Below are 55358 nucleotides of genomic sequence, written 5' to 3'. Positions count from 1 at the left end.
ACCATGCACCACTCGGAGTCAAAGAACCATACGCACTGCAGAATACCAGAAGAGATGACAGCAGGTTTGTAATGTGCAAAAGGACGATACATAAGACAGGGGAGCGCTTTGCTGACTTCTTTTTTTTTTTTCCTGCCTTGCACATCGTTATATTGCTGACAGGAACGTGAGTCAAGGATGAATGCAGAGCCGTTAAAACGTGCCTCCGTTCCTCCTTTTATTGTGGCTGGTAGCAGTAAGGGGGGTAAGGCGGTGCCATCTGCGGCGTCAGCACTTGCGAAGGCACAGCTTGGCACGAGTACTGCGGCGTCGCCTGCTGATACACAGCGCTGGTCGTCGCGCGTGCCGGCGCGTAGTCCTTGCCCTGTGCGGCGGCCAATGAGGGTTGCCGGCTCGGTTTGGAGGCTGCGGTGGCACGCTCCTGGCGCTCGGCGGCGATCTGCAGCCCGTTCATGTAGTCCCGCGTCGTGGCCACCACGAGCAAGAGGCCGATGGAGGCAAGCAGCGCCACGCCGCCCACCACCACCACGTTGCGGCGCACGGAGCTGAGCACACTGTCTAGGCAGCTGTCGCCGTAGATGTGCTTCTTCACGTCGTCCCACTTTTTGGACAGCGCATTCCTGCCACAACCTGGTAGAGGACGACAGGTACGGTACGGTGTATGTACGCTAAGCGTGGAAAGGTTGTATGGCGCAGTCATGCATGGTTCCCATGGAAGTAACTGCGTTGTCATAGCCACTAGTCCATCATATGGCAAGTTAGTTTGGTTTGGTTTGGTTTATGGGGTTTAACGTCCCAAAGTGACTCAGGCTATGAGAGACGCCGTAGTGGAGGTCTTCGGAAATTTCGTCCACCTGGGGTTCTTAACGTGCACTGACATCGCACCGCAAACCGGCGCCTTTCTTTTCGCCTCCATCGAAAAGCTGTCACTGCAACCGGGATTCGATCCTTAAGCACAGCAGTCAAGCGCCCTAACCACTGCGCTACCACGGCAGGGCAGCAAGCTAGTTTTGTTGCGCCAGGTTTTGGCTGTATTCCGTGTCGTGCTGAGGTACTGCCGCGTGCGGTTCCGTTCCGGAAGCCTTTTAACGCACGCTGACATCGCATAACTCGGGAGCGCCTTTTACCACGAGGGTGTTAAATGCCCCGTGGCACCAAAATATCCGGCATCGGCGTTGTGGGCGAAAAAAAAAATGCTTATGGTTTAGCTTAAGTAAACGTATACGTATAAGCGAAAGCTTCAGAACTAATGGTTACAAGTAGTAAAGCTCTTTATTTACAGAAGAATCCGGTCAAATGGAGCAAAAAGATTCGGAAGACGCCAAGAAGACTACAGAAGGGATGAAGTCGGGGCGCATGCGCAGTAGTGGCCTGCGCCCGGCACGGTGACCTTGGATTTACATGGCGTAGTGAAGCTTTCGCTTCAAAATTACGGGCACATACCTGGCGCAGCTGGTGGATGAGAACCGTGCAAGCACTGTCTAGTCGTCGATGACGTCACGAGCTCACATGCCATCATCATTATCTTCAGCCGAATTGCAGGCTTTGCAAAAGTTAGCAGGCTCTGCCGGCTTGGTATTTGCCTTTGAGATGGAAGGGTGAGACCGGAAAGGAGCCTTCCAAAACCCTTGGATCCCGAGCTAGGCTAACCCTAGGAAACTGAGGGATCCATCTTCAAGTGGTACAGTGCAACAGCACGAAGCCTAGACAAGAGAATGGGACAGACACAGCGCTGATCTCTTGTCTAGGCTTCGTGCCGTTGCGCTGCACCACTTGAAGATGTCAGTCCAACTAGCCCTCCAGTTCATGTTGTATAGCAAGGAGGGATTCATGTCCTTACGTCTTGGTTAAATAGGTTCTATATAACTATGCTGGGTGGCATTTCATTAACGCTGTCGCTTCGTGCCCGTTTAAGGCTGAGCTCAAGTGTCCGCTCTCCCCCTTTTGCACTTCGCTCCATCGAAATGTGGTCGGCCTATTTGGAATTCTCTTTTGCAACTTTGAATTATGCAGCCGAACGTTATGACCACTAGGCCACCGCGGCGAGTCGATGCGTTTAACTAAACAACCCACTTCCAGGCTTGCGTTCATCAGGCTGATGAATTCTCCTCAATCGGTGAGAAAGCTGTGAATGAGGATGCCCTATAGAAACTGCACAGCGCAGCGATATCAAGGGCAGGGAGGAGAAGGGATGTGCGCTGCCCTGTGGTCTGTGCGCTCGCCAAGAGTGAATTTGCCGCCAACAGGTAAATTAGCACCACCGTGAGCGCAAAACCCGATCTATGTTGGGCACGCCAGGACAGGGATGGAGAGGGAAGAGAAGAGTCCAGACCTGCTTCATTCGTGGAAACAATGAGTTTCTTAATGAACGTTTTAACCCTGCTCGTCGCCCTAGTAGTCGCCCGTGTTTGGAGCGTACGCCGACAGGTTGTCGTGTGCCACGAGATTTAGTACGCAGGGACCTGTCCGCAAGCGAGACATGGAGAGACTGCATTAGGCATGTAGTGGAAGCATGCGAACATGATGTCTCGTATTTTATCGGCGGTGTACAAGAACGCAAGTTCGCAGCAGTGTTCTCCAAAAGACTTGCGTTACATTTATTCGAAGAGCTCAGATTGTGACTGGCTGGCATCGCAGCAACTGCAGTTATTAACACTAACGTGCTCTACGCACCCCCCCCCCCCCCTAACACTATCGAGAAATTAGAGGACACTAAGCTTCTCTGTTAAGGGAATGAGGCGATAGCGTTAACGAATTATGTTTCCCGACTCCCCTCGGGCATCCTTGATCCCATACAGGCTAGCTGTTACACACTTAGAATAAAACCGGAAAGCTGTGCATCGATAAGCGCTGCCGCCGATGCTTGCATGGAAAGAGCTAGCAGCTGGTCATGCTTGCAGAGCATGCTCCTTTCCTGCCGATTCCTCTCGCGGCTGTCGGCGGCCACGCACTCCTGAATTTCGTACAAGTGTGAAACAGCCTGTATGTGCACTCGTGAGCAAAAGTGGTATACAACACGCAGCCGGTGGCGGAAACTCCATCTAAAAGCCATCTAACGACATCGACATCGACGACGACGACATGCGTGCCAATAAAATAGGGCACCGCCACTATTGTCTCGATTCCAGACAGCTGTTCCTAGGTGGCGTTGTAATTCAGTTTTCGCCAGTGCCGCCACCAGGTGCTTGTTGTGTACCACGTTTGCTCATGACATGTGCATGCACTTGCTTTTAATTTGCGCCCAATTATCTCACACACTAATTGGTATACAGTCGTAACTTCTAACATAACACATTGCTTGAAAGACCATCCGACGTAGATAGCAAGCCTCGCATCAACCAAGTCGTACGGACGTCTCTGCATTTGTTTAAGGGCAACTTTGCCTTCAACAACCCAAGGGTGCTGAAAGACTGCATTCCGATCTCACCATTCCATCTCAAAGACAGAGATCGAGTTGTCAGCGCCTTCCAAATCCACCTTGCCATGTGGTGTCGTGACGTCACGCAACTCGACGACCAATCAGTGCGTGGCCATGTCACCTGCCAAGTTCCAACTACACCCTCGAGGCACGCCCGCGATTTCTCGCGCGCAGAGCCGACGCCAGCCGGATTTTCAGGGTATAATGATCGAAATCCAGGAGGCCCAGAAAAGACAAATACTCTCGTTACAACGTTGTCTATAGTGGCCTTTTGCTGACGCCTGAATGTGAGGACTGACGCCGATACTGACTCTCGTCCCTTCTTTTAAATGGCCTATGCTCGCGCTTTTCATATACAAGACTATACAGTGGGCAACATACATTCTTTAGGATCCCTAGTCAAAAAACCTGTATGAGTCACAATAACGTCATACAAATTCTCATACTAAACTCGTACAAATCTCATATGTCATACAAAGCTTATTTAACGTATGATAAATATATGAGATTGTATGACATTTATATGAGTTTGGTATGAGAAATATGAGATTGTATGACATTTATATGAGTTTGGTACGAGAAATTTGTATGAGATTATTGTGACTCATATGGCGTTTTTCATTAGGGGAAAGGTGGGTCTGATGAATGTCAAGCATTTAAAAAAAAATTACTCTGCTGAGTTTTTTTTTTTTTACGTCGGCGTCGTTTTTATAGTTGTCGCGAGCACATTGCGATACAAGCGACTAAAGGCGCTCGAGGAGTCCGTACCGGCGCTTTTGACCCGGCAGCAAGACTCTGGCACAGAGCACCGATCGTGGCTCGGGTTGCTGGCCGCGCAGCGGTAGTGGCCGTTGCGGTCCCAGTCCTGGTAGGCCAGCGGTCCGATGCCACAGCACTCGAAGCTGGTCTGCATGTGGTCCACCAAGTCGTCCCAGTCGGCGCTCTGGTGGTAGTACTTCACCAGGTCGGGCTTCAAATACCTGCGCACGCGCCGTGGCCCTTTTTCCTACAGATTATTATATCCTGTTGCTAGAGTGTTTACAGCCAATTCAGTCTGCCTGACACACTGAGCTCGCCCGTACATAACGACTTTACCACAGCGATAGCTGTCTTAGTGAAGAATACCCATGAGTCACAATAACCTCATACAGAGTTCTCATACTAAACTCGTACAAATCTCATATCATCTCATACAAATATCATTCAACGTATGAGAAATATATGAGTTTATGATATTTCTATGCGTTTAGTATGAGAAATCTCTATGGAGGTTATTGTGAATCATACGGTTTTTTCGCTAGGGGTGTCGGTGACTTGCTGCGAAATATGCAGTATGTTGTTACAGTGAATTTTTGCCTGATCCGTACCATAAGCGTAGCGTGCCCCGTCGAGTGGCGCTTTCGTGGATTATCAGTTTCTTGTTGCATGAAACCACGTACCTGTGGTGGCGTGCCTCCTGCCACGTACCTGTGGAATACGTTGTTGGCGAGGAAGGGCGTGAGCGTGACTGCGGCCGTGCCCAGGAAGGCGCAGAAGGCGACACCCGCCATGGCGAGCGCGTAGAAGCGCAGCACCGCCATGTTCTCGCGCAGCGCTCCCAGGAAGCCGGCGATGGCCACGACGAAGACCACCGAGCCGCCCAGCATGGCCGTCAACTCCAGGTTGACGGTGAGCCGCATCAGCAGCGTGCTGAAGTACGTAGCCTGCGTGGATGCGCGAGACGAGTTGGGAGGCCAGCCCCTTTCAAACAGTACAAGTTCAAGCAATGGGCGTTGCAAAAGCTCCGCCATTCTGAGCCCTTCGAAAGTTGTGCTCCAGGGACTGTGGCCAATGTTTGGTCCAAAAGGGAATCTTTTTATTGATGTATTACGGTAATGCTTCATACTGGCCAACCTGAATGCAAGTAGCCGGTGCACAACTCTAAGCATCAACGAGGACGAAGAATGGGGCGGTCGCATTGGCTGTGCTCGTCTCGACTGCTCTCTTCCAGCTAGACCTGCGTGTCATATGTAATAACGGTTGGTCAACGTATGCTTGTGTGCACATAAGCATACACCTAAACTTGGGGGACACTGAAGCTCTCCCTTTAAAGAGAGATTTTAAATGATAGCAGGAGATGTCTGCCTGGTGCATAGCCTAGCATGCTACTCCTGAGGAGGGTGACAAAGAAGGAAAGGGGAAGGAAAAAAATCGAGTTCAACGCTGCTGAACCAAATATTGAGCGAAAACATTAGATGCGGGTGACCGAGCGTTCTTCTCTTTTTCTTCTTCCTCAGCCCACATATAAAGCCCCGCTTTAGCCAACCCATATGAACGTGCTTTAGTGGCATATAGGGGTAACGTAAATGCCAGGGTCCTAGCAGGCTGATTCTGACATAAGCGTTCCATGCGAAACGAGAGACCCAAGTTGGCAGCTCCTGCTAACTGAGCCGCGGCTCCGACCGCTCCACGCCGACCGCTTGAGCTGGGAGCCCGTCTCCCGCTTTTGTGTCACGGGGGGTGTGACGTCACAGCGCCACGTGGGTAAGACGTGGCTACTGCCGCGCTACGCTGAAGGCTCTAAACCTAGAGTAGTATTGCTTTCGCAATAAAAAAATGATAGAAATCGCTGACACACAAATGATCACACACAGATGAGTTTCGAAGGGTCTCTTTAATCCTGTGCTCTTGTGTAAAGTTATTAAGGCTTTTGTAGCTCGCGCAGCCGAAGACCCATTTTTTTTATTGGTTCAGAGGAAAGGAAAGGCGCAGTATTCACACTTGTTGCTGTGGACACCTGAACCGCGCCGTAAGGGAAGGGAGAAGATGGGAGTAAAAGTGGAAACAGAAAGAGGAGCCGTAGTGAAGAGCTACGGAGTAATTTCGACCACCTGGGGATCTTTAACGTGCGCTGACATCGCACATCACACGGATGCCTCTTCGTTTCGCCTCCGTCGAAACGCAGCCACCGAGGTCGGGATAGAACCCGGGTACTCCGGCACAGTAGTCGGGCGTCTTATCACTGCACCACCTCGGGAAGACTCATCGCACCGAGGACGTCTTTGAGGACGCACTCCCTTTACAGAGTTCTTCAATATTACTAGTATGGAGGCTTTCCATAGGGCCCATGAGTGTCAAAAAATCGCGATCCAAGTTGGTCAAAGTTCTGCTGTTTATGGGTTGTGGTAGGCGGAGCACTGTTGTAACCAAGCCGCGCGAGCCTCCCTCCATGGTCTCGGCGTAGCATGTCTGGCTCGGAATCCGACAGTCCCTAGGGTGTCATTTCCAACTTACTCTCCTATGTCAAAGGATAGGCCCGAATTGGCAGCTTGCTCATACCACGTGATCTCGTGACGTCATGCAATCCACCGACTAATCAGTGTCCAAGCCGACGCCGGATTTCTATTGAACCAAGCTGTCAACGTTACCTTATTAGAAAGGAAGAAAACCTTTTGTTAGTTTGTGTTTACGGGCGTGTCAATTGATGGTTAATCAGCCATCTAATTAACCACCTGTAATGCTTAACCAGCTGTTTTCCAAGACACTGAAAGAAGGAGCCATAATCAGATAGATGGATGCGTAGATGATCATAAGCAGAGTCATGCATGGGACGCATAGTACAGGGAACGATAGGGCAGGAGCAATGCATTCGCGTGTTATGGACACTTCGCGTTGTTATCTCATGTGCAGATAAAGAAACTAAGCATGTTGTTAGTGCATTGAATCTGCGGAAGTAATTTAGATTTACAATCTACGCCTTTGATACACAGTCTCTGCCTTATCCATCAATGAAAAGGTTTTGCTCAATGACATTGCCTTCGCGTTCCACATATTTTGGAGGGTAAAGAAGATTGATGTGTTCACCCTGTGGTGACGACGCTATAATGAGATTCTGGATGTTCGTATCCCTGGAAAACCGACCCCAAAGCGGAGTGCAAACAAGGGATGAGCTCACCCCGTGTAGGGTTTGTCTCCGCTCCGAGAAGGCGAACAGGCCCGCCGAGGCGACCGATCCCGCGATGACCATAAAAAGGACATTGAAGGCGAGCAGGAAGATGCGGTAGAACTTGTGCGGCTGCCCCCGCAGGGCCATGGCGACGGCCGTCGAGGTCCGCTGCTGCTGTTTCTCGCAGCCTGGCGGTCCCGCTTCACTACCGTGGCGTCCTCCTCCTCGTCTTCGCCTCCCGCTCGCAATTTGTCTGAACTGCCAAACACCGCGTTTGATTTGTGACGGGATATCACACGTGCCATAACGAATGCTTGTATATATGTACAGTCATTCTGAAAAGTTTACAACCCTCGGGGTCTGCTTGTAAGCTGTGTAGCGGCGCTCCTGTAGCATTCATGAAAGTCTTTTCCTCTGGATCGGGTAGGACAGAAAATCTTCTTACCTGAAAACAGTACATATACTATATATGACAGGGAAATCATGAGTTTATGCCCAATGCTAATGTTATGACGGAAGGATTTATGGACCACTCCTAGAAGGGGAGGATTGAGGGAGGGTGGAGGGGGGGGGGGAGGTGCAATACCACTCGAATATTTAATCGACAAAATGAGATTCGGAATTTAAAAGAAAAGTTAGCGGAGTGCTTAAGCTTCGTTTTAAGAGTAGACGTCATATCGTCTTTAACATTGCGTTTTCATTTCGCGTCTTCCCTCTCTTTTTTATTAATTTTTTTTTTTTTTTTTGTGAAAGGAAGGCGCAGCATCTGTCTCGTTTCTCGGTGCACACCTACACTTATAATTAACTACTCACCATCCGAAGTAGACAAGTCATCGGTTTGAATCCCGATCCAAAACTATAGACTCCAACTTGACTATCACGTGGATGCTAAACCGGGACGCGAAACTGTATGGCACCAATCTGAACACTACACAAAGAGCGATTGCATTACAATTCTGATAGGAAATAGTATGCGTATTTTCGCGTAGCAACCCCGACAACGCTGACACCAGCTTTTCTGCGACACGGGGTCCTTACGCTATCGCGTACATATTCTGGTCAGAGAGGGCGACCCATCTCCTTCGCTTAAATCCGCCCCTTGATGGCAGTGCTGTTTATGCACAACCGGTATTACCCTTACATTTGTACGCCGGCACTTGCTCCGCCCTAATCACTCCAGTGAAATAATGTGTATCAACCACTCTCCCAAAAAGTCACTGTAGTCTGAAACTTTGGGCTGTTTTTGTTACAATAGCAATATGGCGCGCAGTTCCGGCGCGGAAATTGCGAGCATGACTTGTGGCATTGTTGGCAGATGACATGGCAGGTTGCTGATTGGTCGGCGGCTGTGTGTCGTCACGGGAGAGAGAAAGAGAGAGAGACCCTTTAATAGAGACAGAGACTTTAGCCGGCGTTTAGATTTCTCTAGCATGCTACTCCGTGTAGGAAGGGGAATTGGGGAGGAAAAGATTGAAAAAGAATGGTGAAGAGATTAAAAGAAATGAAGGAGGAAATAAAATGCGGCCATTAACTACGTTATAAGGTGCATCATGGAGTAATGGTATAAAATGAAATGATGAAATGAATAATCCGACAAATGTGCTTATAGAGTTCACAGCGTGAAAAACGCGCGAGGGTAATTTTCAAGGTGAATTTAGAGTTTGTAAAGAAGTCTAATTTCTTTCAAATACGAATAAAAAGTTCATTGCGAGTCTATGTTGCCTATAGGGCAGGCTAAGGGACCTAAAACACAGTCTTTTGTTAATGGCACCGCGGAGAGCTTCTCCATGCTAGGCTCATAGTACGCATGTTCGTCAGCGTACACAGGACACGCAAGCACGATGTGTTCCACGGTTTCAATCGAGTCACAGTTGTCACAGTGCTCAGTTGTCAATGCACGGGATCAGATGGCTTGGTCCAGTTCGAAGGAGCTTCTACACTGAAGCTTGAGATGGGAATCAAACACACGGAGCCCTTGCACCTACCGTTTGAAGGCACACACCTCGAAAGATTGCATCTGATTAGGTGGAGGTCAACACCAACTCACTTATCTGACAGCAAATTATTATTCTTTTTTCGAACAAAATTGATAGTAGAGAAGTCTTGGAGGCTTTGCTGGAAAGTCAAAACCCAGAACATCAGCTACTAGCGGTTCGACTGGATGAAGAGGCCGCCGAGATCCAGGGGATTTTGGCCAGCATCTGAAGCGGACTCTCACCTTCCCCAAGGCGCCTAGAGGGGAGGACCTGGGGTAGAAAAGAGCCTTTTCTGTCGGACAATAAAGTTGATTCACTCACTCACTCGAACAGTCAGAGATAATCGGACGAGACAGCTTGTCTTTAACTGATATGTCACCGATTTCCCTTCCGGTGAGGGCAACAGCTCGCGTCAGTTTATCTATGGCCAACATGATAGACACTTGCAACAGCTATTTAACTGCGTAGTACGTCTGTGAACCGTTTGGGAATGAAGCCGCGCACTTTCTGGCGGAATCTGAGTTGCGATGTTTTCTACTTATGCCGGGATGGACTGGGCAGTCATTATTTTGACCACGAGGTCTCTTCGAAAACAAACTCTGTAAGCTCGCTCAGTATAGAGTGGCTGTCGCGCAGTCCTCTATCGGAGGTGAATCGAGCGGGAATGGATTCCTGATTTGGCAGAATGGAGAGCAAGCATAAAGGAAATGATGAAGTACGTTTCTGTCTGTTTACCTGCTTCGTTCATCTAGTCCGTTTCCCTTTTTTCCACCTTCTCATTCTTTAACAATGCTGGTGCGATTTTTCTGTACGCTCAGCATGCGACTAACCCTCGTCAGGCTTGTAATCATAAACCACCCCTCCGCTGCATTCCGGCTCCCCATGATGTGCTGGCCGTCTGCGTGAAGACGCCATCTTTTTGGGCTACCATCGAGTGTTCACAACACTGACATACGAATATTCGCGTAACGCGGGTAGTAAGGCCTAAGAAGGCTCTTGTCTCTCTGGTATCTATCGAAGGCAGCGATAAGCACGCTTATCATATTTAAGACCTCTGGAAATTTAACCTGCTTATGGCCGGGCGTTCACCAATGTACGCCTGAGAAAGGGGAACAAGAGTTTCCGCTATATGACTGATATTGTTGCGTATGTCACCAGTCGCAGCACAGGGGTTCTAGGCTTATGTCTAACAAGTTGTCAATCGTGAAATGTGTTCTGGTGAGCTGTTTAGCGATGGCAACGTCAACTTATCATTATTTTGCGGAATTTCAAGGTTCTGTGTACAAATGTAACAAACAGAAAACCACTATTACGCTCATAACAGCTCGTCTCTCACACACTGTGGTAGGATCCAACTTTAAGAAAGGGTAGTTGGTAACAATGGGCTATAGTCAGCGGCGTCCTGTATTTCTCCGTTAACTAATCACAACAGTAGCCTGAATCGTATTTTTGATGTTTTACTACCAAAACAAGTAAAATGCATCCAAATCCTTGAGCTTGTTATTTTATGTGGTGGTTAGATTTTTCGATTCAGCGTTTTCTCTCGAAGTGTTAGCGTTGCCTTCAGTCGGTCAGTGATGCCAATTATAATTTGAACTCTATGCCGAACAGATCAGCAGGGTGATTTCGTGTCTGCAGATAATTTTGCTTTATTTTGTTTTAATAATAAAAATGGACATCGCCAAATTGAATTGCTCGTCTAGGAACCGCTCTTTCTAGCGCTGTGTGTCAATTTTCTTTTCACGCGCCTTAAAAAGTTCTACAAAATGACACTGTGGCTGATTGATTTTGCAGATATAGCTTCGGATATTAAATAAAACGATTCCCGCACAAATCTGCGCGTTTCTTTTATAAGACTACAATTTAATGGACGTGGAGGGGTTTGGCGTGTGCAAATTCCTAAATCTTAAACTTATGGCGCATTCGGATGGGGGGACGAGAGCAGAGGCCCCGAGTAGTACAGTGCAGTACAGGAGCACGCCGAGCGAGGGTGTAACTGTCCTCCCACGGGAACGCTGTCTGCGTGTCGAGAGCAGAGCGCCACGACCATGTGACCGCACTTCTCTCCCCCAGCATTCTCCGCCTCCGTGTAGAACCGCTTGTTTTGTATGCTTTTTTTCTCACAGCGCGGCAATCTGCCTCCTTTGGCTCTTTCCACGCCAGCAGAGACTCTCAAACCTGCATAGACCACCTGAGCAATGCTTTCCGCTCGCCGAGCGCCGACGCTTTGGTGCCGCCATTTTGAGCGTCGCCGAGTCAAGAAAAAAAAAAAAGATGGCGCGGATATTATTCTTTATGCTGTGTCTTCCTCTACTCTCGCTTTAGACGAGGGAGCAGTCGGGAGTGCACTCGGGTGCTCTCAGGGGAGGAAAAGCCCTCCTCCTCTACCATTGGAAGCACGGGTAAGTATTCTTGCACCGTGATTGGAAGCCAGTGATTCTACTCCTGCTCTCCCACCTCCATGGAGGATGCCCGCTTGTCTGAGAGCACTTTCGAAGTGCTCTCGAGTGTGCCTGCTCTCCCACTCGAATTCGCCATTTGTTGACTAAAAGACGCACTATTTAACGAAAATAAGATGAATATTCATCTTATATATATTACGAAATATTCGATTTTTTTTACGCTTACACTTATTTACCGGTTTTCTCAGTCGTAAAAGTAACGCATATCTGAAAGGTATAACATAATTGCCGAAAATAGCAGAGTTTACTCAAAATTTTTGGGCCTTAAAATAATTATAACGCAATGCATATAGCAAAAGAATCGTGGACACCTGGTGACTGACTGAGGAGTAAAGCAAGGAATTAGCTTTTCCGCATGATTAATTATTTGTAGACTTCGAAATGCTGAAATAATATAAGGAGGTGAACAATGTGTTAAAATCGCATATAAGACGATAACTCAAGCTGTTGTTCAAAAAGGGGAAGTTTAGGGCCGGATGCGATACATGTTACAGAGGAAGTAGGTACGTCAATTACAGACAGGACGTAAGACCCAGGTGTGACCTGGACGAGCGGTAACTAGAATCTTGTATAGTTGCTCATTACAGCTCTTCCGGTACACATCTCGGTGTTACGTCCTGTCTGTACTCGCTGTTCTGATTTCCTCCAAATGAAAAAAAAAAAAAAAAGTCACCGAACCGTTTCAGAAATACGGCAAAATATTCTATAGTTCTTTAGTAAACGTTAGAAGTTTGTGCAATTCTGTAGTATTCATTCCTGCAGTTCCATAGTTTTCTGTAGTAGTTTTCAGTTAGAACTACGGAAAATTCTGATATTAATACAGAAACCTGTGTTGTCGCAAAAGGTTCACTGTCAAAAATCGCGCATAAATTTCGCTGTGCAAATTTTCTGCAGTTTTTTTTTTTTTTCTAGGCTCTACGGCACGCTGTATTATACTGAGAAATTCGCCAGCATCTGCGCGACTCCGATAATATTTGCATGTTTGTTTCTTTTTTTTTTAAATCTTATTGCTTACCACTAGGACTCGCACGCCCACAAAATCGGTTGTATGCGGACATGTGTGCTAAGCGATGGTGCACACACGAACTTAATTTTCCGTCACAGGTTCACAAACTGTTCATGCTAGTTCAGGGCCACTGACGCAGAGTACGAAGTTTTAAACAAACACGCTTAGTGCTTCGATCAAGTGTTGGAGGTAGTGTGTGCGAAAAAAGCAGCGATGCGCGCACCGGAAAACAGCGCATATGCAATCAAAGCACCTACTCTTCCTTCAATGAAGCCAAGCCTCTTCACCTTCCATCCTGGTTCGGCGAACCTTGGATATGACGTACAAATAGGGACGACATTCATTGGTCCGTCTCTCTGACACGAGTCAAGCGCATCGCGTCGTCGGCTCGGCTCGCTGCGCTTTTCTGTCGCGCTTTTTGTTTTTTCATACGCATACAACGAACAAAAAGAAGGCTTTTATCATTTTTTTTCCTGGTACATGTATGCTTCATATAGTTATGTGTGCTGTGCTGCTGATAGACTCGTGCAGACGCGAACACAGAATATACCCAGACGCAGAGACGAAGTGTACAAACGCAGAGATACGTACACGTGCTCCGGCCTGCTTTTCAATACCGGAGGGATCTCCGCGTCCGCGCTTCGGCCGCCTATTGGGTTCATGCAGCGCGATGAGGGGGCAAACGAGCATGCCACCGAAGGCTCCCTTCTCGCGATTTTCGAAAAAAAAAAAAAAAAAAAAAAGGTCACCTAGGGTAATCCTTTGAATGCTCCCGCATACCAAAAATGCTCGGATAGCAAAAAAAAAAGTCAAAGGCGGGGCAATGATTGCACACCTGTCGCTAAAATCGGAGGAAGAAGAGGACGAATTTTGATTGCGGCTGATAGTCTACCGTGCAGGAGAGGAAACTCTCGGTGACGGAAGGGAAGGAGAAGAGCATGGAGCTGTCGATTGATTTTTATGGCTGTAATTGCATTTTGTGTCCGCTCGTTTACAAGGCGATGCCTTACAAAGACCAGTTTGAAACACGTTTCCGAACTTTAGGGTGGTAAGTGGCCCTTTAAGGACCTAAAATACAACTATTCTTGTTCAATCATTCAATCGCATTCAGTGCACCTCATGTTGCACTGGTCAATGGGACAGGGGCACGCCCCGGCTCCCGATCAGCAATTCCGATTTAGAATTTCTCCATAAGTGTCACATGTACATCTCTAGAAGGCCCCATAAGTCAACACATTCATGAGGATTATGTCCTAAACTTATATACGATGGCCTTAGCTGCCTGTGTGCCATGAAACACAACACGACGCATTTCAAACCACCACTGCTATCGCATCATTTTCCGCTTGGTGTTTCTTTAACTCGAGTGCTTGGAAGCCTCAGTACAGCCGTCGCCTGCAGTGATGACCCTGACGCCGACAAACTTGGCGTCGGCATTGCAAACCGCCTCGTCAAAACGACATCGCATTTTTCTAGTACTTCGTTTGGTCTCCCATCGGGCCTGACCTTTATCATCGAGACACAGCAAGCGTCACCTCACTTAGCGAGCAAACCTGGTGGTGTAATCGCTGAAGCGAACCGTAGACAATGGGCTACGAGAACCGCCCCCTTGTGTTATCGCAAAAATGCAGGTAAAAACTAGCTGCTCTTTAATCGCATTAGTTGCGAAAGTCCCCTGATTGTCCATGTATCGACATCAAGTACCGCGCAGGGTGCAAAACTCTGAGTTTAGCGATTATCCCGCCATCTGTGGGTTTCCCAAAAACTCTGAGAAGGCTTTACAGCAAAGTGCAGGACACCACCGATAGTGCGCTGGACATTGATAGGCGGCGCCTCTGTCGCTAAACTCCATGAAGTGACCGCAGTCACTCTCAGATTTCGAGTCAATGTTGGGTGCCAGGTGAGATCTAGAGCCACGGGAAAAGCGGGCACATTGCGTCAAAACCCGCTCGCATCCACGACACTCTATCACTTCCGTCCTTTCTTATCCTCTACGCTTGTGTCTACACAGGAGTCACTGATACAGATCGCGATGGCTTCATTCCCGATAAACTTATGGTCGACATAAAAAAGGCCGAACAATCGACCGCACTTGTTTTCACCGGCGTGGACGCGGAGTCACACAACAATGCGACGCTTACTTTGTGCCTCCGTTCTGGTTGCAGGTAAGTATTTTAATCAGTTTTCACGCATCCTGCCCACTTCAAAGTATGCACATGTCGTGGCTTTTGGCTGCTGTAGGTACTGTCGTATTATTAAAGCCTCCGAATATTTCTATAAACATCCCCAGAGACTTGACTCAACTGCTTTTTGAACTATGCGCGAAGTGTCAGGACGAGGTGCGACCGATGGCTAGAACTGTTCGAGACTGTGTGCGACAACGCGTCGACACTTGCATGCAAAATTATGCGCCAGGTTTTGCTACAATGCGGTGAACGGCTATGATCATTGTTTTCGACAATGTACAGATGTGCTCCTCAGCACCACCTGGTTTAATCGCTTTTTTAGCGCGACCTGGTTCGGTAAATATGCGATTAATTCGAGTTTTGTACACCAGCTTGCTTTCCTATCGTAAGTGTCTAATTGCTACATCACTACCATCTGACGCACTACTGCAGAATTTGGCACCGTTCTAGTGCATATCGGGCAGCACAAACTATTAGCCCAATATTTATGTTATGCTGGTAATGACCTGCCAAACACAGGACCAATGCATTTTTAACACAGTGCCAACATTGAACTAATGGTTCGTGCCGCCTGGGCTCTCCCATCGCCATCTTAAGATGTTTTAAACGGTTAGGGTTAGGAACTCTTAATACTGCGCTACCACCACGGCTCCCAGCCACCGGTCCAGCCCATCTTTGCCCGAAGCCTGACCTTGAAGCTTCCAACCGAAGGCAAAATGAAAAGCAACGTGCTTGCTAGCGCACTCCGCATTTTGCCAGTTCAGCGAACTCAGCTGCAATATTGCTCGTGCACCTTTATCACGTTATAGCTTATTGGTAATCCATACAAGTCCATATTATTTTTAAATGGCGTAGTATTGTTTAGTAAGTTTGCTTAAAAACGTGCGTGCGATAATCCAATAATAAAATTTTTAATTCATTATGAGCGCAATGTCTTATACCTTCCTTGCTCTTGTCCAACATATTTTGCGCTGTTAGCTTAGATCTATGCAATGCCATATCAACTTACCGTTAGCCCCATTTGTCGTCGTGTATTCTATAGGACTGAAATACTAGGTATTTTAAGGGGGAGAAATGGGAATTTCGGGGTATTAAGGTTGTTTCTGCAGTGCAATTGTACCATTGTTGGCGGACATGTGAAAATAGGGGAATATGTTAAATAGAAGGTTGGTAAAATAATTTTTGATAGTTATTAACTATTGCAGGTTGGCGTCCAGTTCCAATGAGATATTTGTAGTCGGTCATTACTAATAGTCATGTCGGTTTTTTTGGAACTTCGAAGACATGACTACGCTCGGCACTATGGGTAAATAAATTTCGGCTTTTTCGTGCCAAATGTGTTCTTTCGAAAAACCCGCGCTCTGTGCATTGCCGGCACCGCCAATCAATGGCGCAAGTGCACCGCGTCTCCCTCTCTCTCGCGCGTGGGCCGAATCATGCGATGAGCACCGCTGCGCGTCTTTTGGCGAGATATAGCGAAAACTTGTTGAGCAACAGTGCCGGAGGTACCCGCGTTTTAGAAATTATAAGAACTGGCACGGTCATTATTAATGACAGGTTACGAATCTCTAATTGCAACCAGGCGCCTAAATTTAGTTGTTATAAATTTAATTACCAGAAATTAGTTGCTCAGTGTAGTAGTCCACATCATTCCCCCGTGTCCTTATGTCTGTCAACATTGGCACATATGCGCCACCCAGCCGTTTTTATATATTGTAGTGTGGTAATTTTCGTCTTCTTAGCCACTGCCATGCATCGCGTGCTGGCGCGCTCGAGGACGAAGAAGTTGGTCGCTGCCTTGCTGGTTCGCCACGCCTGACGCTCCGCTGCGAGTTCCTCCTGAGCGGCTATATCCATCTGAATAAACACACCCCTACACCCAGCACCGCCTGCACCAATTGTAGGGGTGTGTTTATTCAGATGGATATAGCCGCTCAGGAGGAACTCGCAGCGGAGCGTCAGGCGTGGCGAACCAGCAAGGCAGCGACCAACTTCTTCGTCCTCGAGCGCGCCATCACGCGATGCATGGCAGTGGCTAAGAAGACCAAAATTACCACACTACAATATAAAAAACCCTGGGAAAAATAGTGTCGGGCTTACTTGAAGCCACCATGCTTGTGAAACACTTGATATCTTTTCATTACGCGGAAGAGCTAAAATATTCCAGGAGTCTCCTCTTGTTTAACCGCGTCGCCTTCTAGTCTGTTTGTTAAAGTTGTCATATAGTGGGCGACGCGTGGTGCCTTTCGCAGTTCTGGCTTCCGTCAGCGCTCAGCGTGTGGTAGCGACGCTACGCGACGGAATAGACCTGCGGATTCGCGATCGAATCACCGGTCTGGTGGAGACCCCAGGTTTTTCGGCCGGCCAAATTACACCCCATGAATTCCAGGGCGCAGTTACGATCACAGCGGCGAGGGGATACAGAGTAAGTACTCGTCACCTTTTTTTAAATAAGGCCTACTCAGACAAACACTTCAGGATGCCCTTGTCCATCGTCCTCTTTGGTTTCCCTTTTTTTTTGTGTGTTTTTTTTTTCACCAGTGACATAATACATCCAAACCGACAACTCAGTATACGTACACAACACTCATTATTTTACCCTAGTTAAGGAGGGCTGTGAGCTCGGCCGATTGCACCTCTTAATTAAAACACGGTAAGAAGGACATCATTTAATTATATATTGTTGCAGTGAAGGCCTTTACGACAACACAGGATGTCAAAAGAAGTCTTGTCTGCTGTCAGTTGTCGCAGCTCAGCACGCGCTCAACACTCTCATCGTCTTTCTCCGTAGCGCGAATAGCGCCTCATCGTCTTTGCTGCCCGTGACAACATACTTATTATATTGTAGTTCTGGGAATTGGAAAAAGTGGGGTAGATTTCAGTAAATCAAGAGAGTAGTTTGCATTAACATCTGCACCATAAAATCTAGATGGTTGCAAAGGAAGTGTACACCACTATCTTAGTATATTCGCATTTGAAATAACCATGGAAGGCGAAATATGGGAGAGGCCTTCGCCCTGCAGTGGGAATAGTCAGGCTGCTGCTGCTGCTGCTGCTGATGATGATGATGATGATGATGATGATATGGTAAGAAAACTTCATAGGCTTCCTTTGTAGAGCTATATGGCTGGGTTGGGCTAGACGCAGCGAATAATAACTTCAAAAGGTTGATGGCTTTAAAAAAACTCTGCCCTGATAGGTTTTAGCTGCAAGTGAAGGCTTTCTTGCGACCACGGTTTCATTTGGTTTTTGCTTTATTATACTACAGGGTTTTGAATATTTGGGGGCTGGGGTTTAAAACATTCCTATGCAAAATCTACTACACCATTCGAGCTGAAATAACGTTCACAAAGTAGCAAAATATCGTCCACGTTATCTGATAAGTGATTCAACATCGGTACTTGCCTAGATTTTCCGAAATCGAGAAAACACTGTTCTCGGTGGCGTGCACAATTTTCGCAGAAGAGAGTCGAAAAGCTATTTTAACATGGTGCGTCATCTGTCGGGCAGCGAGGCAAGCGCGCCAACGGCCGGGATGGAGCTTGTCTCACTGCTCGCTTAAAATAGCTTAAAAAGCTATTTTAACATGATGCGTCATCTGTCGGGCAGCGAGGCAAGCGCGCCAACGGCCGGGATGGAGCTTGTCTCACTGCTCGCTTAAAATAGCTTAAAAAGCTATTTTAACATGTTAAAAAGCTCTATCCCGGCCGTTGGCGCGCTTGCCGCGCTGCCCGACAGATGACGCATCATGTCAAAATAACTTTTCGACTCTCTTCTGCGAAAATTGTGCACGCCGCCGAGAGCAGTTTTTCCTCGATTTCGGAAAATCTAGGCAAGTACCGATGTTGAATCACTTATCAGATAACGTAGACGATATTTTGCTACTTTGTGAACGTTATTTCAGCTGGAATGGGGTAGTAGATTTTGCATAGAATTTTTTTAAATCCCAGCCCCCAAATATTCAAAACCCTGTATATACGTCTTGATGCTTTGCACTTGCTTTTACAACTCATAGCTATAATTTAGACACACTTGGAAATAATTTACTTAGCAGGAAACGAAACAAAAACAAATCTGCATGCCCAGAAATTTCGGAAATTTTCCGGGAAGTAGTTTGGAACGTAATTGTTTCACATATCTGTAAAGCTTCATGATATAGCAATCAATACATTGTCAGGTCTTCCCTCGGTGGCCTTATTTTTTCTATTAATTTTTTTTTTAAATCGCGGTGTATTTCTTTTCTAAGGCGGTGTGAGCTATTTTTTAGCAAACGTAGGACGACGACGACGATGATGATGACGATAATAATGATAATAATAACAATAATAATACTTGTAATTGGCTTTCACTCAGGCAACTTCTCAGACCCACGCAGGACAAAATTCATAAGCGGTATTTTGGTACTCATTTGAAGCTAGGACCACTTACCAGTATACTGAAGACATAAAACTAGGCAGCAGACAGATTTACTTATCATTATGCTCATAAAATGTATCTCACAGTGTTCCAGTTCCCTAAAAATTATTTGCAAACACGAAGTTCATTGATTGTTTATAGCAAGCTTCTCACTTCGACTGCAAAAAAAAAAAAAAGAAAAATAATTTAAGAGCCAATATTTTCCGCACATCGGAAGCTTAGACCAACTCATATCGATATTTTCAAAACTGTATTTCCAATATTCTACGATTACCTCAAAATTGAAAGGTGTTTTATAATCCTGGGCTTGGGGAATCCCATCCCTATTTTTCGCGAAAAAAAAAAAACAAAAAATCACAAAGCATGAGCGCAGATCAAAGGACAAAAGAATAGCTTTCACAAGAGTTGCTATACTGTATGACGCCTTATTGAGCGCCAGCCGCTTGAGTTAATAGCTGCATCGTTGCTTATTCGGTATTATTCTCACTCTTCGGTAGAATGCCCATGGTACGTCACATGTGAGGTCAAGGCCACTGTGTACGGACCACTCAGCATGGTTCGGCGCAGTGACGTCATGCGCGACGTCACTTAATGCTGACCAATCAGCGTAAGCAGTTGCAGTGGCCTTATAAGTGATGGTCTTTGTATGTCGACCAATCAGTGTAGCAGGATGCTGCGCCTGCGCTGCAGAACTTGGTAACGTGATGCCACTCTAATGAGGAAAAAAAATTAAACAAGAATATTATAATATATACAGGGCGTTTCAGATATTCCTAAAAAAAAAAAAAAGAGGCATTTTGAATTAAGGAAGCTAATAAGTTGAAATTGTAGTGTGTTGATATCTAATGCCTAACTTTGTGTTTTTACATGTTACAAATAATTTTTAAATAATCTAGAGCTGTGCACCTCACCGTAAGCAGTATGCAGATCGTTTCTGTAATTTTCTGCAATTCGATCGATTCTCCCGCCGCTGTAGCGCAAAGAATTATGGGCCTACGCGCGGTAAAGCGAACATCGATAACGAGCGTCACGTTTGTAAGAATCTTATAGTGACGTGGACGAAACTTGCGGTAACCTAGAAACACCAAAAAATAGATAATCAGCCTGAATGTAATAGGTAAAATATGGCCATTAGATATTAGTTAGCCAGCCTGCAATTCCAAATCGAAGGAAGCAGTCTTTCCTTTAACTCAGAAAGGTCAATTCTAAAAATTGCTTACAGTCTATTAGATTAAATGCCCTGTGCGTACAAGGCACAAAACAATTATAGAAAACATGACACCAGTTAGATGTCTGTGAAACAAGCGTGACTTTGTTCGTTTGAAAAAAAGTTCTGTAACGTGCCTCTTACCTTTTCGTTCATTTCACAGAGGGTCCGCCTGGACTTCGAAGCCTTCGACGTGGAGACGAGCGCTCAGTGCAGCGCTGACATCGTCCTCATCAGGGAGGCTAGGGTGCGTCCTTTTTTATCTACCGCGCATGCACGCAGTGAAGCGCGTGCTGGATTATGCTAGAAGAACGACAAACTAGCGCTGCTCGGCAACCCACCTGGTCGCGTCCAATGTGGTGCATCATGCGCGTGCTAGGCGCTAAATCAATTAGCTCGTAAAAGGGGACAGATGGCCGCAAGCTTTACCTGAACTTTTTATAGTAAATGCATTCCATGTTGATCGTTTTCGGCTGGTTTGCCTCTTTTGTGTGCGTGGTTGCTTTTATCCTAGTATCTTATTTTATACTGTGTTTCAAGGAAAGCTTGCACTAAAATTTTCAAAGAAGCTTTTTGAAGGGTAAGAAAAGCTCCTGTGGCATTTCCTTTTTAGCCCTTTTCTGTGATAGCTTGTGTGCACGCCACCTAACAGCTCCTACGTCATATGAGCTGACAGCCGGTCACTCCCTTCTCCTCTCCCCGCAGCAGTGGTGTATGTAGGAGAGGGATTTAAATCAATTAATCAGGAAATAATTCTTAAACCTCTGGGAGCCGTATATCTCTCGTGCTCGCAAGCACGACATGTTGATGAAAACTATACAAAACGTTTGGTCCGCGCCAAAGTTTCTGGGCTCACTGAGAGGTTTCTCTTTCTGTCGTTTTCCTTTCCTGAGGGTAGTTAGTACCTTGTTGTCGAAACACCAGCTAGCATAAGACCCTACCTCGAACAAATACAGCTCTAACATACCGTACACCATGTCCCTGTGACATCTTCCCATTCGAAGCACCTACTGGTGATTCATTGATTATATAGTTGCGCTTTCTCCTGCGTTCTCTCTCCGTGCTGTAGCATAATGCGTCTCTTTCGCGAATTCTGCGCCTATACGCATGAAAGGACTACAGAAGAGGTTTTGGAATTACATGTGCTTAAACGAATCCGACGTTTGAAGCTTGCCCGCAAGGAATGTAGTCTTTTCTTCTTATGCGTGTGTGTACTAGCATTTCAAAGATGGTGCAATCGTCGAACGAAACATCGACAGCATTTATTCTTCTCTACAGTGCACAGCGTCGCTCAGGGACTCCCATAATGACGTCATGTAAGGTGGTGGCGAATTACCGCTGGGGAAATATTGTACGAAGAAAAAAAGAAAGAAATAAAAATATCGTCCGCGGTGGCGTCATCGCCAAGATTCTCTGCACTCTTCTGATGCATTGAGGAGAAACCTGGAAATTAGAATTGTTTGCTTTGAGGCTGCATAATAAGTTCATGTGTGAAGGCGAATTATTTCCTAGCGCAACACATGGGACAGCACATAACGGTAGATGGCGCGAGCGCCTAGAGCGCTTCTCCTTTTTATTTGAGGCTAGCGAAAAAAAAAAAAAATTGCTTCGAGTATCATACAACCACATATTTGCATCTCTTCGCATGATCGAAAACGTTTTCAGCTTTCTTTCACTAACGAGCACCGCAGACACTTACTATAATATACAAGAAAAAAAAAACACAGCTATTGCTAAATTTCATATCTTTTTTTTTATTTTTTCAGTCGACTATGAAGATGCTGTGCTCCGACGTGCGGCCCAAGCCGTACCTGAGCTTCTCTCCAACGGTGAACATCCTCTTCGCCACCGACAAGATGAAAAGTAGCCGCGGTTTCAGGCTTCGTTTCACCTCCACCAACGCCCGCGGTTTGTCCTTCATATATTCGGCGCTTTCGCCCTTTCAATTGATGAGGTGACACGGTTTATGTTTGCGGGCACTCTAAGTAATTTTATTTCGTCATCGTAAAATGACGTTGCACGCAAATTTCTTGACCTTCTATATGGCCGTCGTGCTAGCATGCATACTGTGCTTTTACTAAGCAACATCACTAAGCGTAACGTTACTAGGTGTACGAAGTTAAGAAGCAGGAAGCGTGCGGAGTGGATCAGGGAACAGGTGGTAGTTATTGACATTGCTGTTGAAATTAAGAAAAAGAAACGTGCACAGGCACGCCATGTAATGCGAAGGCAAGGTAACCGTTTGTCCTAAAGGGTGACTTTCTAGGTTCCACGGGATGACACGCGTAACAGGGGGAGGCAGGAAATTAGGTGGGAGTATAAGATCAGAAAGTTTTCGAGTGTTAGGGGGCGTCAGCTGGCTTAGAACAGGGTTAATTGAGGGGAATATTGGAGAGGCCTTCGCCCTGCAGTTGGCATAGTCAGGTTGATGGTGATGATGAATAAGTGTACATAACGTGGTCTACATAACAGGGCAAACGCTCCCGTGGCTTTTGCGGATGCCAGGGGAACGCCGGCACAGACCAGTTTTCAAATCAACATAGCACCTGCTTTGAGAGAGGCGTTTCTGTTGTCCAAAATGCCACCAGAAAGTGTGCTGAGCCTGTGAGTTCAATGTAAGGTTTCCTGAATCACAAAGGCGGCCCTGTTTCGATTTGTTTCTATGCGCAGACTTGTGCAACAGCACCCAGCAGTTCCAGTGCGGCACGGCGGACTGCATTCCGATGAACCGGGTGTGCGACGGAGTGTTCGACTGTCCGGATGGCTCGGACGAGCAACACTGCAGTAAGCTGCATCATGTGGATTTCGTGTAATAGCGATTACAAATTGAGTAGGACCATGGTTAAACCATACGAGCGAAATGGTGGTGCTAAGCGATAGCCGGCGGACTTAGCAAGAGGTTGCGGTTAAAAGTGTATTGTAAGCTTTCATTTGAAAAACTGTCGCAGGCAAGCAGCCTGTCTAGACAAGCTCGAGCTCGCCCGTTCCTGCTCACATTTACGAAATGAAGGAGTGCAGCTACTCATTAGCGTCGATCTAAGCTCTGATATTTACAGAAAAAAAACCTACCCTACTAATGAGGGATTCCACTAAATAAAAAAAATATTCTTACTTGCACGTTGAGTATATGGGTAGACTGGATCGAAGTAACCTTTGGTAAAAGGTGCGCTTTGCCTGGTCAATTCCTTATATTTAGGATTTAAAAACGCGCAAGGTAGAGGAGACCAAGGATTATTTGTATATTTTATATTGAAGGATCTTCTCTAAGAGCTTCTGTTTTAACGCGATACCTCATTCTGCGGTAAGTCCGGCGTTTTCGGAGTCTGCGTTACGGGCGATAAATCTCGAATATTCCTCTGAAGGGTGGTAAAATTGGCAGGTGACGCTGTGGAGCACTGATTTTTCGGCAGGTTTTGTAACGTCACGAGACCATGTGACATGGCAGAGTTGGCAGAAGCTGCCTTAAGATGAGAGTGTGACATCACAGCCGTGACCTCCGGACCTTCGGATCCCTACTCAGACAGCATTACCCGTAAACCACACAGGCACGCTCCAGTGGATATGTGAGAGGTATCAGAAACAAAAAAAATTAAGGAATAAGTGATTAGACGAGTATGTGCATGTACGGAAACGAAGATTCACAAACGCAACCGGCATATGAGAGCCATTAACACTTTCGCGTCATGCCGTTAAAGGCGAAGCTTACCTGCCCCACATTTTTTCTTTGTGTGTTTGTGTGTGTATGCGGTGAGGGGGGGGGGGGGGATCTGTACACCTCCGCAGTGGAACTCTCGCGGACCTCCGTGATGAGGCAGACTGCGCGTGCAAATAATGTTCCTGCGATTCCCTCGCACATTCCATGCAATATATGCACAGTCCCAAATTTTGATGTGTTGTCCCTGGATAATTGGGCTAATTGGTGTTCAGTTGATGCGTTGATGATACGGAAGGATCCTGTTTTTTTTTTTTTTTTTTAACCTTTTTGTGCTTGCTGCATGCAAGGGTGCTATACTTAGGTTTAGTGATCGACGCTCACATCAGCTACTGAAGGGTCGGCTATGCACTTTGGCTTCGGTGTTTCACGGGACCATAACACCTAGATTGACAGCTTGCACCGGTGCTGTGGAGACGAAGCCTAGCGCGCCTCGCGATTGGCGCGTGTTCGCCATCGCTGGCCAATCATCGCACTGCGTGGTCGCTACGCTCGCCACAGTGGGTCCTTCGGAGCACCGGGATGGATAGGAAATTCGTTCAGCAAGTGAGCAGACAATCGCCTACCCGCTGCTGGGCCGCGTGCCTTATTGGAAAACTGGGCCGTGCGTTTAAATTTAAGCTTCTATTCTCACAAGCGATCGTTCTGTTTCTTTATCTTATTTAAACCAACCTAAGGCATAATTAGCTTAGCCGGTCATTTTTCGCACCCGCCACCTACGGGGGAAGGTCGAAAGGGGCGCGACGAAAAATTCTCAGTAAGGTGAGGGTTTGGGCTGGTTGATAAACATAGCAAACACAATAGCGCTGATGACGGAGGTGAGAAATAACTCGGAAAAAGTATCTTCGGCTTATAAGATATTGACCGCGTGTGCTCTGCAGGAGTCAAACGCTGGTCCCGTCAGCTGGTGAAGAGCACGACATGCGGCACCCCAGTCGTGCAACCGTCCGTCGAGCTCGCAGACCGTATCGTTGGAGGCGAAGAGGCAGTGCCCCACAGCTGGCCATGGCAGGTACGCTTACAGAGGCGTCGTATTTCGTCGTTTTCAGACAACTGCTGCTTCACGGCGATCCCCTGGGGACTCTATACTCCTTTTCATACATCAGGTGCAACGCAGCGAAAGCTACGCAAATAGTCCGCAAGAAAAGAAAAAAAAGGAGGCGTATCACTACGCGCTCGTTTTGAGGCCGAGTGGTTTCTGCGGAAACGGGCTCTATACCGAGCATACACGTTTGCAATAACTTGCTTCGCATGCCTAGACATATTCGCAGTGCGGATCTTATAGAAAAAAATGTGCAACGAAGAACCATTTTCTCAAAAAGAGATGCGCAGCGCGGAGGGCACAGCCAGCGCCATCTAGTGGCACAGCTGGCAAGGTTGCGGGGCAGCGAAAACGCGACGCGAATGAAAACGACATAAAAACATTCAATTTCACCGAATTCGATCCTTTCTCCCTAAAAAGGTGCTCTTTATGAAGTTTATGGCAAATTTAAGATCTATTAAGCTTGCAGACAAAATAAGTATTATTTCCTCTCGTAAAGAGCAGGCACTATTTTCCATCGCGGATTCGGAGAGCGCAAACAAGAGCTGTAGCTTTGGCAGTGTTGCACTTGATGTATGAAACGGAGTATAGGAGCATCCGTGGAAGATTCATAACTTCGAGAGGAGTGATGACCACAGCATCAATCAGCTTCAAAAATTTGTAACGCTGGCAATGCGTAACGGCCGGGGCTAGCAACATGGCGCCGAAGCAAAAGCCTCGGTCTTTATATTTTGACGAAAGCTGTGCACGTCGTCCCAAAGTTGAAGGCAGTTGTTAATGGGACCTTCTGGCCTGGCATAGGATTCCCTTTATTTCGAGGGCATATGAGAAAACTGGCGAGTGAAATGTTGCCTCAGCCGCTCATTACGTCATGACTGATGTGGTACCTGAGGGAAAACGAGATATTCGAGGAATATGTCTGCTCAGCTTTGTGAATCGGTATATAGAACATCGAAACGCCTAAGAGCGCTGATCGACTTTGATTATGAATGCTACACTGCAAAAGGGAGCGTGTGTATATTGGCCCGTTTAAGTACGAAATATATATGACGGGGTTATGATTTGCAGCGTATGTTTTGGAAGCATATTTTATAATTTTTTTTAGAATAGGTCCTTCCCCAATGCAGGTCAGCATCCAGAAGAAGAACATCCACCCCTCTGCCCACTACTGCGGTGGAGCTCTGGTCAGCAATGAGCTGATCGTCACGGCAGCCCATTGTTTTATGGAGTAAGGATTTCCTGCTTCTGCACGCGGGCTAGAAGGTGGTACACACGCTCTGATGAGCATGACGACTAGTGAGGTGTGACGGGCGAGCGCAATTTTTCTTCTTCTTTTTTCAAAAACACTGTCACGCGTCTATTTCCAGGGTTTCGCGTTTATGTGTAAACGGGGGATGGTTGCCATGGGATCCACCCGGATTCCAGTTAGTGTTACTGTAAATTAGGAAAGTATGCCGAGGGATAGAAATGTGTGACCAGAGGGTCGTTACCGTGGAATGAGGGAGGGAAGGGTGAGAGTGAAGGAACCTGCACATGGAGGGTGCTTACCGTGGAAGGAGGGTTGGACGAGAAGGATGGAATCAGAAACTGGAAGGTGATTACCGTGGAAGGAGGGTTGGACGGAAGTGAAGAAGTTCGAAACCGGACGATAGTTACGTCGAAGGAGGGTTTGACGAGGATAAAGGGATTTGAACAAGCAGGCTGGTTGCCGTGGAAGGAGGGTTGGACGGGAGCGAAGGTATCCGAAACCGGAGGGTGGTTAACGTCTTAAGGTGGGTTGGACGAGCGCGAAGGAATCCGAATCCGGAGGATGATTACCATGGAAGGAGGGTTTGACGAGGTTATAGGGATCCGAAACCGGAGGGTGCTTACCGTAGAAGGGTGGTTGGGCGAGAATAAAGGAATTCGAAACTGGAGTGCGGTATACCATGAAAGGATTGAACGAGAGTGAAGTAATCCACTCAACGTCCAATGTAGTCAAATCACTGAAGTAAATTGAATTTAAATGCAAACCAGTTACTACCTGCCGTAGCTTGCAGGTGGCAAATTGCAGAAAAAGTAATCCCCCTTACCTTGGACTTTGTAAAAAAAGGTCATTATAGATGGACATATCACGTACAATGAGGCTTCAGTGCTTTCGCAACTCTTGAGGTACTTTAAGGGTCCTTAACAGTTTTTTTTTTTTTTTTTTTCATTTTTCCCTGCACGGTTACTTAGGGCGCCGCTGAACGACGTTGTGGTGAAACTAGGCAGCCACAATCTGCTCGACAACGACGCGGGAGTCCAGATCAGAACCATCTCGACTTACGCGGAGCACAGCGTGAGTGCATTTCGAGGTTTTTACGATGGATGTGCTCCCTGTAATGTTTACTGCATCCTAGTTGCAACAGCAAAAATGATAGCACCGAAAGATTGCACGCACTACAGCCACGGCGTAAAGGGCAATTGCGTTCTTTAATACCTATAAACGGCTAGCAATAATGACCAGGTGCAAATCTTTAGTTGCAACTAGGCTCGTGTCCGTATAGTTGAAATGTTAACTACAAGAATTCGGTTAACTATATCTGCGTAGTTAACATGATTAATCTGATTTTGATGTCCGCCAAAAGTGGTATTATTATATAGCGGAAGTAATATTATTTATTTCGCGAAACCAGTTTTCAAACATTTTAGACGTGCTTCGCTGAAACGTCTTGTACAGCCCGTGCCCAGAGAATCACTGCACGTCGACCTCTTCAATGTATAAACGTTGCTCATCCTTCCCTTCAACACATTTTTCGTTAAAGCTGAAAAATCGGGGAGGATTTTTAGCACTGCTGATTTTCACAATTATCAATCCTTGCGTCTTTTCTGCGTTTGCGGTCGTATTTAATTATGTGCCGGGCTCTCCGTAGAGGACCGTTCTCTTTACACCACGTTATTGTTCTGTGCAGAGCTTCGCGCCTCACGACTTGACGCACGACGTGGCCGTTTTTAAGCTGTCGCTTCCGGTGAACTTCACGGAGCACGTGAGACCGGTGTGTCTTCCCGGTGCCGGACAGACACTGCCCGTGAACACTACCTGCTACACCACGGGCTGGGGCATCACGCGTGGTGGGTATTGCGATTTGGAGGCGGAACGATTCGGTGTTGGTTTTAAGAAGCCAGTGCTGTGGTAAGGGGTTGATAATATGACGCAAAGAAAGCATGAATTTAGTAGATCTGATAGGAAGGACGTTAACGAAGCTTTTTAAAAGCGGACTGTTTTCACGGTGCACACTTTCCTTCATTCTGCATGCTCTTCATCCCTTCGATCACGTCACGGTTCAGATTACTGCACATTTAATTTCCTGGTAATCCCTCCATTTAGCAAGCAGCGCATTTGGCAAGCACTCGCAGATTATGACTAGCAGCTTACCGGTATCGCTCAAGAGGAAAGTACACAACAGTTGCATCTTACCTGTACTCACCTGTGGGGCTGAAACGTGGAGGCTAATCAAGAGGGCTCTACTTAAGTTGAGGACAACCCAGAGGGCTATGGAACGAAAAATGGTAAGGGTAACATTAAGAGATAGGAAGCGTGCAGAGTGGATCAGAGAAATAATTCAAGTTACCGACATTCTAGTGGAAATTAAGAAGAAGAAATGGGCATGGGCAGGACATGTAGTGCGAAGAGAAGATAACCGATAGTCGCTTAGGGTGACAAACTGGATTCCGAGGGAAGGAAAGCGTAGCAGGGTGCGGCAGAAAGTTAGGTGGGCGGATGAGGTTAAGAAGTTCGCAGGGGTCAAGTGGATGCAGCTAGCACAGAACCGGGTTAATTGGAGAAATATGGGAGAGGCCTTCGCCCTGCTGTGGGTATAGTCAGGCTGATGATGGTGATGATGAATCCCTTCCTTCTCGCCGTCTACATGCCAAAGAAAAAGTGTTCTAATTTGGTACCAGTAGTATACGATATGACTACTGTTGATATAACTTCTGCTACTCCTACAACTGATGATTCCCCTACTTTAAAGATATTTTACTTATCTTGTTTACATATTAAACATACAGCCTAAAGTGATTTTTATCACCTCACTTGCGGCAACCGGCGATTAATTAATTATGGAAACCAATGGCGCTAAACTACGCCCCTTGTTGACCGCGCTATTAGAGAGTGCGTGCTATCAAAGCTTTCGGAATCATCGCCGTTTGTGCAGGAGTTTTGCTGTCATAGCTTATAATGGCATCGTTTTCAAGCTGGCTGTTGCGGGCTCGGAGCGAGCATGGAAAAACACGACTCTTTAGATGGCTGTCTTAGGACGAAAAGCGCTTATTGCGAGGAGGTTCAGGTGCGCAGGCGCTTTCCCTTTGACCTGTACCAAAGGGAAAGAGGGGAGGTTGTGGGAGGGGCTCTCGCGTTCACATTATATGGCGCTTGGGTGGGTCACTACATAGCGCGCTACTGCACTGACACTTGCTCCATCGTGCGCGTGCGTTGTCGTCCAGGCACTGGCAGCGCATTCTTGCTGAAGCAGGCCCGTCTGAAGGTGCGCAACTTTGACGACGCTTGCTCCAGGATCCATGAGATACAGCCACGCATTCGGCCCGACTACATGGTCTGCGCTGTCGACGAGTCGGACTCGTCCGGTCCCTGTCACGTGAGTTCCCTAGCTGCTCATCGCAGCCAATTTGGCACTGTAATGATAAAACCTTCGTGGTTAGCTGAGTGTCTCGCCAGTTGGGGGTACTCAAGTGAACTGCATGTTCAGGACAGCTTACGATACAAAGGAAGCTTGCGCCATCTAATCTCGAGGAACTGGCCGCGCTACGTGGCCAAGTTTTGTTTCATGTCCGAAAATCGGTTTGTTGCTGAAGTAATGCGAGAAACTTGTCGCTCGCCCTACGTTGCGCTCTGTCTGGCCGACACCACCGAGATTTTAACAAGGCCTTTGCAGTAATACGGAAAGTTGAGCTAGTTGGTACATGATTGCAAATTACGAGCGCTGCGACGGAGAACAACAACGAGAGAGTAATGAGAGTAGCGCATGTCCTTGTCATTACTCTCTCGTTGTTGTTCTTCGTCGCAGCGCTCGTAATTTGCTAACAAGGCCTTTGCATCACCTTCTCTCCCATCAGCGAACGTCATGACAAGCGAATGGGCGATAAAGGATCAGCCACTCAATCTGCGCGTACAGGCTTGGGTAAAAGGGCGAGATGACATCATGTGACTCGACTCAGATTCGCGCTCGCACCTTCATTTGCTGGTACTTTATCGCCATCCGCCTGTCGTGACGTAGGCTGCTGGGGTGCGCAGGCCTTGCCAAGATCTCGGTGGCGACGGTCTGGCCCGCATGACCCCGATTTCCAGACGACTGCAACATTCTGGCATCACCCACTGTCACGGAGGTTTACTTTCTCGAGAATTAAATAAAATAGTGAGAAGAAGCCTCCTACACTAAGTGCTATATGCGTTGATTGAAAACAAATATTTGTGATGTATCGCAAACTGCAGTTCTCCATGACAGTAAGCACAGTTGTTGCATGCTCGTGACCTAAAACTTACAGGGGTGCACATTAAGTCTGCTTACGTGCAGAAATGCGAAAGCACTGCATAGTTCCGTTATGAGCTGTGCGTTTTCTTGCTCAGTACTATTATGTAGTTGGCGTTTCTGATGGTCATATTCGGACGAAGTCAAATTTCGGGGGTCTAGAGCGGCCCACATTTAGAGGTGGCTCACCTAAATTTGCAAGTGACCACTGATTTGACAATACCCGAAATAGGTTAGACACCGAATTTAGTCAAATTTGGAAGTCAAATTTTGAGGGTCCAAGGAGGCCAAATTTCGGGGATTGCCCACCTAAGTTTGGGGGTCACGGCTGAATTGGCCATACTCGAATTAGGTTCGACATAAATTTTGGTACGAGGTAGAAAGTTGGATGTCCAGGAGGCCACATTTTGCCGGTGGTTCATCCCAATTTGAAGGTCACCATTGAATTGGTCACACTCGAAATAAGTTAAACATAGTTTTTGGCCGAATTCCGATGAAGTCAAATTTTTGGAATTCAAGTTTGGAGGTGGCCCATCCAAATTTGGAGGCCACCACCAACTTGACCATACTAAATTTGGTAATATATTACGTTAATTACCGATGCAACGGACAAGACAGTTCGTGCAGACAGGCTCTGACGGCGGGCTCTGTCCTTGTACTGCTGGCACACAATGCCAAAGCGTTTTGCTCATTCCACTAATGAGCCAAGAAAGGCTTTCGCTTTAAATGCTGACACAGGTTTTCGAATTTTTCCGCCAGAAAGATATTGTCTGTGGTTTTACTCGGTAAAGTGTCTTGCATGGGGTGAAGGACCACCCCCCTCCCCCCTCACACGCACTTACACACACTTAAACCGTCCGTGCGACGCTGGTAACATAAAAAGTAGATTAGAATCAACGTTTGGTTGGTTGGAACACCAATCAGGCGTTATCTTGCTATATTTAAGTGCGGAGTGCACCCTACGATGTCAATAACTTGAAGACGTGGTTCTGCTTCGGCGGACGTATTGCGCAGTTTGCTTACTAGCACAAAATCGTACCCTCAAATGTTCCTGCTATACATAATATGCACTCTACGGGTAACTAGCTGGACATGAAAGGACACACCGTATGGACATGCAGTCGATTATTACGTTAGCGTGAATGACGAGTACTTATTTTCCCATTTTCAAATTTTTCATTTGGGCGCTTAATAACCGTAAGGCGTTTCCAAGTATTATACAGAGATGACATCATATTTTTTTTTTTTATTTTATACCCTACCTGTGATTTCATATTAGAAATACAAGTACGGTACTCCACGTTTATACCATGCGCAGGGCGACAGCGGAGGGCCCTTAGTGTGCCAGCTGAGCCAACCGGCGCCGTCTTCCAACTGGACGCTGGTGGGCATGACGAGTCAGGGCACGAAAATCACCGGCACCAGTGCACTGTGCGGCATGGGTTCCGGCACCGTCTGGAGCGGTGTCATTCCCAACCGCAACTGGATCCAGCGCGCGTTGCGCTCGCTCTGAGGACGATGCTTCCGCTAGATGGCACCACTTGTCGCTTTGCAGTGATTCTGCGAGGGAATACCAACCGCTGGCCCTCGCTTCTGAACAGCGCAACACTAGCGCGAAGAATAGATTTGGATAGATCGAATAAACATTTACTGGTTGAGTCAAAAAAAGAGTCTGCGGATGAATCATTTGTCTTAAGCTTATGTTTTATTCCGCGTCAAGTTAACTAGGGAATGAAAATCAACGGAACATTCAAAAATTAGCTTCGATAATAAAGTGGCAGTTAGCAAGTTATAGGAAAAACAGCGGGCTGAGATTTTTGCACAGAGGCAGCATTTGCGCAGCTTTATTTACTAGCTCTAAAATAATGGTTTTACGTGATATCTATTGGCGCGTATTTCTTGCCTAGAACATCTACAAAGCCCAATGGGTGCTTCATTAAAAAAGCGCATTAGATCCCTGCTGCCTTCCTACGCAGCGAGCGTTAGCGGTGAAATTGAAGAACGTCACAAAACTTTGTTAAGCGTAGTGCATGCCAGCGCAAGAGTATGGGCGGAATGTGCCGTCAGTCGGTGCACCTTGCTTCGAGTGGTCGACGGAGTTCACTGCTCGTACCATCTGCCCCGTAGACTAAATCAGGAGTAGGAGGTACCCTTGCGCTGGAATCTGGCAGGAGCGGCTCTGACACCTGTGCGCCATCGGTGGCGTGGCAAACTGCTGCAAATGACTGGCAGATGGTGTGATGTTTCGCCGGAACTGTGTGATGTGAAACACTTGCTGACTGGCTTGAGACAATGCTTCCTAAAGAATTTGAAGTAGGCCTGCGGGGTGCTTGAATGTTAATATCGACACTAAAGGCAATAGCTTTATCGGGAACATTTGCGAAGTTTTAAGTGACATCAGTAAGCTTCGGAGTTTCTCAAGGTTGAGTGCGTGGCCCATTACTATTTCTCATTGAAAGTGGAAAGTGAAAGTGTAAAGAGAGAAATAGGAGCCGTAGTAGAGGGCTACGGGGTAATTTCGACCACCTGGGGATCTTTAACGTGCGCTGACAAGGACAGAAGAGAAAATAGAGAAGAAAGAAGAAGGAGAGGGAGAGAAAGACGCGCGCCGCAACAACAGACGTCGTCCACCGCGATGCAGTGGCGGGTGCAGTGACGGCCTACAACAGATAAAATTCGGTGGTTGGCTAGTCCCCGCCGCAAGCGGCGTTGGCCTACCGTCCCAGCCCCGTAGAGCCAGGAACTGCCACCCATCCTCCCTCACACAGCTACCTCATCAACGCCGGTGCAATGTATGCTGACTTCTAGTTCAATTACATCTACATATTTCTATTTTAATACGTTAATTTATTGATATATCGAGCTATTTCGTGTGGACTTCGTATTTGATATATCTGGCGTCGAGTGTATGTTTATTTATACTTCATTTAAACTGCAAACGGAGGGGTAGCATTTCAAGAACGACGGCTGAGCTTGGTCCCCTCTTGGTCATCTTCGCTATAGCAGAGCACCTTGAGTTTCTTTCTTTCTGCTACGTATTTTATTGGCCTTATGCCTAATTAATTATTAATTTAGTAAGATAAAATAAGGGCCCTTTCAGATATTACATGCATAATTACACAAAACTGATTACGACAGGCACGTAAACAAAACTTCCACTTTACAAATTTCACATATATTTAGTAGGTAAGGGAGAAATGCGAGAAAAAAATAAACGTAATTTTAGAAAGCTATGTAATGGTATGCAAATGGTACAAAACAGACAGCATTTGAATTTTTTCAACTATGTTAGTCCACGGGTGATGCACACAGGGCAATATTTATTTTTCATATTTTTCTTTCGGCCGTTCACCATTTACGCAGTGTTTGGTGTTGCCTTTTTCCATCGACACGCACTGGTCGTGAGCTCACTTAGCGAAGAAAGCTGGTGTAACATCTGAAAAGGGGCGTAGACACTGCACGGTGGGAACCGCCCCTTCACGTCACCGAACTAAATGCAAAAATCGAAGTTTTATTTTACCGCATCAGTTGGTAAACTCCCTAAAGTGTTCATGGATCAACACCCTGTATCGTGCTAGATGTAAAACTGTTCTGGATGGAGCAGTCTTTCACGCTATCGGCGGTAGCTGACTGTCCATTAATTCGTGGCGCCTCAATCTGTTCCATTCCAGACACTGACCGCATGTCATGCGCACATTAGATTAAGAGTTTTGTGAAAGACCGCGGAAAAAGGCTGCAACATTGCGTCACAACCCGCTCGCACTTGCTGCACAATGCCACTTCCGGCCTTTCTAATTCCCTCCTCGCGTGTGGACACGCACAGTCGCGACCGATTATAGACCGCAGTACCTCCGATACCGATAGACCTTAAGTCGACGTATAAAAAGCCTACTAAATTACCACGCGGCTTTACGCCGATGAGGTCGCCGAAGACACAATCATGCGGCGTCTACTTCTAGCCTCCGTTCTGGCTGCCGGTAAGTGTGTTAGTTTCCGGTCACTTTGTCATACCTCAAAATATATTGTAACGCGATTTAAAGTCATCGCTTCAGATTAACCGACTAGAATTTAACTGCACTAACACGGCTTCTTTTCTTATTTATTTATTTTTTCTCTGTTTGGGAAGAACGCTGCAACCGGTGCATGTGCTAAGCTGGCCGAAGTGAGAGCCCTCGCCATGTTTTCTTCAAATTGAGAGGCCATTGCAGGGAATGCGATGAATTGCTTGAGTTACACGGACAGAAGAAGGAGCAGAAGGTTAGATATGGGGTTTTAACACACGGAAGAGATACGTGGGTTATTAGGGACATAGCTGAGGGCGCCGGTTAATTTCCACTACCCTGTATTCTTTAACATGCGCTTACACGGTACGGAAGTGACTCATGCTTATTATATCTTTGCGCATGTGTGGAGTGTACAGAATGCGTCCGCAGTGGCTGTGTAGATTATGTCGGGTATAATGGCACCAATTTTTATATCATTGGGTAGTCTTTGTCGAGTATAATTGCACTGGAATAAAGGTCGATTTTAATTTCAGTTACAATGAATTAGTTAGCTGTCACGAAGTTAAACATTACGTTACATCATTAAACCATATATCGTTTAATAACTTATGTGAAGTATAATTGTACCATGCTGTAGGTCCTAATCGATTAATTAGTTTATCGTGATTAAAAAATGAACATTAAGCTACAGCGTCGTCTTATATCGTTCGATAACTTATGTCACGTATAAATACAATAGACTCATTTCAAACCGTAATTAGTTACCGTTAATAGGTTAAATGTGCTTAGAATCAACTTTGTGTTAAAGCATCTTCATAAATCATTGGATAGCTTATACCTAGAACGATTGCACTGCACTGAGTGCAGGTCGTATTGCAGTTAGTATAGGACGTTTTGCGTAACTGCAGACCGTTAACGAGTTAATTGCAACAAACCATTGAGCTTTAGGTTACAGCGCCAAGTGAATTTTTGTTGAAAAGATCTCGACGAGCAGAATCCAAAATTAGATGCTAACCAAACAAAATCCGTGTAGAACCGAGATAGCACTTGTCTAACTCTGTTGAAAAACTAACGCAACACATGGAAAAAGGTAGCACTGTATGCATACGCATTTACAGCACATGAGGAGACTTATGTGTCCCAGGAGTATTTTGCCTTTATCAAACGACGGCCATCGCGGCCTGGACGCACGCAACCCGCTACATTGTGACCTGCAGCCGTGTAACGAATGATTAGATAGACGAAATAAAGAATGCAGTCAAGTGCCCCAGACATGGGCGTAAGTGTCTATCGGGAGCCATTTCTTTTCTTTGGGGAACCTAGATTAAAATACGAAAAAAGAAAAACGTATTCCAATTGATAAAGCTATAGAGCCAAGTATCAAGCACTACGAGCAGCGTCTACTGGTTACGAAGCATTGGAATAAACTGCTAGTGAGCTATACTACACCGCTACAGTCCAACTACACCCTTATTATAGGCTGTCCACTTAACTTTTTGAAGCTCAGCTCTTAGCATTTATCTAGCGGTTAAGCCAAGTCACCGTTGGCACCGTTGCCATGGTAACCGACGAAATAGAGTCACGAGCCACGGGACAGTTATGAGAGAAATAGAATTTCCCAGAAGAATTATATTTGGCTAACGAGAAGAACAAAGAGTCCTTTGTAACTGTATGCACATAGATACAAGCATATTTTATCATTTGCCTCAGTACATAACCCCACGTACAACTACATCTGCTATAAGCTGAGTGGGTTCCGCGCTTATCCTTGTTCCGAGTATTCCGCAAGGCCTCGTCTCATTTCAACGTTTGGACCATACCTCCGAGATAGGCAAAGGACTATTGCAACTACGATATAGAAGTGCACCGTTCATGACTGCTCCGCGGCTTCATGCAGGGCGTAACCCGTGAATTATTATCAAAACATCGCCTTAGGCATGTGTAGAACCGTTCACAGAACGTTTTCTTCTTATTGCGAAAATATGTCATTCGGCATAAGGGATATAAATATAAATATACAGGTCTGTAGCACCTGTAAATGCCAACAACTCTCGATGGTGGAGCCCATGTGTCCATACTCTGAAGTCCGGTAGCAGGGTAGTGTGGTTAAGCATGGCTTCGATGGTGTAACTTGCGCGCCGCCCAAAGTTCAGGGCAAGTGGTTTAGATATGACGAAGCGTCGCCTCTGTACCTTAGCGGGACAGAAAGGAAAGGTGAGGAGAGTTGTATACGTAGTCCAGGAGAACTCTACTTCAGGATTCAACGCAGCAACCACGCGGATTGTCCTGAACGCTACGTTCTCACGGCGATTTAGACCGCCGGGAGGGTTGGATCCACACGGTGGAATCAAAGCATGCGTGGAGCGGCGGAACAATTCTTTTACAGGCACTACGGCATCTCTTGGAAAACGCCATTTGAGGATAAGGCGTACCATTAGTTTCTCCGAGCGCGCTCCTCTGACGGCAAAGCAGTGCAAATGATGAAAAAAAAAAAAAAAAAGTTATGAATAGCTGAGTATAGCTGATTACTTATATTGGATGAATTCGAGGAAAACTGGATTCGCTTATAAATGTTTGTTCGGTGCTAATTAAAGTTTAGGTTAGGACTATTAATGGATGTCTAAGAATACTAGAGCTATGCACATGCCTATATAAAGATAAACCACTGCCGAAATTGACATTGCCCCGCCGTGTTGGCTGAGTAATTGGGGCACTCGGCTTCTGATCACGAAGACGGGGGTTCGATCCCTACCAGGCAGCTGCGTTTCGATGCAGGACAAACGCAAGGCAGCCTGTGTGCTGTGTGATGTCAGTGCCCGGCGAAGAACCTCAGACGGTCGAAATCATACGGCGTACCTCAATTCGATGTCACTTCGGTATATCAAGCCTGTAAACCAAACCAAATCGAAATAAGCAGTTATTCTATCGAATGCCGATCATTAAATGGGGACTTCGAAATTTCAGCCAATTTCACCTTTTGGGTTAACTTCTGCAGTTAGGACTCTCATCTCTGAAAATTAAAGCTTTGATTCGATAAATAGGCTGAGAAACGCTGCCCACGCCATATACCGTTAAGGCTTCTTCAGCCTGCAAGAACGTAAATGAAAACTTCGCCCAACGTCGTTAGCCCTGATAGCTTCTAAAAATAAATTCTAAATTGTCATATTGCTGGCGCCAGCTGACGTGATGTGATTCAAGAGATTCATAGAACTGCAGCTGTCCCTAAACAGCTAAAACGAAACAGCTGAAATTCGAAGATGTTTTTCTTTTTTTTTTTTTTTCAATGAAATCTGCTTTGCGAGTCTCTGCTAGATGTCACATCCCGACCGACGCCTGGCACCTCTCGCAGTTCTGGCTTCCGTCAGCGCTCAGGGATCGACAGTGACACTTCGTGACAAAGTAGACCTGCATATTCATGAACGACTTACCGGTGTAGTGGAGACTCCGGGATTCTCAACTGGCCAGTGGGTAACCCACGAATTCTTTGGCGCGGTTACCATCAACGCGACGAAGGGATACCAAGTAAGTACTCTCCACTTGACATATTAGTGGCATAGACAAGCACTGATAGAAGCGTTTGTTCTTGGTTGTTTTTCAGTCTACAGCGCGTTGCACATTTACCGGCGCACTATAGAATGCTTCTCCTAGCTAACCAGCGGAATCCTCGCAGTTGAAATTTCGCAAGAAAATTGTATTTTGTCGTTAGTATTTTTAATGCAACATTTCGTTGGAGTAATTGCCTGATTCAATCAGAAAAAGCCAGATGTTCTTATCGCATGCGGCCGCGGCGAAGCATACATTTTCTATGTTATGGTTGTGATAGTCGGATGACTAATTTTATATCGGACGGAGAAAGGAAATACAGTCTTAAAGGATATGAGCTATATTTGTAACATATAGCTAATGTAACATATTTCGGGAATTATGGAGTTCCGCAAGGTGCAGTGAATATCGACGAAGGCACCGTCGCGGTCACCACAGTGCACATAACAATGCGGAATTTGGACGGGCTCGACGTGATGACTTCGAAGTCCCCGAGATATACGACGGTGCACATTGGCACGCCTCTAGCGGTAACCACCGCGTAGACATCTTGGGGATAGCAAGACGTCTGTCCGCTGGCCAACAGCGACGGACGCGAAGCCGATGTATGACCGGCTCATTTGAGAGATCAAGTCAAAGGCGCCGCCGATATCAGTTTCGGGTAATCACATAATCACGTGAGCAAGATCGTCGACCTAGAGCAGGTCGCCCAGGCGCAGGCGCAGATGCGAATGCAAGATCACTCTTGGACGACACGGTTCCGCGACCTGCGTGCTTCTTGTTTGCTCCTTTTGCAGAAAGTCCGGCTGGACTTCGAAGCCTTCGACCTGGAGACAAGCGTCCAGTGCAGCGCCGACATTGTTGCCATCAAAGAGGCCGGGGTGAGTCACTCTTCTTTCACTCCGCGTGCGCCCGCGCAGAGGCAAGCGTGCGGCGAATTTTCACCCCAGCGGCGAAAATCGGGCGATGTCCCCCCCTTCCCCCCGGCAGGTTCGGACGCGTTAATAGTGGGAACAGCCCAACGCGTACTTTGCGCTTTCGAAGCCACTGAAAGAGGACGCACGACCGTAGTCCGAAGCTGCGCCAATTAAAATCTAGTATTCCACTGTGATGATTCTCGCCCATTGTGGCACATGTCACTGTTTTCAGTAGATCTATAGCGATAATTCATTAAAATCAATGCGGTTTTTTTTCTTCTTCGCCTTCGAGTAAATTGCCGCGACCGATTCAAATATTTGTTCTTTTTCGACCGCCGCCGGCATGCGGCCTTATCACCCTGGTTCGCGGTTTTATCTAGATGCTTCTTCGCGCTTTTAAATTGAGAGCTGACAAGTGAAACGGGCATTCTTTGTACGGCGACCGACGAGCACGATTGTTGTTATCGCCGCCGCCGAATCACTTAGTTCTTTTGCGGGTGCAAGTCATCCTAATAAAGAGTGTGCTACTACGCATGTGTCCTCTTTTGCTACCTGTATACGACTGTCACTACAGCGTGGCAATATTCTCGGTGCGCTGCTGGATCTTCGTCGACTATTGGACACACGGCTGTAGTCTGAAGCTGCCCCCATTTAAATCTTGTATTCCACTATGATGATTCTCGCCCACTGTGGCACTTGTCATTAATTGCAGTGGGCCTATAGCGATAATTGATTTAATCAATGTGTTTTTTTTTTTTCGCTTTCGAGTATATTCTTGGTGCGCTTTCGAGTATTTGTCGGATAACGTGGCTTATGCAACAATGTCTGGGCAAGACGCCCGGTAAGTCGGCTCAGCGGATAGTTAGAGCGGAATAGTCGAGTAGTTTAGTAATCGAATGCCATCTCTCCAGTTTAACTATTCTGTATCGTTCACCCTGCCTAACAGCGGAATCCTTTAAAAGCGTGGGCTTGCTTCCGCTTTAGAAAGTGAGGAAGTGCGCGCTGAATTAACCTGGAATAGAATCGCAATATTCGTCCTATTAAGTCGGTCATGGCAATTACGAACAAGAATGTGTTATATGTGAATGATGATCCTCATGATCGATTTAGATTCTTGACTGCAGTTGATTACCCTTACGCCTTTCGATAATAGAGCATTACACCGAGATTACAAGCCAGCTATCAGCCATGACCTCAGAGGCGGAAAGGTTCAAATGTATGATTCAAAGGAAACTATTTGAAAATATGACACCTTGCGCCTGGTAACGACGACTGAGACTTGCGTGATTTGTTACCTTTCTAGTTTTGATGCATGTACGACAGGCCGATGAAAACTGTACGTAACGTCTTAATTTACTTTATCGTTTTCCCTGCCACAGCGCTGTTGTCTCTTTCCTTGTGTACGTCCTTCTGCTTCCTGACGCCTCACCCCCTCAGCACCAACTAGCGTGAGAGCATCCGGTTTCGGCCAGGTCGATTCCTTAGACAACGAGCTCCTCTTCGTCCTGCATCTAGAGCCATGTTGTATTGTTTCTTTAATCGATGTTGCATCTTAGTCGTCTCGTGATGAAGCTGCAAGCTTTTCTGCATCCTCTGCCAGTTGTTGTATTTTACTTATCCGTCCCTAACTCTGTCCTTGGGCACAGCACACATGTTTTGCCAAACATCTGAATAGCCGCTTATTACACCATAAGCACGAAAAAACTCATAAGGGAGTAAAGAGAGGGTACGCCCTCTAGCGCATTTCACTTATAGGTCCACAGAATTTTCAAACCCCGGAGTAGATTTTTATTGCTAGAAATGCAGAATGCATATGGACGGCAATTGAAACTTATTGTAACTTCAAAACATCGAAGCTCTAGCAATTTCTAAGATTTTAAGCGAGGTTTTAATTTCTTCTAATTGCTAATCTGAAATTGTCTGGTGCAGCCTCCTGTAGTTGCTAATTGCATCAAAATAAATACAACTGTAGGAGGTAATATGCCTCTGTCGTCAACAATATAGCATTCCGTACATTTAGAGGTGAAAATCCCTACAAGGGAGCGCTATACATGCTACTCCCTTTTTACTCAGCTGTAGGATAATTTGGGTTTACAGTGCGTATGCAGAAATAAAAGCTGCGTCGTTGTTGTCAAAATGTCCCCCCCCCCCTTTTTTTTTTTCCCCAGTTGACTAGGCGGACCATGTGCTCCGACGTGCGGCCCAAGCCATACCTGAGTACCTCTTCGTCAGTGACCATCCTGCTCATCACAGACAAAATGAAGAGTAGCCGGGGGTTCAAATTCCGCTTCACCTCTACCAATGACAGCGGTGGGTGCATCGTGCTCGATGTTTTCTCCATTTCTATGGATGATTAGACACGGTGTGCACCTGAAATCACGCTATATATATATATATATATATATATATATATATATATATATATATATATATATATAATGTCAGGCATGCGGACAGAAGAGAACAAGGAAGTGCAAAAAGAGGTTCTCCAGAATAGAAGTGGAAGAAGAGGAAGCTCACTATATCTTGATTGTCTTGGTTAGCACATCAGGCTAAGGTGCAGAACCACTTTGTAAATAAACCTTAACAGGGACCTTAACAATATATATATATATATATATATATATATATATATATATATATATATATATATATATATATATATATATATATATATATATATATATATATATATATATATATATATATATACGCTATCCATTGAACCGAGCACACTGCGTGTTTAACTGCTCGTATCTCGCACTGCAAATTATCTGTCCTTATCTTCGCCAACCTCCATCCGTGCGCATTGGATCCAACACACACTGCCCTCTTATAGCGCATCAAGCAGTTATAAAATTTTTCGTGCATTACCACTAAAAGTCTCCAATCATCAATTTGCGAACCTTTTCCTGACGCATGACTTTGAAACTGATCAGAAAGCTAAGTGAAACGCGACGTGCGATAGTAAATACTTCGCATTTGGCCAATTAACCGAGCTAAGTAGGCTGCAACTTTTTCGGTCACAGAGCTGCTTAGATTAGTAGGGTGCATTGTCGCATTTTTTTTTTTTTTTTTTTTTACACAGGGGTCATTTTGCGGTTCCATTCCCTGACGTAAAAACCGCGCCTTACGTCTAGAACATTCTGTATTGATAGCGCCACGTAGCTTTGGAGTTTAAACAAAATTACTGGAACAGAAATCGTGTTATTGATCTTCTATTCTGCAGTCGGTGTCTTTGCTGCATATATCCTATATGGACTTATACAGTATATACGTTACAGTATATGCGTTGCATTGTACAATATATACGATGCAGCATATACTGCAATGGTCATATATACTGTATATTTCTACTGGATCTGTTGTATACAGCCATGCTAAGTAACCAAATACCAGGTAAAGTTCATAATTGTAAAACAGCGCGAACAACGGTAGACAAGAGCGAGAAAGACACGGGACGAGCGCCGACTCTCAACTAAGTTTTTAATGCCAAAACTTGGCGCTTTTAAAGGAAAGACAGTACATTCTACGTCACAATGAAGTCGATAAAACCAAAACAAAAGGCAGAGACACATGCAACACTCAAAGGTCACCAATAAAAGCTATCTCTTTGTCATTTAGGGTGACATGTGGTTTGCGTATACTTCATTATGACGTAGAATGTACTGTCTTTCCTTTAAAAACGCCAAGTTTTGGCATTAAAAACCTAGTTGAGAGTCAGCGCTCGTCCCGTGTCTTTCTCGCTCTTGTCTATCATTGTTCGCGCTGTTTTACAATTATGAACGTCTACCAACTTGCCCAATTGAACATTCTGCTTAACCAGGTAAAGCTTTCGTACCCCGAGGGTGCGTATGAGCAGAGATAGACTTCTTTTAAAATCCGCTCAGCGATTGCTTCTGAGCGCGCGCACAGTTTCTCGGTTCGCTGCTTCTATGACTCTTGATATGACTCCTGTTTTGCTTTGCTTTTGTGTGCAGATCTATGCCACAGCGCGGCGCTGTTCGAGTGTGGCACAGATGACTGCATTCCAAAGAACCAGGTGTGCAACGGACGGTTCGACTGCCCGGACGGCTCGGACGAGAGGTTCTGTAGCAAGCAGCTTTACCTAAGACAGTAATGACGATTGAAGGTTTCTTCAACCCCAAGAACTGACACAGATGTGTGACCTGTCCGGAGAAGCTCGCGCTCACATGTTCGTGCTGTAATGTCTGAAATAAGATAGTATAACTACTCCCTAAGATCCATCCAAACTCAGCCTCTTGGGTGCGTATGAAATATTCGTTATATCTCGCGCCATTTTCGTAAGCACAAACATTTTCAAATTTGTGATGACTCAATCGATGATGATGATGATCGGTGATGATGGTCGATCGGCTGACATGAAAAAATCCGAGAACACCTTCCGTGGCATGGTGTTCGGATAGGCAGTTCATTACGTCTTTATAATTTAAGAGAGCCCGAAGAAGAACTAACCAGCCTTTGTCTTCGTATTTTTAATGCTAAGTACCGTAATTTTGTAACTCCATATCTCGCATGTGATTTCGTGCCCCATTACGCAACATTCTATGTGACGCACGCAACTTGGCTCATTTTGTCTTTGAATACTTTAAGGGTGAATACTAACCTGAGTTCGGTGTGTTTCAAAACATTCGACAGGTTTGAGTCCGCCTTAAACCGGTTCTGCACATTAACGCGTTTTTTTTTTTTTTAGTTTTGGATATTATTATTTCCCTCCAGTTTCACTCCCACCTTCATCCCTTCCCTTACGGCGCGGTTCAGGTGTCCACAGAAAACAAGGGAGACAGTTACCGCGCCTTTTCCTTCCCGTGAACCAATTATTATTATTATTATTATTATTATTATTATTATTATTATTATTATTATTATTATTATTATTATTATTATTATTATTATTATTATTATTATTATTATTATTATTATTATTATTATTATTTCACTGGCGGAAGTAAACTATTCCTGATGTTTCGTCTTCGGATAATGGTCGGCAAGAAATCGCGTGTACATCTGTGCTCTGGCTTCGTAAAGGGCGGTGATGACGCCATTTAAGTAACCTCCGCCCGGGCCTCCGAAGAGGCTATAGGTTCTGGAGCTAACGTATCGAGCGAGACGGGCAGATCCGCGACCCCCTTACAATCATGGATTCATTTAATCGCGCCGGTTACTAGGAACCCCTAATCCAAACCTTGGCATGCTAAGTGGTCCGTTTCATCAGACGTTTCATCACCTATCTATGTCCCATTGTTTTGTTTTTAGTTTCTTTGTCTGTTTTGAGCATATCTCAGTGTTCCGTAAGCGCTATGAATAGGCCTTGACCTCTGCGTTCTCGGCCACTGTGCTTCTGGTATGTACTCTTGTTGGGAATAACGAAGGATGCAGGATGACACCCGAGAAAAGTCAGCGATACCTTCATCGTATGCAAAACCAAGGCGCAACTTCGTTCATAGTCCAGGAATGCTTGTGCCTCTGCGAGAGACCTCTACGACTGGGATCTCCGATGGGAAATGCCTTCATGATCAAGCAGACTGTGCCCGCGTGCAAGTGACGATAAACCTGCAGCTCTCGCACATTGCACGCCTAACACGCAGTACCCTAGGTTTTGATACGTGGGCTTGGACAGTCGACATCAGCTGAAAAAAGAAGGAACTTATTTGAAGCTTTCTTTTCAATTATTTTTTCCCTTAATGTCCTTTTCAGAAAGGCTGCAAGTGACGTGACGAAAAAGGTTTTCCCATAACGGTTTGGAGTCTCTCAAGCGAATACCCAGTTGGGCCTTTGTTATCCCCGAATTTAAGCAGCATAAGACGTAACCTTGGTTTAGCCGGCTATTTTTGAGATGCCGCAACGCCACCTATGAGGAATGTTGCAAGTTGCACGATGAAAGGTATCTTCATCTCGTGAAAAGCTGACCGCGTGTGTTCCGTAGGCGTGGATCGCTGGTCCCGTCAACTGGTGAAGAGCACGACATGCGGAACCCCTGCCGTGAAACCGTCCGTCGAGATGGCCGACCGTATCGTCGGAGGCGAGGAGGCAGTGCCGCACAGCTGGCCGTGGCAGGTAAGTACGCCCAGAGGGAAGTACGATATAGCCTTATTCCGACTGATGCTGCTACTAAGCGAACCGATTGGGGTCTGGAATAGCAAATATACGATTCATAGCTTCGAGTGGTTTCATGACGATAATATCTCTCAGCTTCAATAAATTTGTAACGTAGGTGATGCCTAGATTGCGTAGCATGGCACAGAAGTGAAGAACTTGGTATCTGTACTTTTGCTATAAGCAGCACGTGTCGTCCACCCAGAGTTGAAGACACTTTCTCTCCTGATCTGTCCAAGATTAATTTTTGGAGGGCAGGTTATTCATTGCCAAACGTTTTCATGTTAATCATTGACCTCGTACTTAACAGAGAAAACAAGAAAGAAAGATCCGCGTAGGATACGGTCGTGCAGCTTTGCAAGTTTGCGATTCATGTTTCGGATTAACGTGAATCTGAATGCTGAGTGCTTAAACGATTAAAATAATTAATCGCCTTTGACCATCACTGTGTTGCGATGCATGGCAGAGTTTGCATTTTAGCGCGTAGCAACGTAAAGCCTAGTATGTGATTGCTTTTGGTGCTTTTTTTTTTTTTTTTTTTTGAAACCCAATTTCTCAGCGCTCCCTTCGCTCCTTTGCAGGTGAGCATCCAGAGGAAAAACATCGACCCCGCTGCCCATTTCTGTGGCGGAGCCCTGGTCAGCAATGAACTGGTCATCACGGCCGCCCACTGCTTCATCACGTAAGAGGATAGTGCTTCTACAAGCGTGCCCTCTAAAAGGTGGCGCGTACGGGATGTGGAGTGCGTGACTAGAGTTTGGAGTTAAGGGCCCAGGGGAGAGGATCCCTCAGGCGGTCTAGCGTTGACAAAAGAGGTTCTGACGCCGGAGCAGAAATGCGCAACCCAAGTACGCGGCTGGAGTACATGGAAGACATGGACCAATTTGTAATCATCCGGCCTATTTTGATCGTGCTAACCGGCATGGACACGGCAAAGGATCACCTTTAACGAGCAATCCAATGCTAACACATCGCGTAATGATATAAGCTTCCTCGCATTTGTTATTTGTTGCGTTGAACACACAGTTTATCCCGTTGAAAGTACTCTGCAGTTGTATTAGATAGGAAAGTCTCTCAGTATATATCTAAACGACATTTCGCAGGTCATTCGATATATTGAACGACGCGCCACGAACTCGGGTGTGGCGCTGCGGTTCGTTTTGGAGCGCTGAGAGCTGAGACCAGTCGGTTGCGCCCCCTCGGGCACCTGCTAGCGGATCTATAGAGCTTAGTCTAAAACCGCGAAACGAGGCGAAAGGAGGGTGTGCTTGATAGCGGCCTTCTGCCACTTATTTTCCATGCAACAGCATGAAAATACGGTGATGCTAACCTAACCAACTAAAGTTTGGCGGTTGCCTTCACCTGGCGTGCTTCGCTCGCTTCGTTATCGAAGCACGATGTGGAAACTAAGCGTACCTTGGTTTATTGATATTGACTTTTCTGTTTGGTGGATTATTGGTGACAGGATTAAACACGTTACTACAGGCAACGATGCAATGAATTCTTGTTTCTAGATCGGAGAAAAATGTCTATAATGCCACTTTTACATATCGAATAACCGATATATGGAACTATTGCGCTATATCCTTCTAGTTCGATATGTCCGGATTTGATTGTTTACTATATTGACTCAACTGACACTGAAGCCGCCCTTGAGTCGACAATAATTTCAAAGGAGTACACACTGTCGGCAGCTTGTTTTGCTTTCTCGTATCCATCCTAATCAGTCCGTAAATTTCTGACACCTTTTTATTTTTATTTTGGTGCTTTTTTTTTTCTTTCACGGCCAACTGCGCAGTGTGTCACCGTCCGACACTGTGGTGAAACTGGGCAGCCACAACCTTGTCGGCAGCGAAGCCGGAGTCCAGATAAGGACCCTCTCTTCCTACGTGCAGCACACCGTGAGTTGGTTTCTGAGTTGTTTTTTTTTTTCGTTTTTTTTTTTTTTTTTTTTTTTTTTTTTTGCGACGGAAGCACTCTCTCTAATGTTTACGGAATCTGTCGCAAGAAGGAGATTGGAGGGAAAAGTACTGCTTCGGCGATAAGGTCACAAAGCGTTCCAAATTCATTGTATAATGTGCATGCGGAGCTTGCGAGTGAATGATGCTCAAGCAACTGACACGCTCATAACCCTGGGCATTGGTCATCGATCTGCTTCCAATGTTTTACAAGATTTTGACTTTTTGCGTTTTTCTCTTTCTGTCTGCAAAACGGTCACTAAGCAGGAAAATAGGGATGTACTAATAATACTCGTTCAAAACTAATATAAATCGGAATTATTTGGCTTCTTTACTGGATAGAATACGGAATCAGCGTAGCTTGCAGCAGAATTGAATGCTAACCGAATTGGGATAGCACTAAATAGAATATTAATTGAAGTTTTGCACGAACGTTTCCAAGTTGGACATATATTCGTGTAGAACGAACTTAGGCTCATATCGGTTTCGCGCTGTAGTAGCCGCGTTGCGGTGTGGCACTATAAAGTTATACCTGTCAAAAGACTCGACACTTATCTTCTCTTAGGTGTGCGCGGCACGAATTCCGCACAATACATCTACGACAGTTATGGCATATGCAGTTTACAACTGCATTTTGCTCTGTCAGATGATGAGAGCAAGCTAAACTAGCCTCACACAGAAGGGGAAAAATATGACAGCTATATAAACCGTTGCTCCAAAATCGGGCTTCAGGTGGGGTTTTGGCAAACCTTGTAAGCCTGAACCCTGGATCCTATCGTTCTGCCCAATTTCGAAGCTAGTACAGGGCGGATGAGGTTAAGAAGTTCGCAGGGGCCAAGTGGATGCAGCTAGCGCAGAACCGGGTTAATTGGAGAAATATGAGAGAGGCCTTTGCCCTTCAGTGGGTATAGTCAGACTGATGATGATGATGATGATGACGACAGGATTATTATGCACGCCATGATACTAACCGACGGCGAGTGACCTAACCATCTGAACTCTACCCACTAATGCAACTCTAATTGCCAGAACTCATCCCAAGCCGTCTGCAGAATTTTATGTAATTTATGACAGCGAAGACATACTCACTTAGACGTATACTCCATCACCTGACGCCGGTTGCGAACGCGCAGCATCCCCATCTGGCCCCGCCTGGCTTCGAACCTTCTACTGTGCATGCGGCGCAGGAGGCGTCCGGTAATCCGGTGTTATACGTCTACGTGCGCAGATCCACCCACAGACTTTACACGAATGACGGAAAGCGTGGCTTGGGGCGCCGGGACATTCCAACAGTTTCCGCAAAATATTCGAACACTCGCGAACGTATTCGAGTGCGCACTATGTGATTATTTTCGAAAATAAAAGAGGAGGATATATGTTTGATCTATAATTTCAAAATTTATTTTTTTTTTATTATTTTTTTTAGCGGTACGTATACCTTGCAGTGGTTTATCCGCTGTTAGCTATTCATAATTTATGAGTTACTTTTCATTGAGGTTCGCTACGTAGCGGTGACCTTGCGGGGGGCATTGCTGTATCAGCTTAGAACGACTCCCTCCTGGTCCTGATCGTTTTTCGCATTAGAAAACGGCGGTATTATTTTTAACCTAGTTAATCCCTCCATTTGGTGATCTTGACGTTTGTTGTGTTCTCGCCATCGAAAATAATTATACGGCGGGATATGCGTAGAAGACCCCTCCCTTCACGTTATATTACTATTCCGCGCAGAGCTTTGCCTTGCACGACTTGACGCACGACGTGGCATTGCTCAAGCTGTCATTTCCGGTGAACTTCACGGAGCACGTGCGACCGGTGTGTCTTCCCCGCGTCGGACAAACACTGCCCGTGAACACTACCTGTTACACCACGGGCTGGGGTGGCACGCGCGGTGAGTATCGAGAATTTTAAGAGGACACGATTCCGTGTTAGCTTTAGATTTATGTATAGTGCAATACGCGGCTGACGTGTAACGTGCAGAATGTGTAGGTACAGAACCAACGGCTGCTGTGATCAGACCGTAATGAGAAGGCTTTTCGGGACAAAATCTTTGTGAGGCGTTTACCCTTCTCTGCATTGAAACATGCAAAGAGGCCCTTCTACATGCTAGGAAATGTATGGGTTCTCCTGTTATTCCCTTTTCAACCCTGCCGTCATTTTCTGATTCAAAGTGACGCATATTTACTTTGTTGATATTGCTACGAAGATGACGAAGCGGGCAGTGGCATGGGGCGGAGCGCTCGCGCCAGGCCCGCTGGCCATTAAAGCATATTTCATCGTCATGTTATCACGTCGTTCTGTTTCTGTTGTGTCGCCGTGTTCCATCGCTTGTCATGCCACCTCGTAACATTTGTTTGGAGGTGCGCTTCATTCCCATCCTCGCCTTGCACCGTCGAAGCCAACCGTACGCCGGGTCCATCGGCCGAGAGCCCGTGGAGATCGCCGCCCAGCTCTGCCTCAGCCCTTTTTGCTCAGACTCGACCAGCCGCTCTCCCCAGCCCTGACCACAACACACGACGACCACGAAGAGCCCAAAGCCGGCCCGACCGACCCCACGACGAAGCGACCCCACGACCATTCGAGCGAAGACAGCACCCCCGCCCAAGCCGTTTGACGTCTCCATGAGCCTTGGCCTTCGGCAAACGGGGAAGATTGGACCTGATGCTCCGGGGCAAGCGTTCATCCCATCTTCGCATTCATTCTGTCCAGCGTTTCGTGTCCTAATCCTGTGTCTATGTTCATCGTCACTTCATGCATTGGATTTCTAGCAATCGATCGGGACGATCGCTCGGTGGCCCCGGGTAGTGCTACGAAGATGACGAAGCGTGAAGTGGCGCGGGGCGGAGCGCTCGCGCCAGTCCCGCTGGCCATTAAAGCATATTTCATCGTCATGTCATCATGTCGTTCTGTTTTTGTTGTATCGCCGTGTTACATCGCTTGCCATGCCACCTCGTAACAATCATGTTCTCTGATCAAAAAAAAAAAAAAGAAAAAAAAAACTTGCTTGACAAGCGGTTTACTGCATCTCTTTCTTAAAAGAAATTTAAGATATATGTCTTCTCTATAGGCATCGCATGATTGAAAAGTGAAAATGCAGTAGATGGTGAACTGATTGTTTTTCAAAGAAACGGAATACACTAAGCGCCTCGACAATGGACGTTACCGAAGCTTTGCGGGTCACGGTTGTGGGAGCGCGAGTGTCGTATAGCGAGAGTGTATTGTGCCGCTGAAATGAGGCTGACGCTTACCTCACCGTGCATATGCGCCGCCTTGCAGGCAGTGGCAGTGCGTTTCTGCTGAAGCAGGCTCGGCTAAGGGTGCGCGACTTTGATGATGCCTGCTCTAGCATCCTCGAGAAGCAGCCGCACATACAGAGCAACTACACGATCTGCGCTGTGGACGAGTCGGATTCCACCGGGCCTTGCAACGTGAGTTCCCTGTCTGCACAGCGCAGCTCTTTCAACATTCACTTTGAGAAAAAAAAAAAAAAAATGTCAGAATGTTCAGCTATGGTAATCACGGAATATCGCGCAAATTAAAGCACCAAAAGCAGATGAATGAATGAGAAGCGTCAAAGTTTTTAACAGGCGGTTGTGAGGCTGTCAAGGTCAAAGACCAAAAATGAAGATGAAAGGTAGAAATCACAAGGTTTGAGTAATTATGTCAGCCCTTGACAAGTAATCTACTATGCTATATGTGATACTTTACTGGTCGCCGCGGGAGTACCATGGTTAGGGCGCTTGGCTACTGTGCCCTAGGATGCCGCTTTACGGCGGCCGCTTTACGACGGAGGCGAAAGGAAGGCGCCTGTGTGCGATGTCGACATTTCTGGAGCCATCCACTACGGCGTCTCTCGTAGCCTGAGTCGCTTTGGAAATTTAAATTCATTAAACCAAACCAACCTTTACTGTGGTATTCTACCTGCCATATGCACGCTCATGTGGAGGATTTGAGTGGTGAAGCTTGTAAGACATTTAAGGTCAAAGTAGTTAAGGGTAGTCCACCTGCATAGTAAATTATGCTGTACTTGACTGTTACTCCACAAACCAGAGGAACATTTCGAAGGGGGACCGTGATTAATGCGGCACAAGTTTCTAAGTGATGTAGGTATAAATACCCACTTTAAGCATTACAATCCTGTCTGCGTGGCCTAGAGGCACTGTGTCTGTCTAGGGATGCAAGAGTCCTGGAAGGCTGGATTCCCATCCCAGCCTCATCCCCACCTGAATCTAAAAGCCGTTTCTAATACAGTGAAGATATGTCCTCAGACGGTACCAACACATTCGAAGACGATCTTGCAACAAATGGCTGCCAGTCGAGCAATATAATGACCATACTCCTCTAACAGTTTCTATGATGTTTCAGACGTCCGCTCACGATCGGTAACAGAAAGCTAAGCGCATCCGGAGCACCCTTACTTAAATGTGATAACATGTACTTGCTGCTGGTTGAAGTTAATTACTGCATTTAGGATAATTATTTTGCCCGTGTGTGTCCTCTTGGTCCCATAAACCATTATGGAGATTAGATCCTGTCTGTTGATTTTCGGATCTTTTCCTTAATTCGTGAAGTATCTTTGATCACCCTGTATATTATTGCTCACATTCAACCAGTGATTATTAGAGGCAAGTACTTTTTCCTATTTTCAAAATATTCGTCCTGTAAATGCCGTAATAACGATAAGGCATTTCTGACTCCTATGAAGAAATTACAACATAATCATTTTGTGTGCGAATTGTTTGTTTCTATATACATTACAACTGCCTTTTTTCTCATGAGAAAAGGTAACAATACCCTACTAGCGCATTCCGATCCACGCCAAATTGGAAATTTGCAGTGACTCTACATCGAATTCACCGAACGGCATGCGAGTGCCGCCTGACACAACCTTCCTGATATTGACATCCACGCACTGCTCCAATTAGCTTCGTCAGGAGGCGCAGCATACGCCGGTCCTGAGGGTCCGTATTCCGAGTTTCGTTCGTTTTCAAAATTGTCTTTAGCTTCCTGACCTCAAGTCATCTGATTGGTGCAACACCGGAACCGGAAGTGGAACTGAAATCTGGTTCCGGTGTTTCGACAATCAGATGACCTGAGGAGATGACACTCCTGAAAAAGACGCAAACTCGGAATACAGACCCAGGACGACTTCTTCGTTAGGTGGTGCCCATGCACATACAGTTCAGAGAACTCTAGTTCGACGAATGCCTTAATTTCGGAGGTCTTACTTTTGCTTACGGTAGCTAAGTTTCCCCACAAATTCTTCACGTTTGTACAATGCGCAGGGTGACAGCGGAGGGCCTCTTGTGTGCCGGTTGAGCCAGTCAGCGTCGTCCTCTAATTGGACGCTGGTTGGCATGACGAGTCAGGCCACCCAATTTACCGGCATCAGCCCACTGTGTGGAATGGGTTCCGGCACCCTTTGGAGCGGCGTCATCCCCAACCGGCGTTGGATCGAGCGCGCGCTGCGCTCCCTCTGAACATCACCACATGGACCCTCGCTTCCAAGCGGCTCGACACTAGCGCGTAGAATGTGTCATTCGTCTCACAAGCTCATTGCAGCACTGCGAACGCCTGGAGCGACCTGGTCCAGTTAGGATCATGCGCACTATAATAATACCCCGCCGGGGTGGCGCAGGGGTTACGGCGCTCGACTACTGTTCATAAGGACGCGGGATCGAATCCCGGCCTCGGCGGCTACTTTTCGATGGAGGCGAAAAGCAAGGCGCCCGTGTGCTGTGCGATGTCAGTGCACGTTAAATAATCCCAGGTGGTCGAAATTTCCGGAGTCCTCCACTACGGCGTCTCTCATAGCCTGAGTTGTTTTGGGACGTTAAACCCCACAAACCAACCAACCAACCAGCACTATAATAAGGAATAGTGGTCCTACGCGCCTCTCGGCCCCAGAATTGGCGAGGGCGACAGTAGGAGCACGATTATCTTTTGTAGTGTGCAAGGGGGAGAGGCACTTGGGAGCACCACCCCACAGCACCTTGTCACCCTTATCCAGTGCTACATGGCGACAATTGCAGACGGATTTTTTCATTTCCCCCTACCGTCTCTCATGCCTTCACCCTGGCTTGCCCCCTCACCGCGACACCTGTGGCGAGCCCAAATCCTCACTTTTCCACTACCTGTGGGAATGTCCTTCCCCCCAGGCAGTGCCCCCCATCCCCCATCCCACCTTTTCTTCCTGGGAGGCTGCTTTGCGGACGGCTCAACCCGCCGGTCAGAAATGGCTGGTAGATCGGGCTCTATGTGAAGCAAAAGCCCGTGGACTCCTGGACTAGTAGGGGACCACCCTGGAAGACTTTTTTTTTTATTAAATAAAGTTGTTTCCATCCATCCTACCTGTTATAGCGCGCGTGATCCTGCATGGCCCAAGACTCCCCTGCCTTTCGCAGTGCTGCAAACATTTTGTGAGACGAGGTATTGACATGATTGGCGAAATAAACTGCCATTAAGATAAAGTTCTTTAAATAGACCTGATGGAGAGGTGGCACAAGACTGTAGGGCAGCGGTGGCCGCACGCGGCCTACAGCAGGGAGATGCAGCCAAGCCTAGCTTGTAGATATATAGTGCCAGCGCTACGCTAGTCTCCTCACTGCCAACTCGAGCCAGAACAATAACCGATTAAAATGCATCTCCGCTGTTCTTCTAACGTAACCGTCCTATGTTACCGACACCACACACCGCTGTGTCGATTTGATATTTTGGAAAAGACCTGTTTCTAGTTCCAATAGCCGTCTCATTTAGTTTCTTTTTAGGACCTAACATCTGCTCTACTACATAGGGGCTAGGGAGCGATGAAATATAAGTTCGCCCCGTGTAATTATTGCAAACGATTACTTGGATCTTCAAAATACCCATGGCAATTCTCCTTCGAAGACCTATGGGCTCAGATTTTCCACCCGAGGGCATTTAAGGAAATCCCATAGCTGTATTAAGTTCGCAGTAAGAGAGGCAACTGCTCATCCATAGAGTTTCTTACTCTTATCTAGAGGGAAAGCTGGGGGCGCCACACATAAGAATCATGGGCCGGTGTGCTACTTGGTGCGGAACAATCGCATTTTTTCGTGAACACAGTGTGGCGTTAAGATATCTCATCATCATCATCATCAGTAGCAGCAGCATCTCGAGGCGCGAACGTAGAGTGCTAAGGCCATAGTAGCGAAGGGGCAAAAGCAGACGACGCCATTAAAATGTTTCTGTTTTCAGAAATGTCACTAAAACTTTCTAAATTGATTGCGCAGCCATACGTATTTTCAAAACATTCTTTTTTTTAAAAAAAGCGTGCCTATTAGATACGAAATATTGGTTTACGTGCTGCTCAATACTTAGCAAATAGGAGAAATTATTTTGGACAATTTTTACGCAGACGTACATGCTGTTTCGCTCGCTTTATAGCCGCAATATTGAGTTTTGGAACAATTTTCGTTGTACAACGTTTATTTTTGCATTATTTTTGGCAAAAGTTGTAGTTCTTCACACGAGATCTCCGTTCCATGATGCTTTGGGCGCCAATTGTGGCTGAACAGGCTGAAGGGGAGGGGGAGGGGAAGAGTACGAGAGCACTCAGTAGCCTCTTAAAAAATAAGAGGAAAGGGAGGCGTGGTTCAGTCTGCACTCCCATCGCGTCCTTTCGTGTCGATGTGAAGCATTTCTTCAGCTGCGGACAAAGTTGTGGTAGATATTTTTATCGCAGTGACAGACAGTGCAGCCCACTTTATGGACACATATCCCTGTTTTTAACAATTGAATTAGTGCTTGCGTGAATATACTTCGCGCTTTACAATTGTTAGCGATAGAAGAACGTCTTGCAATGCTTCACGTTTTCTGGGAACGATCATTACCACTGAGGGTGCTCACATAGGTCATATATGTCACGCGCTCCTTTGTTCGCCGTGAAGGATATCGCGACTGTATGCTCTCAAAATCGCTAAAGGTGAGGTGAATTTGCAT

General features: G+C 46.3%; 3 protein-coding genes across 3 annotated transcripts; 2 read left to right on the top strand and 1 right to left on the bottom strand.

Annotated features, from left to right (window-relative positions):
• Window positions 1-217: 217 nt before the first annotated feature.
• LOC146182115 (tetraspanin-33-like) lies at window positions 218-7638 on the bottom strand. Its single transcript, XM_084577128.1, has 4 exons — window positions 7353-7638; window positions 4886-5121; window positions 4187-4398; window positions 218-630 (listed from the first exon to the last, which is right to left on the bottom strand). The coding sequence occupies exons 1-4, from the start codon at window positions 7488-7490 to the stop codon at window positions 218-220; spliced, it is 999 nt and encodes a 332-aa protein (XP_084433254.1). The 5' UTR covers window positions 7491-7638.
• A 7134-nt stretch (window positions 7639-14772) lies between these two features.
• LOC146182114 (chymotrypsinogen A-like) lies at window positions 14773-32528 on the top strand. Its single transcript, XM_084577126.1, has 11 exons — window positions 14773-14952; window positions 17226-17398; window positions 20760-20843; window positions 22363-22504; window positions 23267-23380; window positions 25190-25320; window positions 26478-26578; window positions 27568-27670; window positions 28284-28443; window positions 29818-29969; window positions 32179-32528. Exons 1-11 carry the CDS (start codon window positions 14916-14918, stop codon window positions 32371-32373), a joined length of 1392 nt encoding a protein of 463 aa, XP_084433252.1. The 5' UTR covers window positions 14773-14915; the 3' UTR covers window positions 32374-32528.
• A 2017-nt stretch (window positions 32529-34545) lies between these two features.
• Window positions 34546-53964, top strand: LOC146182113 (chymotrypsinogen A-like). Its single transcript, XM_084577119.1, has 11 exons — window positions 34546-34837; window positions 38214-38386; window positions 39205-39288; window positions 41493-41634; window positions 43305-43418; window positions 45272-45402; window positions 46023-46123; window positions 47240-47342; window positions 49128-49287; window positions 50673-50824; window positions 52682-53964. Exons 1-11 carry the CDS (start codon window positions 34801-34803, stop codon window positions 52874-52876), a joined length of 1392 nt encoding a protein of 463 aa, XP_084433245.1. The 5' UTR covers window positions 34546-34800; the 3' UTR covers window positions 52877-53964.
• The last annotated feature ends 1394 nt before the right edge of the window (window positions 53965-55358 follow it).

The sequence above is a fragment of the Amblyomma maculatum genome, chromosome 8 (genome assembly GCF_055883805.1).
Source record: "Amblyomma maculatum isolate TAMU_Amacu chromosome 8, ASM5588380v1, whole genome shotgun sequence".
NCBI lineage: Eukaryota > Metazoa > Arthropoda > Arachnida > Ixodida > Ixodidae > Amblyomma > Amblyomma maculatum.
This window is presented reverse-complemented; position numbering and strand designations above follow the sequence as displayed.

What these genes read in the sequence shown, in the direction of transcription:
- LOC146182114 (XM_084577126.1), top strand. Translation starts at nt 14,916, where the DNA reads ATGCGACGCTTACTTTGTGCCTCCGTTCTGGTTGCAG. An exon ending in CGACTTACGCGGAGCACAGC is followed by an intron (nt 27,671 to 28,283) that starts GTGAGTGCATTT and finishes TGTTCTGTGCAG; the next exon opens with AGCTTCGCGCCTCACGACTT. An exon ending in ACTCGTCCGGTCCCTGTCAC is followed by an intron (nt 29,970 to 32,178) that starts GTGAGTTCCCTA and finishes TACCATGCGCAG; the next exon opens with GGCGACAGCGGAGGGCCCTT.
- LOC146182115 (XM_084577128.1), bottom strand. Translation starts at nt 7,490, where the DNA reads ATGGCCCTGCGGGGGCAGCCGCACAAGTTCTACCGCATCTTCCTGCTC. An exon ending in GGAGACAAACCCTACACGGG is followed by an intron (nt 5,122 to 7,352) that starts GTGAGCTCATCC and finishes GCATCCACGCAG; the next exon opens with GCTACGTACTTCAGCACGCT. An exon ending in CTGCCGGGTCAAAAGCGCCG is followed by an intron (nt 631 to 4,186) that starts GTACGGACTCCT and finishes GTCCTCTACCAG; the next exon opens with GTTGTGGCAGGAATGCGCTG.
- LOC146182113 (XM_084577119.1), top strand. Translation starts at nt 34,801, where the DNA reads ATGCGGCGTCTACTTCTAGCCTCCGTTCTGGCTGCCG. An exon ending in GCCGCCCACTGCTTCATCAC is followed by an intron (nt 46,124 to 47,239) that starts GTAAGAGGATAG and finishes CCAACTGCGCAG; the next exon opens with TGTGTCACCGTCCGACACTG. An exon ending in ATTCCACCGGGCCTTGCAAC is followed by an intron (nt 50,825 to 52,681) that starts GTGAGTTCCCTG and finishes TACAATGCGCAG; the next exon opens with GGTGACAGCGGAGGGCCTCT.